This window comes from Cyprinus carpio, unplaced genomic scaffold, assembly GCF_018340385.1.
Source record: "Cyprinus carpio isolate SPL01 unplaced genomic scaffold, ASM1834038v1 S000006585, whole genome shotgun sequence".
Lineage (NCBI taxonomy): Eukaryota > Metazoa > Chordata > Actinopteri > Cypriniformes > Cyprinidae > Cyprinus > Cyprinus carpio.
Window position 1 is genome coordinate 1,643,768 of NW_024879238.1, and position 72,089 is coordinate 1,715,856.

The 72,089-nt window shown below is 37.9% G+C and overlaps 1 pseudogene; it reads right to left on the bottom strand.

The window, feature by feature from the left end:
• Window positions 1-8,055: 8,055 nt before the first annotated feature.
• LOC122144059 lies at window positions 8,056-41,071 on the bottom strand (annotated as a pseudogene).
• Window positions 41,072-72,089: the final 31,018 nt, after the last annotated feature.

A 72,089-nucleotide genomic window follows, 5' to 3' on the forward strand; every position in this document is an offset into this window, starting at 1 on the left:
TCTGTGATAATATAATAATGGTTGTTTTAATGATGTGCGCGCGCGCATTTATAGTGTGTTCTTTCACTGCATTTAGAATGATCACAAAATTCAATAAAAATGATCACAAAATTTAAAAAATAATATAATAAAAAATACAAAATCAAAAAAACAAATAAAGCAAAACAAATTCCAAATATCATCATGGTCTTTTTCCTCCAAAAATCATTTATATATAACACATATATACACATACATATATATATATATATATATATATATACACAGTGGGTACGGAAAGTATTCAGACCCCCTCAAAATTTTTCACTCTTTGTTATATTGCAAAAGCATTGCAGCCATTTGCTAAAAATCATTTAAGTTCATTTTTTTTCCCTCATTAATGTACACACAGCACCCCATATTGAGAGAAAAACACAGAATTGTTGACATTTTTGCAGATTTATTAAAAAAAGAAAAACTAAAATATCACATGGTCCTAAGTATTCAGACCCTTTGCTGTGACACTCATATATTTAACTCAGGTGCTGTCCATTTGTTCTGTTCATCCTTGAGATGGTTCTACACCTTCATCTGAGTCCAGCTGTGTTTGATTATACTGATTGGACTTGATTAGGAAAGCCATACACCTGTCTATATAAGACCTTACAGCTCACAGTGCATGTCAGAGCAAATGAGAATCATGAGGTCAAAGGAACTGCCTGAAGAGCTCAGAGACAGAATTGTGGCAAGGCACAGATCTGGCCAAGGTTATAAAAAAAATGTCTGCTGCACTTAAGGTTCCTAAGAGCACAGTGTCCTCCATAATCCTTAAATGGAAGACGTTTGGGATGACCAGAACCCTTCATAGAGCTGGCCGTCCGGCCAAAACTGAGCTATCGGGGGAGAAGAGCCTTGGTGAGAGAGGTAAAGAAGAACCCAAAGATCACTGTGGCTGAGCTCCAGAGATGCAGTCGGGAGATGGGAGAAAGTTGTAGAAAGTCAACCATCACTGCAGCCCTCCACCAGTCGGGGTTTTATGGCAGAGTGGCCTGACGGAAGCCTCTCCTCAGTGCAAGACACATGAAAGCCCTCATGGAGTTTGCTAACAAACAGAGAAATAAGATCCTCTGGTCTGATGAGACCAAGATAGAACTTTTTGGCCTTGATTCTAAGCGGTATGTGTGGAGAAAACCAGGCACTGCTCATCACCTGTCCAATACAGTCCCAACAGTGAAGCATGGTGGTGGCAGCATCATGCTGTGGGGGTGTTTTTTCAGCTGCAGGGACAGGACGACTGGTTGCAATCGAGGGAAAGATGAATGCGGCCAAGTACAGGGATATCCTGAACGAAAACCTTCTCCAGAGTGCTCAGGACCTCAGACTGGGCCAAAGGTTCACCTTTGTAGTGTATGAGCAGTTCATTCATTCATTGGTTCTGAATTGATGAATCATGGCTCGTTGAATCTAACACAATGCACATTCCTTGGCTAAAAACCCCAAAGCTTTTAGCCCCTGAACTCATGCAGGTAAATCAAACTCTCTGCAAGCTGAATGGCCGGCCTGGTGCCAGCATGGCTGGGTTTAAATTCCTGACCAGGTCATAAAACTTTATTACTCAACTGGAGAAACAGGAAAAGCCCAGCTCGCTAGGAATTCTTGTAAAGGAACAAGGAAAGTAAATGTATTCTAAATGTATTGACTGTATTTCCTTTTTGTGCTTAGATTTCTTCCATATCAAATTGGAGTATCTGCAATTTTATCGTGTGTTAATCAAACTTTAAATGTGTGTAATTCTGCATATGAATGTAACTTTATGTTTCTCCTACTTTTACCTGGCATTCTTGGTATCTGTTTAACCGTCTTGCTTTGACCGAACCACTCATACATAGGAAATTACAGTAAAATGTATTATTCTGGGATTACCATCTTGCTGGAATATAACTGCTGAATTCTGACAACACCATAACTCACTCGAGTGGGTGTCTCCCCAGAGACAAAGGAACTTTTTCCCGCTTCAGATCGTGGACGTTCATTGGTTGTTCACACGAACAGAGGCGTGAACCCAGTCCCTCCATAAGAGACTGACACAGAGACGTTCTCGCTGCACTGTTTTCGCACTTTGTTTCGTCTTTTGTTTCGTCGCACACTTCGTCTGAGAGAACGTCTGTCTCGATGGCTCCTTAGGGAGCTTTCATCTCCGTCTTTTCTTTTGTTTTCTTTACTAAGTTTTATTCTCATATTCGCCTCTCCCTACACGAGGGAGACGAACTCCGAATCATTTCTTTGGTAACTCCACGTTCGTTGAACCTTTGAAACTTCGCGCGAGTCTGCTCGCCCCAGAAGACATGAGAGAACACGCCCAGCTCCAAGACAACGACACACGCACGGTCGTCTTTAGCAGGCACAAAGAGACCCACATGCAAGTATTATTCCTATAGAGATTTAAACGCTGCTTAAGGTTGTCTATTCCCTTTTTCAAGATGATCTGATTCCTTGTGTCTTTCAAAAGGTTTCTATATGTGATTTTGTCATACTGGGCGATCATTCTATGATCTCGCCTTATTTCTCTCTCACCTTCTCTCGCTCACCCTTTCACTCTCCACTCCCCTCTCTTATTTGTTATTCGTTTTTTTTTTTTTGTATTGTATTTGTTTTACTGTTGTATTGTTATAGGCATCATTTTACTCTATGTGAATCGTATTTTGATGTATTATTAGTTCAATTATTAAAATCCAATATATATTCATGATTGCTTCTGTCTAAAATGCTCACATTACGAAGTCAATGAAATGTTTGATCTTAGCTACAAAGCTTATTGGTTACTTTTCAGTAACCTAAATTTTTAAGGACAGGAGAATGGTTTCATGACCAGAAACTATTTTTCCTGGAATTATAAGAAGTGATAACTTTATTGAAAGTTGATAAGTTAATCTTACGGCCGTTTGCTGGACAAACCACTGTTAGATTTGCATTAATTCCCAGTAAAAGATGTTAATTGATATGAAGAATTGAATATTGACATATTAATGAGTAAATTACAGTGCCTTGTAATGAGTTATTGATATATACAATTGACCTATTTTTCATCTTCAATAATTTTAATGTAACTGTCACACGAGATATATATTAATCATATTCCTGATTAATTATTAAAATTCCCTATATATCATTTGCGCTAACGTTAATGTACTACCCAGTGTGGTTACACCTTCTAACAAGATAAATGACCCTAAGCACACAGCTAAAATAACGAAGGAAGTGGCTTCACAAACAACTCTGTGACTGTTCTTGATTGGCCCAGCCAGGAGCCCTGACTTAAACCCAATTGAGCATCTCTGGAGAGACCTGAAAATGGCTGTCCAACAACGTTTACCATCCAACCTGACAGAAACTGGAGAGGATCTACAAGGAGGAATGGCAGAGGATCCCCAAATTCCGGTGTGAAAAACTTGTTGCATCTTTCCCAAAAAAGACTCATGGCTGTATTAGATCACAAAGGGTGCTTCTACTAAAATACTGGGCAAAGGGTCTGAATACTTAGGACCATGTGAAATTTCAGTTTTTCTTTTTTAATAAATCTGCAAAAATGTCAACATTTCTGTGTTTTTCTATCAATATGGGTGATGTGTGTACATTAATGAGGAAAAAAAAAAATGAATTTTAAATGATTTTAGCAATGGCTGCAATATAAACAGAGTGAAAAATTTAAGGGGGTCTGAATACTTTCCGTACCCACTGTATATATATATTTTTTTTTTACAACAGTCAGTAAACAAGTTAATTAAGAGACTTGCGTTTTAGACACCACATTGCCTGTTTTTGCTCTATTTCTACAACAAAAAATAATTCGAAACACAGCCAGTTTTGCATCTCTGAGCAAAACATGACAGTGTTTCGTTCCTGAAATGAATCAACTGTTTAAATGATTCGGTTCAATTGCATTGACTCACTTATTAACAGTGACTTGCTGACACATACAGCCCATTTTAATTTCACATCTAATGTATTTTGATTTTTATTTTTTTTTTTTTTTTTTTTTTATAATTAATTAAATCTTATAATTTTAAATGAGTATTCAACATTTTATGTCTTGTACATCAAAACATTATCATGCATGTGTAAACTGCAGGTTTTAAATGCATTCTTGTCCTGCACTAAACAGTGTGTAAATACATCTAAATGCCACTTCCGATGAAGCTTCTGCATTTCCTATGCATTGAAAAGATGAGTTTGTTGATACTGATTTGCCTGGTAACAGCCCAAATGTCGTATTATTCTAAATAACTGATTCCTTTAATTAAAAAACAACTAGTTTGAGATGAATAGGCCTATCCCAGGGTAGTGTCAAACTCAGTTCCTGGATGGCTGTAGCCCCATGCAGAGTTTAGTTCCTAACCCTGCTCCAGCACATAAAAAAAACTATTACAAAATTAGTAAAAATACTAAATTTATAAAAAATACTAAAATCTAAATTAAAATGGAAAATTCAAAAATGAATGCTAATTTGAAATCTATAAGAAGATAAGATTGAGACTGTGCAAAATAAAAGATAAATAATAATCAAAATGTAATTTCACTAAATGTTAAATGAAAGACACGATTTACTATCAAAAGTAGTGTGTAATTTGAAATGAAATACAATATGAGAGCTAAAACAGTTTAACTGGGATTTTTTTTATGTGACCAATACTTGTTGCGCGACTGGTCTGTGAAACTGTTTTTATTATATAATCAGGACCCAGGCCTGCAAGCCGTGGAAGAGGGACAGTAGAAGTTTTTGGGGTCCATTGCCTGTTGAATAAGTAGATTTATCTGCTTTCATACCTCACATTTCCTTACTAAAATCTTGTCCTCAACCACAAAGTTGTCCTCCTGCACTTTTTACATTTTACTGTTGCGGACTTTGCCATGGTTTTTTGGCTGTTTTATTTTACTTGCCTAGCTCCTCTGCTCATTGCTCACTGGCAACCATGGCTTCCACATTTCATGAATTGACCTGAGTAAAAAACATAATCACAATCACGGTTCATCTTTACCACTCTCTTAAATTAAATTTCCATACACAAAAACATTACACACTGACTAATCTCTTAATCAGTTGGGAACCTCCCATGGATACCTGCATCTCTTCCGAACATCAGGTCAGTATGGGGAAAACTTTGTAGTCATTTGTTTTTTTGTTAGAGTGCAAATGATGTTGCATTTAAATGCAGGTTCCATGAAGATGTCTTTTTTGTCAGGCTTCTAATCATTGAAAATTGCAAATCAAATGCAGTGCCATGTTAAACTTTCAATTAACAAATGACTAAATTTGGGTCTGCTTAAAAAGCACCTTTGAATTGTGCCATTCATTTTCTATCAACAAACCATGTGTGTGGATGATCGGGAGAACACAGAACTCCTGGTGATCCCCCATTTTGTTACACAGACTAAATTGACCTTTGATAAAAGATAGGTTACAGATATTGTTACCGATAGTACACAGGGACCTTGAGAAACCCCAAACTTGTCGGTCGTCCTCATGTCAAACGAGACACAGCCAGAGGTGACGCTCCAGGACCACAAGTGTGGACATTGCACGACCCAGAGAACTCGCAGGGACCTTCATCACTCAGAGCGCAAGGTCAGTTGCGGTTCGGAGCTCTTTCAGCAACTTCCGGATCACCTTCGTGCAGGTCCTTCAGTGCCTTGGTCTTAAGCATATATTGAATAAGTATAAGTGGCAAAGCCATGTTATAGTCTACGCGCCAGTGACGTCATTGAAACGTGCATGCCCCGCGCACTGTGTATGTTATGAGCATGCACATAAATAAAGTGTTGATGCTGTGCGTTCAAGAGACGATGGTGGTCTATCTGGATGTTTTCTCCGCGTGAATAAGTTAATCACTTTGGTGACTGTGACACGCGAGTGACTGCTGCAGAGATGTCTAACGCTACACTTGGCCTGGTGCACCTGCAGTAAACACCATAGCGTGTAAGGTGCATCGTAACCGACCGCTCCACCGGGGGGACCCCGTATGTCCCCTAGCTGCACCACCATCGAGAGTTTGAGGGAGGAGTAGTTAGCAGGCACAATCCGGGCAGGAAAAGGTGCCATCCATTAAGGGTGGGAATCACAGGGTACCTCACGATACGATATTGAATTACAATACGTGGCACACGATATGATAATTCACGAATATAACGATTCTGCGATAATCAATATATTGCTAGACAATCCTATAAGAATACAAGCAAGTTTTCATTGTTTATTCAAAATCCAAACTGATAGAAAACAGCACAAAAAAGTTATATATATATATATATATATATATAAACCTGGTACATTTCAAAAATTTACCTGGAGTGTTTTTCTCAACCTTTCCTCTCCTCTCATCATAAAAATGTAGGTCCCCACACATGACATAGCCATTCACATTAAACTCAGTTAAACTCTGTATGAATGCCTGCATGATATGTATAATTCAGTTTTGCAAAAATGTTTAGCTTCCCTGGTATGAAAATGTTCACTGCAAGATGCTGGCGGAGTGAATGAGGATTGAGAGAGTTTTGAGTGAAGGCGCGGGAGCCAGATCCAGCTATTATAAGCGTTTTTGGACTTGTGTTTTCCACTTAATTTAACACTTTAGAAAGTTAATTAAGTTGGAAGTTGCAGTTTAGAGTCAGCGATATCTTTACCTTATCTTATTTGCAAAAGATTGGAAATAATTTTTAGTTTTTTTGTTGTTTTAGAATCAATAATGGGCAACAACACTGCATCGCTGGCACTTAAATTGAAAGCAATCAAAAAAAGCCCATGGACAGGTTTTTGCTGACAGGATACGACATTCGATAAGTGAAAAAAATTATGATATTATCTGTCATTAACATTATCAACGCTGTCAAAAACAGCATTTACATACACTAGTACACCATCACCCCCCACCCAAGCACACACACTGCACACTTAACGCGCAGCGGCGGGACGTTGTGAGGCTTTTAAACATTACTAGCAGAAACTCCTCGATGGAGTTTGTTGGTGGTGTTTTGACACTTAACTTTCTACATGCTAATTTTCTTTGGCTTTTTTCCTGGACATAGATTAATACACACTGTTATATAACTAAATAGTTCCTGTGCACAAAAAAGTTTGTGAGGACAGCTTGCAACTAAAATAAAAGGTTCATATGAAACACACAGTCATCTTTAAAAAGCAACAATAGAGGCTTGTCATGCTCTTTATTGTCATTGTACATCAAGATGTTTTGTACTTCCTCAAAGTTACAAAACAGAATAAATCATCAAGAACAAAAATATAAAGATGAATATAAATGAAACAGGAATATATGGCATATATTGTTCTCCCTGAAAACCTCAAAATACAACCACTATTTATTGATTTACTCAGATGTGATATGTTTAATTTGTCAATTGTTAATAGAGTTATTTGTTGGTTCCATTTTACCTGGAAATCAAAAACTTTATAACAGTGTGATTTATACTAGAAAACATGTCAAATGTTACTGATTGATTCAGATCTGATACCTTTACCTTTTATATAATTATACTTTATATAATTACTGTCCTGATGTCATTGTTTGTATGTATGCATAGCTTTAAACAAAATCAAATAGAATCAAATACAACCAAACTCATCCCCAAATCAACCAAAAAACCAAATAATCAATATCAACCCAACAACCGCCTTTAATACCGTAACACCTTCCTGACTTGACATTAAGAGTCACAGGTATAACCCAGCCAGTTTGACTTGTCAAAGACATTTTTATTTTTTCACCATTTTTTTTTTCAACCCTAAATTCCAGACCACCAAGTCTGTTATGCATTCTATTGGGCCACAGTTTTGCAGAAAACAATTGTATCAGTCTTGTCAAAATTAAATTCTTTTGTTTCACTTCCTTTACTCTGCCAACTTGAATCATCTGGTAATCCTGGAACGATCATCACTGGACTGTGTTCAGTGTTGTCACATGGTAGGTTGAATGGAAAAATCCCTGTGGGACAAAATGCATTTCATGTATATAAAATAACTAAAAGATAAAGATGATAAAATGGAATGAAAACAATCTTCACCCACCTCCTCCTCCAGCTCCAAATTATAAGTTATGATGATCTTCTGGAAGGCGTTTGTCTAAAGTGGATTTAAAGGAGAATTCATCACCTCCTGTCCCACCCACAATCTCAGTTCCTACTGTGAAAATAATTAAGAGAAAACATAAAAATAAAGCAAAATAAAGTTTTTTTTTTTAATTTTTAATTTTTATTTATTTATTATTTTTATTTTTTTTGAGTGCTAAAAGCCTCAACGTTCACACAGTTAGTAATTAACTGTATTTTAACACTTTTGAATGGGGAAAACATCTCTATTAGGGAACATCACTATTAAGATTTTTTCTCTCTATTATATAACTCCTAATTACTGCTTATTGATAGTGAGGTAGTTGTTAAGTATGGAGTGGATTAAGAGATCTGAAATATGGTCATGCCAGAATAGAGGCATTAATATGTGCTTTATAAATACTAATAAACTGCCAGAATGCTAGCAATATGCATGCTAAGGGGGGGGGGGGGCCTGTAGCTAATACGTAATAGTGATGAATTGGACCTTAACAGGGGGTCATATGATGTGATTTCAAGTTTTCCTTTCTGTTTGGCCGTGTTACAAGCTCTTGGTTCATTAAGAAGATCTGTAAACTTGCGAAGACTAAAGGTCTAAAACCCAAAGAAATATTCTTTATAAAAGTAAGACTCGACCACAACTGCCTTTCCTAAAACTCGCTCATTTAAATATGCTTCCACATTCTCTACGTCACTATGTGGGAAGATTTGCCATAACACCACCCAAATGTTCACGCAAAGAAAGAAAAGATGATTCTCGCTGTTGCCGGCCTGCGTGGCACGGTAGGAAGAGGTGGGCCAAGGCACGGTTCGGTTTGGGCGACCGGTACGCATGCAGTGTGAGCGCGGAGCAGATATTATTTTGTGTGCGCTACTGTCATCATTATGACTGCAAACATATTACTGATTCATACAAGTTGAAAATCAATGCACGGCATAAATTATAAATTAATTATATTAATTATTCGGTAGAATATTAATACATGACGTAAGCGTTATCTCGGCCCGGAAAGTTTTTGCAAGTGTGAGTTGCAGGCCAGCGGGGGAGGAGGGGATAATTGCGCTGCAGGGCTTGCTTCACAACAAAAACACAGACATACATGCAAACATAAACAGCAAGCAAACACAAACATACATGCAAAGCATACAAACATACACGCAAACACCAAACACCATCATTCATGCAAACACACATGCACGCAAACAAACGTATATGCAAAACACAAACATACACGCAAATACAAACAATACATGCAAACACGAAAACAAGACATACATGCAAACACAAACATACACACAAACAAAAACAGGACATACATGCAAAAACTACATGTTGATGGAAAGCAGTATGATTAAATGATGATGTAACTTTGTTTTTGACACAAATAAGTTAAGTTTTGTGGATTTTTAGATCTTTCACACCCTAAAACCATGATGCTCTAAAGAAGGCATTAGAAGTAGCCAAATGATCCTCTGATGAATGCAAGGTGCTTTCTTTATGAATTAGACCTAAAACAGACTGAAAATTAGCTGTCATTAGGTTGTTGTTGTTGTTTTTTTAAACAAGGTGCAACAAATGTCTCAGGAATCTTTACAACAGATTACTTTCTCACTTTAAAATGGCATTATTATAAATGCCACACATATTTAATGTACACTATACCATTTTATTTATATATTAAATAAAAACAACTGATACCTTTATAGTTTATTATTTTACTAAGAATTTGATCAAAAAAGTTATAGAAAAAAAGAATCAATAAGCTCATCTTATCACCCCAAGCCAATATTATGAAGCTGCAGACTCGGAGCCTGCTGCATCTACAGTCCCGCACCCAGAGTCCCGCATTCTCAGTCCCCTCGTTTTTTTCGAGACAGCACCTCCTATCAAATTGGGATCGGATAAAACACGTGAAGAACCGAAACGTGAGTATTGTCAATTTTATTCAATGATTTCTTTTTTAATCAAACTATTTGTCTAAACCCCCGTTGTCGTTTAGGTTTAGGGGCGGGGTTAGGTGTAGGTCATTCATACAAAATTCATACGAATTGTGCAACTCGTAAAATACATAGGTTGTGGCAAAAAATCGTATGAATTTGTACAAGTGTGGTCGTACGAATCCATACGACATTAGCCACCTCCTAAAATATGTACGAATTGCTGTGAGATCGGGTTGCAAGGGGTCTGAGAATGCGTGACTCTGGGTGCGGGCCTGTAGATGCAGCAGGCTTACCGAGTCTGCAGCTTCATACTACTCCCCCCAAGCTGATGTGTCTGACGGTTTGTGATGACATTAATATCTTACTCGTGTTAAGATGTTAAGTATGTGTAAAGTTCAATATTACTGTTAAAAATAGTTTAAAAAGTAATCTTTTTTAGCTTTCATGTAGGCCATACTCAGTTGGTTCAGAGTCTTGAGACAAATGAACATAGAACGTATTTTAAGATATTTTGTAATGACAGACTAAAATTTTTTTTGATTGATTAAAACAATGAGGTTATGCATTCCTCTTGAATATGTATACAGTAACCAGTGAGTACATGAAACATTATTGTATAAATACATAACCTTGTAAATTAAGCATGATTCTATCACATTAGTCAATAAAATGAATTAATTTATATACCATTATCTAACTTTCTCATCAAAACAAAATAAACTTTATTTTGACTTTTTAAATGTGTCGAAAACAACCGGTTTGATGGGGAAGAAAATAACATAGGGTTATGTTTCTAAGTTAGAATGCTTGTAGTTTGTAGTAAAATCACATTTAACCTAAAACGTTTTTCTTTCAAACTCTCTCACGCACACACACAATTTTCACAGACACCCACAAACTGCCAACAACATTCTTAAGTTTGTTTTTATCATTTAGCTGTAGCTGAGACCCTAATGGAATTATTTTATGCATTATTACAAGTATCGATGCTGAAAGAGTTCGTTAACCTCTTTAAAGTTAAAAATGTGAACAATATAACTTAGACTAGTATGACAAACAGGGGTACGCTCATAAAACAAGCCAGACCCAATTTGAAGCATTGTAGCAACAAGAACAACCATTGCAAAAAATGTATTATAGCACCTTAAGAATAAAACTCTGGATACGTGAAGCTAAAAAAATATAGGGCATGACCTAACAGTCTGTAAAAATACTGGTCCCGCTCAACATGTAGAGGCAGAGAGAACTCAACAAACGTACCCCTTCAGGTCACGAAACACCCTGTCTAACACAATGTACATTCTCCAAACCCATAAAAGCTTTGTTCTACTCCACCCCAAAAATGAAAATTTTGCCATTAATCACTTACCCCCATGTTGTTCCAAACCCATAAAAGCTTCGTTCGTCTTTGGCACATAATTTAAGATATTTTGGGATGAAAAACAGGGAAGCTTGAGACTGTCCCATAGACTGCCAAATAAATAAACAGTGTCAAGGTCCAGGAAAGTATGAAAAGCGTTTTTTTGGGGGGTTTTTTGTGTACAAAAAATATTCTCGTCGCTTCATAGGGTTACGTTTGAACCCACTGATGGCAGATAGAGTACTCTGACGATGCTTTCCTGGACCTTGACACTGTTATTTACTTGGCAGTCTCTGGGGACAGTCTCAAGCCTCCCTATTTTCCTCCAAAATATCTTAAATTGGGTTCTGAAGACGAACAAAGCTTTTACAGGTTTGGGGGGTTACGACATGGGGGTAAGTTATTAATGACAATTTTCATTTTGGGGTGGAGTATCCCTTTAAGGTTTTCCAAATTCAATCCATGATTCAAATTTCTCATAAGCTTACTTGATTTTTGTCTAAAGAGAGAAGACTATTTTTTTTTGAAGACTACATTTAAAATAGCTACCAAAATAAATGTGTTGGTAACTGCAGTTTGGCTAAAAGTAATGACTTAAGCCCTATTCGGATGGGACTAGTTTTACAGGCGGTCGTTAGAGAAATCTGTGTTTCACAGACGTACTTGGTGAAGCCCTATTCGGATGGGACTAGTTTTACAGGGGGTCGTTAGATAAATCATCATAACACAGACCGAATCTGTTTCTCTCACACAACCTCTGTTATAGTACCAGAGCAAATTACCTACTGTGACCCTCTGAGAAAATAATCCCGTTTTTTCAGCAAACTCAGTGATCCTCTGAGAAAAGTAATCCCGTCCGAATGCGAATGTCTGTGATTGCCGGCGATATTTTATTTCACAACGCGTTTCCTTGTGTGTTTTGGCCAACGTGAATTACCGTAGATGCTCTTACCGCGCGCATGTTTGAAATATTTGCTTTCCCCTGCAAAGAAATAATAATGATAAAAAAATAAAAAATAATAAAATCAAGAGCCAGATCACGTAAACTGCTAATACTGGCTATTGTAATATCAGCATCAGGTAAGATTACTCACATTATTTATGCATTCAGTTTACATAATGTTTTAATTACAGATGTACCTTTATGAAAATTAAACATGGGTTTAGCCTACTACAAAAAAAACAACAACAAAAAAAAAAAAAGTTAAACTAAAGAAACCATACATTAACATGGTTTTGCTATATAGCCATTTAGTTTTTAGTATTTATTGTGTAATAATACTAATGGTAAGCAATCCGAATGACCATATGCAATGCACGCATACAGATCACTGTGACGCCCAGATGCACAAAACAGACCCTCCCACCTCTGTAATAAACACGGAGATGTTAGTCCCGTCCGGATTGCTACATGAAAAATAGCAGACGTCAGGTGGTAAGAATCAAAAACTCAAACGTAGTTTAGAAAACTAGTCCCGTCCGAATAGGGCTTAAGCCTATGAAGCATTTTCATCTTTAGATAAAGACTAAGACAAAATCAAAAATGCCTGTCAAAATTAACACTGCGTGAGACCAGCACCCTGGCCGACGCAAGGCTCAAATGAGACATTATGTCCCCAGTGAACAAATAATTGAAAATATGGAATGTCTAGAATAATCAAATATCTAAATGAATAAACAAATCGAGATTTATAATCTTTTTTTTTTTTTACACAAGAAATATTGCCTTGATATATATCACTTGAAATTGGAGTCAGATTGAACACGGAGCTAGACTAAAATGGAAACTAAATCCTGAAAAATTCAGAAGTGCAAGTAAAGATCAAATGCCCATTAAATCTTTAACCAGGCCGCTGGACTCCGCTTTTGGGGCTGGCGGGTGGATCCTTAAATAACAGGGCCCTTATTCACAAAACATTTTTTCTTACCACTAAGAGTTCTCCTAAATAGAGGTAAAAGTTTTTACCTAAGAGTGTTTCTCTTAGAACCTATTCACAAAGCTACTGAGACAAACTTTACTAAGGAATAGACAGAATTCTTAAGCTCAGCGTAAGGGGGGCGGGGTTGAGCTTGTTGCTATGGATGATGTCAGCTTGCTTACTAACTATGCCCACAGTGATTGGCTGATAGTCTCTGTCAGAGATTTATTCATAGAAATATTGAAGAGCACAATATTATGTTGCCATATATATAGATAAAGGTTTAAAAAGATCATGCACATTCAAATAAATATTTAAAAATGTAGGCTAAGTCTCACTAATTAAATAAGTATATGTTCAGCCAATTGTCAGCCACTTACATGTAAAACAATTAGCAGATATGCATATAAACAGCCTTTAATTAACGGAGTACAATAATCATGGCTAATAGTAAGGCGTGTAAACATAAAAGAAAACCAAACTGGATGCAAGAATAGTAGTTACTTCTTGCCCAACTTGTTAATGAAAACAACAGTCATAATACCCTTATGATTAAGACGACACCTTTTTAAAAGCTCATTATCGTCAAATTTTTCTAAAACGTTTATGTTTCGTCCCCAACAACTGCCGCTCACTGGATATTTTCTCTTTTTCAGACCATTCTCTGTGAATCCTAGAGATGGTTGTGTGTGAAAATCCCAGTAGATCAGCAGTTATTGAAATACTCAGACCAGCCCGTCTGGCACCAACAACCATTCCACTTTAAAAGTTACTTAAATTCCCTTTCTTCCCCATTCTGATGCTCGGTTTGAACTTCAGAAAGTTGTCTTCACCACATCTAGATGCCTAAATGCTTTGAGTTGCTGCCATGTGATTGGCTGATTAGCAATTTGTGTTACCAAGCAATTGAACAGGTGGACCTAATAAAGTGGCCAGGGTGTGTGTGTTAGCCAGAAACCTTGGAGTTATGATTGATGATCAGCTAACTTTCTCAGACCACATTGCTAAAACTGTCCGGGTCCTGCAGATGTGCTTTATTTAACATTAAGAAGATCATGCCCTTTCTTTTGGAACATGCTGCACAACTCCTTGTGCAAGCTCTTGTTCTGTCCAGGCTAGACTATTGCAATGCTCTCTTGGCAGGTCTTCCAGACAGTTCTATCAAACCTTTACAATTAATCCAGAACGCGGGCAGCAAGATTAATTTTTAATGAGCCGAAAAGAATACACGTCCACACCTCTGTTTAACAGTTTGCATTGGCTACCAATAGCTGCTCGCATAAAATTCAAGGCATTGAGTTTGCCTACAAAACCACCTGGCTCTGCACCCCTTTACCTAAATTTATTACTTCAGACTTATGGGCCCTCTAGAAGCTTGCGTTCTGCAAGTGAACGTCACTTTATTGTGCCATCCCAAAGAAGCACAGTCACTTTTAACGACTTTTAAATTAAACGTTCCCTCCTGGTGGAATGACCTGCCCAACTCAATCCGAGCAGCTGAGTCCTTAGCCATCTTCAAGAATCGGCTTAAAACACATCTCTTCCATCTTTATTTGACCCTCTAACTTTAGCACTCAACTATTCTAATTCTATTTAAAAAAAAAAAAACATCTAAACTACCTTTCTAATCTTTTGTATTCTATTTTCTTTTCATTTATTATACAGTTATATAAAAAAATACCTCTAACACTAGCTTGCTCTATTCTTTTTCTATTCTTTTTTTTATTATTATATTATTTAAAAGCCCTTGCTATGTGTACTGCTTTAAGCTAACTGAGACTTGTTATAGCACTTGTATATCATTGCTTTTTTGTTGATTTTGTTTGCTTCCATTGTCCTCATTTGTAAAGTCGCTTTGGATAAAAGCGTCTGCTAAATGACTAAATGTAATGTAAATGTAATGTGTGTGTGTGTGTGTGTGTGTGTGTGTGTGTGTGTATAGATTATGTCTTTGAAGAGTCTATGAGTCTATATATATATATATATTATATATAAAATGCATTTAGCAGACACTTTTAACCAAAGGTGTCTTATAGTGCATTCAGGCTAACAATTACTACCTAACCTATATTATATATATATATATATATATATATATATATCTATATATATATATATATATATATATATATATTATATATATATTAGCCTATCTTTTTTCTTTGCTTTTTTTTTCCCTTCAAAAATTAATGTGTTCATCGGTGTCAATGGCAATGCAATGAAAACAATTCTTAAAATTTAAATTATTCATTTATTTATTTTTTGTTTAATTCAGGGTTTAAATGCTATGTGACTACTCAAAGTTCTCTGTAATAATATCCACCTGACTAGTGACTCATCGGTGTGTGAATGCCCACAAAACTGGAAGACTTTCTGAATGTATATAAGCGTTATGTGAATAATATGTAATATGTTATCATGTAATCAATAAAAATTTAACTGATAACAAGTACTTTTAAATGTGATATAATCTAATTGCAAGTACTAACATTTTGGAAGCTGATTACGTAATCAAGATTACATGTAATCAATTACTACCCAGCACTGCCTACAGGTAAGTAACATCATCTGGGTTATGCATTGGTTTGTCATTTTTATCCCCAACTGTGTACCTAATATGCCTAAAAGTCAGATATTCATTAATATAGTGGCAATACTAATAGTGATATGCTGTGTGAATGGGACAGTTTGAGAGTCACATCTGTTAATTATCATAAACTGTATAAAAACGTGGACGTAGTGTTCGTGACGTCACCCGTAGATTTCTGAAAGAGCGTTTTTGAAGCTCAAAGTGGGTGGACCGGGCCATCGCCATCTTGGCAGGCCATCACCATGTTACTCTGTTATTCAAAAATGGGCAAAAAGGCTGAAGCCACGCCCACCTAGCTCGACGGCATTGTCAGCAGCGGCAATCCAACCTGTCACTTAAGTGGCCACGCCCTTAATTATGCAGAACTTTAGGGCTTAATATAATTTAAACAGATGAAAAAAATCACCCCCCCTCACAGTTTGTCATGAAAAATTAGCTACGTATATAGACCAAAATCATTTTTTGCACCAGGCTGTAAACGGCTTTTTTCTGCTGTAAAGTTGGGCATTTTAACATGGGGAGTCTATAGGACTGATGAATTACAGTTTTGGTCACTTCCTTGTTGGCTTCACGAGAGAGAGTGGGAGGTTTGCCGCTTGTTAATTATTCATTAAAATATGCACATGACACTTACCAAAAGAGCTAACAGTATCACTGGCTTCACTCACTCCCACTTTACCAACTATCCTGCAGCGGATCACGTACTGCTTTCCAGACTCCAATCCAGTCAGAGTAAATTGTTTTGACATCTGTGTTTTTAAAAAAAGCCATGGTTCCTCATCTCCAGATTTTTTTCTTGTACTCCACTCTGTACAACACTCTCTCAGTAGATGAAGGCGTCTGTAGTATCAGGGACACAGATTGATCCAGGACATTCTTCACTATTGGTGGAGGCGGCTTGGACACAGGCTGGAACTGTGTGTCTGTCAGTTCCCCTTTTTCATACAGATAGATGGAAGAGCCTGTAATGTTGGGATTGGAGATGGCAGAAATAATGGAAGCGGATTTTCTTTTCATCTTTATTGCCTCTGCAAACCTGGTGAATTTAGACAAGTTCTCTCTCATCTTTATTATGACATGGTGATCTTTGAACCACTTTCTGACAGATTTCACAGAGAAAGTGTTAATCTGGTCTAGCTCGTTAAACCTGTCAACTTTCAGAAACTCCTGCAGGGCTGAAAGGTATGGGTCTTCATATTCCAGAGATGTGAAGGGTCAAGGATACCACTGCATCAATATCAAAATCAAGAAGGATGGTGTTGAGATGATCTGAGTTTTCAATTTTGATCCTATGCAGTGCCTTTTTTGTAAGAACTCAAAATGTCAAGTTCAGACTGGGCATCATGTAACCACTGCATAAGCATGTTATCATTGAATGGGGAACTACTGTGAATTTTCAGGATCTTTTTCATGCAATTCTCCTCCCTCCTTTCCTGCTCGAATACCAGGCAAAACCCTGCCAACTGCTTTTAGCAGCATTGCCTTGTAAAGGTTAAATGAGTCCTGAAATGAGCCCAGCCTCTCTTTAATGTCTCTGAATCTTTTTACCAGTGTGTTTCCTGACAGGTCATTGTATGTCCTCTCTGGCATCTCCTAGCAAATCCATTATATGTTCAATGTTGTAAAGCAGACTTGTGCTGATTTCTCTCTCCAGCTGAGCTGCTTTATGGTCCAATAAATTTAGAGGATAGAGCCAGACTTTTATTGGAACCACTCTCTGTGGATTATTCTTCACCAGAGCGGGGAGCTGGTTGTATATCTCCATGGCCTGCTTGAATGTGGTGGGGTTCTGGTTCAAGAATGAAGTCCCCATGGAACTTGTAGGTGATCATCTTAGCCATTTCCTTTTCAGCATCTGTCATATTTACAGAACCTTGTCCATGAATGGAAAGTTCAGAGAACTTTCTGACCATGCCATCCAGTTTTCATCCAGATGCTGCTCTTTTTCATCTTCTGATAGTGTATAATCAAACACCATAAATGCCTGCACGTCCCGTACAACACAGCTGTGACCACATGAGTTGCAGTTTTCTGGTCAAACACCTGAGGGTAGGTGATGCTGTCCAGCTGGGTCATAGTGAGGTGTTCATAACTTGGGTTTTCCCTGTAAAAACATTGTAACTCTTGACTGCTGGTTTGAGGATTTGGTGTGATGCAGGTAACTGGCAGATCCTTCCACTTTTACCAGCCCCGCCAAGAAACTGGCCTTCAGGGATGCACTTGCATCCAGGATACTGAATTTACTTGAGAGAGAGTCAGAACTACTTAACGTAGAATATGTGTCGGGCTTTGGATAACGGGCCAAATCTTCATTCATTGATTTCTTATCCCACAGAGTAACACCTGAAATGAAAAATGGCTTTAAAAACAGTTTACTGTGTGTATGAGAAAGTTATGTACTCTTGAAATAATTGTGAGGTTTTTATATTGTTTTAATTTTAGGGAAAACTACACCACCTGGAATGAAAGAATCTTCATGGCAGTTGTAAAGCGTACACAAGAAACAGAGGTCTTCCTAGGGCTGCCACTTTAATTGTCTCTGATCTGATCATGGCTATAATAAAGAAAAAAAAAAATAGAACAACATTTTGCACCTGCATGATGCAAGAAGGTCCAAAGAGATATACCTCGAAAAGAGTTAGGCTACTGTTAGTTAATCTCCACACAAGGCAACAATTTTGCAAATATGGAAAGGTTATGGAATATTTGGATTTTTGTCGAATGAGAGAGGTAGGATACACGATCACAAAGCTCCATTTCACAAACCGTTGAGTGCGCAAGCCTTTAAAAGCAGGGATACTCAAGTTCAGAGGCCAAGTGGGCAACATTTAAACTATATAAAATGCGAAGTGCCACAAATTAAAATTTGTATAATAAGACTTTATTTAAGACAATATTTGCAGATTTACTGATTTAGAAATACAGTTTATTACTTATCTAAGTCTTGCTTTTCCTTAAAATAGTACTGAGCATATATATATATATATATATATATATGTATGTGTGTGTGTGTGTGTGTGTGTGTGTGTGTATGTATCATTGGTGGTCAGTAACAGAGTAGCTTTACTTTGTTACTGTAATTAAGTACATTTTTCATAGTATCTGTACTGTACTGGAGTAGTTTTATTTTGAGTAACTTTTACTTCACTACATTCCAAAGCATAATATCGTACTTTTTTACTTCACTATATTTCATAAAAACATATCGTTACTGCTTATAATATATCACATGCTCCGACACGCAGAAGCGGTTTCTGTTTCATAAACGAACTGAGTCTTTTCTCTGTGGCGGCATTTTAATGCCAATATAACCGAGCACACAAACTGATGCTTGCGCGCGCGGTAAATCACTTCCGCGAGAGGAAGGCTTGTTCGGACGCGAGGAAAACGGGAGCCCGCGAGGAAACGGGAGCCGCCGCGAGTCTCATTTCAAACTCTCGCGCGCGCGTGACATGTCCTCTGCGCGCAATACAAGCCCTCGCGCGCGCATGATCATTCCCCACATCCTCGCGCTCGATCTTCTCACCTCTGCTCGCGCGAACAATTTTATTTTTGTCAGTCGTGGGGCGGGGCTTGTGTTTTAGTTGTTATCTCAAATGTCATTGGTTATTCCTCTTTTCCTGAAGTCAGTATTGGACACCTGTTAGAAGATGATTAATAATTCACTTGACTTGACACATGACTTTATCAGTGGACCAGATACATGTGAGTTATCATTTCATTTGCTTGTTTTATTTATTTTTGTCTTTATTTAATGTAATTTAATGCATTGTTCATAGAGTAGATCTTTTTAGATACTTGATTAACTGGAAGTTTTCTGATTATTAGTGACTGCAGTCTTGTGATGATAAGAGATACACTATGAACACCTTTTTACAGACTGTAATACACACACACACACACACACACACCACACACACTATATAAAGCTAAATGAATGACAGTGAAGTGTTTAAAAAGTGTTTTATCTTTAATCTTTTAATTAGATACATCGTAATATTGAATGTTTGTTTAGTCTGTGTTCCTATAAAACACAGGTTTCGCTATGTTTGCATTTGATTCACAGTGTTACTAGTCATTTACTATCAAGATCTGTCCATTCACTGATGTTTATGAAAACTGATTCCTGTTTATTGAAAAGAAACTTGTAATACATTCAATCCCTATGTATTAACTTATGTTCTTTTTGTTGCATTTTTTTTTTTTTCCTTTGTAATTGCAGGTCGTGTACGTGAATGCCAGCAAATAACAACCGGGCCTCGACATCATACCAATTATTCTCCCGAAGCAGTCCAGAAATTTGGCATACTGTCAAGGCAAGTACAGTAAAGAAAAAGCATTTTTTTTTCTTTAAACCAGGGTCAAGGGAGCCAAGGACTGGAGGATGTACAGATTGCCAGGTTCATGTTTTCTTCAAGAGGCACTGAGTAACATAGTTTCATATCTGGGAAAAGTGTCCATAATCAAACGTAAAGAGATATGAGGTACGGTGACCCTGTAACTGCTAAATCTTCAGGACATCAAAGAGTCATATCTAAATCTAATTTTAAATTAAATAATTAACTTAAAAACCAAAACTACATCAAATAAAAAAATCAAAACTGGGTCATAGCTGTAATTTTTTTTTTTTTTACCCCATATTTGTAGAAAAAAACCTGCTGACAAAGCAAATCCCGTTCTTTGACAGGAAAATTAGCACCAGTTGAATTCAGCAGGTGTTTGAGTGTCCTCAACCCATCCAAACTCATAGAGAATTAACATTCTTGAACAACTGCTCTGAAATCTAGCTTCTAACTTCTGTAATCTTGTATTCTATTTTTTTTATTATAGAATTAACAAAATGCAAAAAAGGCCTCTAACACTAGCTTGTTCTACTCTTTTTCTATTCTAGCTGTTTTCTTTTTATTATATAATACATATTTTTAAACTTGCTACTTGTTATACGTCAACCTAACTGTGACTTGTTATAAGCCACTTATGTATTATTGCTCTTTTGTTGATTTTAATTTCTTTCATTGTCCTTATCTGTAAGCCACTTTGGATAAGTGTCTGCTAAATGACTAAATGTAAATATACATCTTCACAGGCATCATAAGAAGCTGCTATGTCAACATCTAAATTTAGCTCTTCAATATCTTAATGATTTAGCAGTTAAATACATAGTTAAAAAATCCACTTGGACATACATATGCATGAACAGCAGTGTGGAGACAGAGTAAAGAAAGCAGGGTCTCCATACGTCTCATATCTCTCAGATTAGTACATCTTGTGTGTGTCAGTCCAATGTGCCACAGCTGCTCTGAGCTTCGACTGCCTTCTGAGGAGAGTGCATGAAGAGTCCAGGCTTCTGCAAATGTGTTCAAGTCTGCCTGGATGGTTGAGAGAAAAGGGTACTGTACACTAAACAGGTCCTCAATAAGTCAAGCAGTCCTTCTGCCTCCAGCAAGTGCAGCATGTCTGAGTCTTGATTCTGACATCACACCAAATGCATTCAATCCTATTAGAAACAGGTTTAAAAACAGATCAGTTTGATTTATTAATAATTGTAAGATATTTTCTTACATAAAAGTGACATTAAAAGCTACCTACAGATAACTAAAGTTACTAAATTTTAGGACTAAAATGAAATTTCAGACAACTGTACTTTACCTTTGATTATGGACACTTTTACCAGATATGAAACTATGTTGCTCAGTGCCTCTTGAAGAAAACATGAACCTGGCGATCTGTGTACATCCTCCAGTCCTTGGTCTCCCTTGACCCTGGTTTAAAGGAAAAAAAAAGGAATACATTTCCGAAAAAAAAAAGAAAATTAAAATGCTTTTTTACTTTACTGTACTTGCCTTGACAGTATGCCAAATTCTGGACTGCTTCTGAGAATAATTGGTATGATGTCGAGGCCCGGTTGTTATTTGCTGCATTCAACGTACACGACCTGCAATTACAAAGGGAAAAAAAAAATAAGGACAGATCTTGATAGTAAACTACAAATACATTGGGATTGAATGTATTACAAGTTTCTTTTCAATAAACAGGAATCAGTTTTCATAAACATCAGTGAATGGACAGATCTTGATAGTAAATGACTAGTAACACTGTAAATCAAATGCAAACATGATGAAACCTGTGTTTTATAGGAACACAGACTAAACTAACCTACAAATATTAAGATGTATCTATTTAAAAGATTAAAGATAAAACACTTTTTAAACACTTCACTGTCATTCATTTAGCTTTATATATGTGTGTGTGTGTGTGTGTGTGTGTGTGTGGATCATTACAGTCTGTAAAAAGGGTTCATATGTGTATCTCTTATCACAAGACTGCAATCACTAGCAATCAGAAGACTTCCAGTTAATCAAGTATCTCTAAAAAAGATCTACTCTATGAACAAGGCATTAAATTACATTAAATAAAGACAAAAATAAATAAAACAAGCAAATGAAATAACTCACATGTATCTGGTCCACTGATGAAGTCATGTGTCAAGTCAAGTGAATTATTAATCATCTTATAACAAGCGTCCAATACTGACTTCAGGAAAACGGGAATAACCAATGACATTTGAGATAACTAAAACAGCAAGCCCCGCCCCACGACTGACTAAAATAAAATTGTTAGCGCGAGCAGAGGTGAGAAGATCGAGCGCGAGGATTTGGGGAATGATCATGCGCGCGCGAGTGTTTGTATTGCGCGCGAGGGCTTGTATTGCGCGCAGAGGACATGTCACACACGCGTGAGAGTTTGAAATGAGCTCGCGGGGCTCCGTTTCCTCGCGTCCGATTTAGTTTCCTCTCGCGGAAGTGATTTACCGCGCGCGCAAGCATCAGTTGTGTGCTCGGTTATTATTGGCATCGTCTAGACCGCGTGATTTTCAATTAACCTTTTAAATCGGTTCGCAAATCGCACCAAACGATTCATTCACAAATTAGAATGATCCGATTGCAGCTGTTCTCCAGTCGACAACTCACTGATTCAAATGAACCATTTAGAGCGAGTCTCCAGTGAACTGAATTCAGTTCGGTAAGAATCGGGAGATCTTGTGAGCACGCGTCTAGGCTCAATCTTAGGCCCCTTGCTTTTTAGTTTATTTATAAATGATCTACCATGTTGTTGTCCAGATGTTGAATGTCAGCTTTATCAGCTAAGTAATCTGCTAAGGTTGCTGCAGTTTTAAATAAACAAATGGAAAGGATATCTATATGGCTCCAGGAAAATCATCTTACTCTGAATGTTAAGAAAACTGTCTTTACGCGCTTTTCTAATAGAAAGCAAAAAGAAAAAGTAATAATTCGAGTAAATAATAAAGAAATAGAGGAGGTAGATGAGCTTAATTTTTTAGGTATTGTTTTAGACTCACAACTTAAATTTGATAAAACATATAAAAAAGCTATCAAAAATGGTAAGGAGTAACCTAAATTGTTTTAGACTTATTAGAAAATATATCTCAAATGAGGCAGCTCATCTTTTTATGCATGCAATCAAAAAATTTTAAATGTTGAATAATTGTGCTCTAAACATAATGGATAAAAAGCCAAATCGATGGCATCACTGCAATGTTTAAAAAAAACCATGAATATGCTAAGTTTTACAAATTTTAAAAATCTGTTATATATAAAATTGATTTTTAAATGTTTGCACAATAAGGCACCATCTGTTCTATGTAAATTGATAAAGAGACAGGATGATACAAGTAGAATCACTAGGAGGTTTGGCAGGTGGGAATTGTAGGATTAATTTTTGTAGAACTACACAAGGACAAAGAGCCTTTTCTATTGAGGGCTCCAAACTCTGGAACCTGTTGCCAAATGAGTTTAAGGAAATACTTGAAATAAAGTCATTTACATTGAAGGTAAAAGCGGTTGGTTCAAAATAAACCAGAACTGCACGCATATTTTAAATGTAATAATTTTTGTATGTAAAAGTGTAATGTAATGTAAAAGGTTTTTTTTGGCCGGAGTTGAAAGCTCCATTCTTATATGTATAATTTAGGTAGGTATTTGAATGTCTGTAAGTGACATATATTGTGGTAGTTTTATTCTATGAGCAGTAGTTTTATTCTTTGTTTTTATTATTCATTTTTTTTTTAAAAAGCCTTTCTAGGGACCTGAGATGCAAATTAGCTTTTGCTATACTCTACAGGGTTTCCGCGGGGCCTTAAAAAGCATTAAAGTCCTTAAATGGATTTTGCGAAAAAATAAGGCCTTAAATGGCATTAAAAAGCATTAAATTTGATTCCTACAGGCATTAAATTTTTTTATAGTTTTTTGAAGAGAATTTTATATAAATTTATTGAATATAGCCATAAAAAAAAATAGTAAAAAAAAGTCGTCGCAAGATATGTAACGTTACGTTAGTGTGATAAACACGCGGAACCAGTTTGGTAATTGGTTACGGCCGGAGCAATATTGCCGTGATGCGGAGGTGACGCAGGCATTTTGTACAGCGGTGGACCGATCTGAACCTAGGAAAAATGGGAAAGTGTCAGTTCCAGCCAAAGTGGCTGGAAAACATATCGTTACTCCTTATAATATATCACGTGCTCTGACGCGCAGAAGCGGTTTCTGATTCAAGAACAAACTGAGTCTTTTCAATGAACCTTTTAAATCGGATCGCAAATTGCACCAAACGATTCATTCACTAATTAGAGTGATCCGATTGCAGCTGTTCTCGAGTCGACACCTCACTGATTGAAATGAACCATTTAGTGCGAGTCTCCAGTGAACTGAATTCACAAGTAAGAACCATATTAATGTCGAAATTCGCGCACGTCTGATGCTGTTAAAATAAAATCATTAATGTCGAAATTTAGAATTAATTATTGAAACTGAAAAATCACATTTAGGTCAAAACTGTCATTTGCTTGTGAACTAAATCTGCTGTAAATGGTGATCTATTTAGGCCTACTGAAATGCTTGAATGCAGACGATGCAGACACATCAATCGGAGTCTCTGTTTTAGGTAAAAAAAAAAAAAATACTAAACATTTAAATAACACAGATTAAATAAAATAAACTCATGCACGTTCTAATTCCCCGCTGCCATAATGTTAACAGTTTTATTAAAATGCTACGCATACAACAGTATATGACGTCTGTTTTTATATTGTTTAACAACAGTATACATTTTTATATTGTTTCCCAGGTATTTTGAGCAGTAGGATTATAAAAAAATATTAAATAACCATACTGAAAAAATAAGTAAATATTGTTAGCTGATGCTAACTGTCTAGCTAACAAGCATGCTGGTGCTAAGTTGAGGTAATTTTTTAAAAATAAAATCCAAATATGTTTATTCAACCACCAAGATAGATTACATCTGGGGGAAAAAGAAAGCATGTGATGTTCAGAACATGGTAACTACAGTAATTATCAAAGTGTGAAGTGTGATACCCTCTGGGGACATTGGGCCAGGGGTGTTTAGACCACAGACAAGGTTTGAGAAGGAAAAAATCATTATGTAAATATAATTATATTCACCTTAAAATGTTTCTTCCTAACTAAAGGCCTTATTCTCATGTCATATATAACTGTGATGTTCTGCTAAACAGCAAACTTTAAAACACTTTTTTTCTTACTGGTGAGAAAAAGCAAGCAAGCAAGCAACCTGAAAAAGTGACCAGCCACTGAAGCTCCCTGTTATCCCATTTATTTAATTTTAAAATTTAATATCCATTCCTGGAAGAGAACGAAAATCTGATTAGTCTGAAGTCTAGTCGAGGACACAGAGTCTGTCCATTTAATCTGTCCTGTCAGATGATGTGATGACTAGAGCTCAGCAATATTATGTCCACACCATTCACATCTTACCTTGAGTCCTTGTTTATCTTGAGGTACTGGTGGATGAAACTCTTCGGGTTTCCTCAAAAATTTACCTATTTTTGAAGAAATACTTAAACTTTTTTTTCCTAAATAAAAATCAAATTTATTCCATATATCACGAAAAATATGTTTGCATTTCTGCATTTTGTCTGAAGGAGTGCACTTACCTGGAATTCTGCCACAGCTACGTTTGCCAACAATAGATATGTTAAGAAGTAACTGAACTTCCGCTGCTTCAGGTACATCAAAAGTGCCACCATCTAGAAACTGTCAACAAGGAGACCTGTTTTGAATGGAAGTCACAGGATAAGATGCATCAGAGTCCTGCATAATCTACTTTTGTATTGAAAAATAGTGGTGTAACAATATACCAGTTTTTGTTGTAGTACTGATATCATGTTAATATTTACATGATGATAAAAAAAATAACACTGCTAGATTAATAATAACACACTGATGGTTTGAAAAAGACAACTCTAAAAGAATTTGATTCAAGAAATGAATTGTTTTTTGTCTGGGGATTATCAATTGAGCTGAAGGGTTAATAAAAACCGGTAAATGCAAACGCTTTTATAGCGGTTTAGTAAACAGTTTGAAAACACAGTCAAAACACGTGATAAAAAGAGTGTGGTAGAAAGACATGCTTCTGCTGCTGTACAAAGCATATGTCAATGTGAATTACCCATAGCTAGCACTTTTGAATCACTGCTTTGTGAAGCTTTGAAACATTTGCAAAATCATTTGTTTTGAACCAGTGGTTTGGAGTGCGTATGAAAACTGCCAAAGACTCCGTGGTATGCATTTAATTATTTAGCAGATGCTTTTATCCAAAGTGACTTACAGCTGAAGAATACAACAATTGATTCATCACAAAGAGGTAAATAAACACAGGAAGTGCTCGTAATACAACATTTTAGGACATTGTTCAAAGATGGTGCTGTGTATGTTGCACAGCGCTGACCTAACCTGGCAGATTTATTATTATTATTATCATTATTGTTTTTTTGGTTTTGTTTGTTTTTTTTTTTTTTGTATGTAATTGTCTTGTTTTGGATGGCATCAGCCTTATTGTTTACAACAGACACTTTTGAATATTGGTTCTGCGCAAACTGGACTTTAAAGGGGTCATCCGATGCCCATTTTCCACAAGTTGATTTTGATTCTTTAGGGTCTTAATGAAAAGTCTATAACATAGTTTGATTAAAAATTTCTCAATGGTAGTGTAAAAAACACCTTTTTTTACCCTGTCAAAAACAGCTCTTTTCAGATCAAGCCATTTTTGTAGCATTTTCCTTTAAATGTTAATGAGCTCTGCTGACCCCCTTCTGAGCTGCTCTTTTAAAGACTGTTTACTTTAGCCATAACAGGGTGAAACTTGCTAATTATTCATGGATGTGAAACTTGCTAATTAGCACATGCTAGGAAAGGCGATTTGCAAAGATTCATTACAAAACACTATACTCCTCCTTTAGATGAGGCTGTGGTCACACAGACAGGCATCTGAGATCAGCTCGATTTTGAGAAAGGGGAAAACATTTAACGAGATAAAAATCCACCCAGTGTTTTTTTTATTTTTTTTTTTTTTTTATCATTATAGGGTGGTTGTGTACCCACCACACTACCAACACACCATTTCAGTTCAAACAACTTGTAAAAAGTGCAAAACCCCGCTACCCCAGTATCCTGCGTAGTGCACAATCTTGTGGAGTGAGCGCTATCTTTGTGTGCGCGCACTTAATAAATGAGCAGAAGTATAGCAGACCATTGTCCCGTGGCATTAATAACAAAACATGGTGTCAGAAATAGGACTAGTGAAAACGGGAGAGTTTGTGATTAAAATGCCAGCCGAGACCAGACCCCATGGTGAGCGAGACCTACACGGAGAGCGGTCGCCAAGAGACGAACGCACATGAGCCAAGTGCAGCACATGAATGCATACAAAAGCAGATCTAAAAAGACATTCATGGGAGAGGCCTTATCCAGGTTCATCATCAGGTTACAGTATCCTTGGCTCTGCATGGGTGTTATTGTATTGTTTTGTGGCACATTTGTTACCAGGTATAAAAGTCTGGTCTTATAGACCATACAGTGGGTTAAGATTGTTTGAAGGATGACATGCTAACATCCCTGCTTAAGAACTGCTACACTGCTACCCTTCAATAAATTCTTCTCTCCTCCACAAGAACTCTGGACAAGCTGGTCAAACGTACACAACCACCTTGACTTCTCTTCCAAGCTCCCCTTCACGCTAATGCTTTAAAGTCCGCTGTGCACTGATGCTCGGATATCTGACTCGTGCTATTGCTCCGATGTCACCTGTACAACGATGCTCAGATGTCTGTTACGCTAGTCCTCCTATGTCTGCTGTCCACCAATGTTCGGATATCCGCCTCGCCCCAGTGATGAGTTCCACCTTGCGCCACACCTAATACACAAGATGGTTAGAAGACCCATCACTGCACCCAATGTAACTGGTCTCTTGTTCTCCTTGCATTGTGTTTAATAGAGCTTGTGCTTCAAAAAGTCTTTCTCCAATATATTTGCTTGTCTGAAAACAACATAACAGAGTAAGCTGATATATTCCAGCATATTCGACAGCCCTTGTGATGGCATGCTGGCATTACACACATGAACTGATTAGCGTTAACTAAGTTGGACAATTAAAAACATACATAAAAACATTGTTCAAAATAATGGATTCTTACATAATCACAAGATAACATGTATCTGAGAAAATAACGTAACAGGGTGAGCTGATATATTCCAGCATATTTGACAGCCCTCGTGCTGGCACGCTGGCACTAAAATAAAACACATGCCCCCAGTTTCATAGACAAGGCGTAAGCCTAGCTCTATCCTAGACTAAAATGTAAATCTGAGCTGTTTTTAAACTGAAAGAAACTGCAACTGACTGATCTTAAAACCATGTCAATGCCTCTGTTTTTGTCTTAAGATGCACACCAGTAATGCTTTTCCTAAGGCATGTTTATAAAAATGATTGAACTATGGCCTAATCCTGGCTATTATAACCAAAAAGTGAAATTTAAATTATGGAGCTACGAATCACACACTACTTATCACTGGCCTTACACACATAAACTGATTAGCATAACAGAGGAGGCACACAGCACAGAGAAACAGCCAGTCATCTTTAAGTGTGATTGTTTAAACAGTTCATAATTACAGTGGCCTTGTGAAAGTATTCATAGCACTTTATTTTTTTTCACATTTTTTATGTTGCTACCTTATGTTAAGCTGCTTAAAAAAAAAAATTCACATCAATCTATACGTGATGCACCATAATGACAAAGCAAAAAAAACAGGACTGTCACAACTTTATTAAAAAAGTAAATTTTATTAAAAAAAAAACTGAAATAAGTACATTGCATAAGTACTCATACCCTTAACCCAGTACTTAGCTGAAGAACCTTAACAGCCTCAAGTCGTTTTGGGTATGATGCGACAAGCTTTGCACATCTGCATTAAGCAGTTATCTGCCATTCTTGTCCTCACATCTTCACCTCTCAAGCTCTGTCAGGTTGGATGGGGGCTGACGCACATTTTCAGGGTTTCTCCAGAAATATTTGATTGGGTTCAATCCCAGGCTGTGGCTGGGCCACTCAAGGACATTTACAGAGTGTCTATAAGCCACTCTTGCTGTGTACTTAGGTCATTGTCCTGACTTCATTGAACCTTCTGCCCAGTCTGAGCTTCTGAATGCTCTGGACTGGGTTTTCATTAAAGGTGGGGTAAGCGTTTTTTCAAAAATGCTTTAGAAAACTGATACGGGCTGAGTAGCAAAACAAACTGGTAGCCAATCAACAGTAAGGGGTGTGTCTACTCATGATGTGGAGGAAGAGCGTTCAGTGCACAGGATCGAAATTAACCGAGCCGAGCGACAGAAAGATAGAGATGGCGGATAAAAAACAAAAGAGGACACCGTCTGCGGAACAAAAGAAGGCTTAAGGCAAGACCTTGCGAATGGATGCCGAGGTTGCTTTGTTTCTTCTTGATAGGCGAGTAACAGCTGTGCCGCAACAGCTAAAGTCTGTCTAGTCCACTGGACGCGACAAAGCAACTGTTGAAAATCTTTTGAAATTTGTGTCAATATGTTAAAATAGAATGCAGCAGCAGTTTTCTGTCGGGGATTTGTTGTGTCGTGCCGCGACCATATATGTATATATATCTATGGTGTAGACCAGTGGTTTTCAAACAAGCCCTGCAAGCACCCCTAGCACCTCACATTTTGTATGTCTCCCTATATCTGACACCCATTTCAGGTCTTGAAGTGTCTAGTAATGAACTGATGAGTTGAATCAGGTGTGATAGATGAGGGAGACACAAAAGATGTGCAGTGCTTGGGGTGTTCGCAGGACCGGTTTGAAAACCACTGGTGTAGACAATCACTGATTATGAGTTCTATAGTATTTTGTCACGGCGCGCCACTCAGTGTAGACATGGTGTAACATTGGTTTTGCTTTTGTTTCACAGACCTAATCGCGTTGCCTGGGTTGCGTATGTATGTGTGGGGCAGAGCTATCAATATAGGGGTGAGACCCTTTTGGGGAACGGGCGTGTTTATTTTGGTGATTTCAAATGTCAACATTGGCTAACATAAAAAAACAACACCACATTCCACGCTATCTCAGTATTTTGGTGCATTGTGCTTTTCTTTTTACTTTGACGAGTCCCCTCAGTCCCTGCTGCTGAAAAAACAGCCCACAGCATGAGACTGCCTACCAGCACACTTTACTTTTGGGATGGTACTCTGCAGGTGATGCGCAGTGCCTGGTTTCTTTCAGACATGATGCTTTGAATTGAGGTTCCAGAGAATCTGGCTTCTCACAATCTGAGGGTACTTTAGGTGCTTTTTTGCAAATTTTCAAGTTGGTTTTCATGTTTCTTCACTGAGGAGAGGAAGGTGTTTGGCCACACCACTATAAAGAATGAATGAATGAATGATGCATTTGTATAGCGCTTTATTGCGTATTGTTGTACACCCAAAGAGCTTTACATCATGTGGGGGGTCTCTCCTCAACCACCACCAGTGTGCAGCATCCACTTGGATGATGCGACGGCAGCCACAGGACAATGGCGCCAGTGCACTCACCACACACCAGCTACAGGTTGGTGGAGTGTTGCAGTGATGTTTGTCCTTCTGAAGATTTCTCCTGGCTTCACATATGATCATGGAGCTCACTCAAAGTGACAGTTAGGTTCTTGGTCACCACTTTAACCAAGTCCCTTCTCCATCAATTGCTCAGTTTAGCCAGGAGGCCAGTTCTAGGAAGAGCCCTGGTTGTTTTTAAAACTTCTTCCATTAAGGGTAACGGAGACTACATTCTTCTTGTGAACCCTCAATGCAAACAGATTTTTCCTGAACTCTTCCCCAGTTGTGAGCAGTATGTGTGGCTTGATGCAGTCCTGTTTTGAGCTCTATAGCAGTTTTGTTTTTTGTTTTTCTTTTTTTACCTCAGGGCTTAGTTTTTTCTTTAATATGCATTTTCAGCTGTTAGACCTTTTATTAAGATGTGTGTGTCTTTCCAAATCATACCCATTCAATTGAATTTGCCACAGGTTAATTTCACTTGATGTATAGTAACATCTACAAGTGATATGAAGGCTACTGAGCTAAGTTTCAAGTGTCCCCAGATAAGGGTATGAATATTTATGCAATGGAATCATTTAAGGTTTTTTAATATTAATACATTTTCATTATTTTTTATTACTACATCAATCTACACTCCATACACCATACTATCAATTTAAAGCAGTTTAACATAAGGCTGCAACATAACAAAATGTGGGAAAATTAATTAAGGGGGTATGAATACTTTCGCAAGGCACTGTTGCAAGTGGACACAGAATATATATTGTCTGCAATCAGATAGTGGGTTTGGGGCACAAGCATTGTTTTTACTAGCATATTTTTATTTTTAACAGATTATGATGAAGATACGTAAAAAAAAGAAGAAAAATAACAGCATAATCATAAACAGTTTGTTCACAATAACATGGGTGTTATGAGAAGTGCGGTACAGTTAATAACATTAAAAAAACAAAAATTTTAAAAATTAAAGATCATGAAATATAAAATACAACAGTCATACAATGACCCCAAAAAAAAAAATCAAACAGAAATAAACTAACTCAAAAAAGTGTGCATAGTTAAAGGTATGTCTTTGCAGTCAAGAGCATAAAATATTATAGACAATAGTGATAACATGCATTTTCAACAGTTGATGAAGGAGATATTTCTAGTGATCCTTAAGACCTTGCTTAGCTGGTTCAGGTGCATTTAATTAGGGTAGCTGAAGTTTGCAGGACATTGGTCCTCCATGAGCAAGACTGACATTAGCTCATCACATTTACTAAATGTGATTTACATCTTAATATCTAGAACTCTTGACAAATAAAAGTTCCAGCTGGAGACACATTAAATACACAAACAAGTGTGAATTAACAATATATTAAAATAAACAGGAGTGTAGTTTGTGAACAAATTTTGAAATAGGCTTGAGGAAGCGAAAACGCCCACACAACAGAAGACAACGCAGCGAGGCTGTTCTTCAAGTTTTTTTTTATTTTACTGTTTGCTTCGCGATCAGAGGAATAAGACATAATTCACCCCAAAAAGATGTGATGTGGTTGAGGATTTTGAGATTTGGATTTTCTCAGAAAAAAAGAATGAAGCACTTTATTCAGCAGAGATCATAAACATGAGTAAGTCTCTTATTTATTTATATACTTGTACTAGTTTTTCACATAACGTGTAAACATTTTACTAGTTAGACTTTTTCCAAAGACTTTTTCCAAACTATAGTTCCTGACTAAATGTATAATCAGGTGAAATATTATGAAGTTTCAATAACAATATACAATACTACCATTCAAAAGCTTGATGTAAATAATATAAATGTAACAAATAAATTTAACTGTAACAAATGTAACAAACATTGCTGTTCTTTCAATTTATCCCCCCTAAAAAAAAAACTGAAAAAAAATATTCTCAGCTCTTTGCAACATTAAAATGGGGTTTTTTGAGTAGAAAATTGTAGAAAATAGATTGTTAAAAGGATTTCTGAAGGATTGTGTGACTGGAGTAATGATGCAAACAATTCAGTTTGAAAGTCAGCTTTGATTTTTCCTAATAAACTGTTTAACGGCATACTTACAAGTGAATATTAAATTATGTTGTGGGATAATTAAATATATTCTAAATAAACTACAAACATAAATTATATACATTTATTTAGTCCTCAACATTCTTTCTTGTAACTCATCCTCTCTCAGTGACACAGCTGACTGAATGGCTCATTATGCAGCTCATTATGCGGGCCTTTGTCTTCTGAGGGTGTAAATCACAATGTAATTCATGATAGTTGACGCCTACTCGCATAGACTTTTACCAACAAAAAATGTCTTAGAAAATTTAAAATCAATATATTGTTTTCTGTGAGTAAGTAAACAAGATGATTTTCACATCATTTAGAAAGAAAAATTCTAGGCTACACGCTCCAGTTCTCAAAAGTCTCGGGAACCAATGTTCTTTATGTGTGTTTTATTGCCCCTTATTCAAGTGATTTAACATTTTTAGTTTTTCACTAACCACGCATAACATTTTTTTTCTCAAAAAACACAATCATGTACATACATGCTGCTCACATATTAGTATAGCCCAGTTTGTGCTGATTATAGTGATATTAGACTTTAGCCATTTAGATATTATAAGAAACTGAAAAAAAAGCACAAATGTCAGGGCATGACAAAACTTCTCCAGGCCCCAAAAATACCATTAGACTCCAGAGGGTTAAGACCTTGCTTAGCTGGTTCAGGTGCATTTAATTAGGGTAGCTGAAGTTTGCAGGACATTGGTCCTCCATGAGCAAGACTGACATTAGCTCTTCACATTAACTAAATGTGATTTACATCTTAATATGTAGAACTCTTGACAAATAAAAGTTCCAGCTGGACACACATTAAATACACAACAAGTGTGAATTAACAATATATTAAAATAAACATGAGTGAAGTTTGTGAACAAATTTTGAAGTAGGCTTGAGGAAGCGAAAAATGGAAGGTTTTAAGGAGCTGAAACAGCTTAAAGTGTAAAGCTTGTTCTTGTACACATATAAGGCCTATTTAAGGAAGAACAACTGAAATTCATACATTTATTTGTCGTTTAACTGATGGAAAGAAAAGAAAGAGTAGACTGAAAAGATTTATTATCTTGTTGCCCCTCTAGACAGCATTAAGTATTACGGTCTTCATTTTTCAGATAGCACGAGTTAATGGGATTTTTTGGGAAAAGTCAGACCAGTCAGAAGAGATAACATGAGTCAGACCAGTCTAAAGGTCTGATCCGAGTTTGGTGAAGCATTAAAGCCCACATGGTCAAACTAAATATCAAAACTATAAACCGATTTGTAAAACCACAAGCGAAACATGAGAAATTAAGCCGAAATCCTCGTTTTCCATTTTTTAAAACAAATGAAAAAATGAGCTGCCTTTTTATATCTCGTTATTCCAATCCAAATCAGAAATTAAACATATAAAGTCAATACAGGATATCAACCCCCTCGACTGTGAGTTTCAGCAAACCTACTCTTCAAAGATAACAGTACCCAGATGGTTTAAGCTGCACCTGGCCACAAGAACTAAAGATGTGTAAAAATTCACATGTAGTTAACTCTCAGTAGAAAGATCAGAGACTGGCAGAACACCCTCACTAGAAACTATATTGGAAATTGGGCTTCCGGCACTGAATGAAGTGAACTTGAATTTTATAGCTCTCCACGAGTCTGTAATATTTTCTCTCAGTTCACCTTGTTGCTTTTTAAATATCTATAACTTAACATTCTGAACAACGCTGTCAAAGCATAAGAAAACTGAAAAAATCGAATACTGAAGAAACGGTAGGCACCGATAATGTTCATGAAGAGCCACCGGCTAATGCTAATCAAACTAGCGCTGAAGCAACGGTGCTGATAAACACAGACAATGGAAACATAGCGAAATTGAGCGGATCTTTTGACAGAAAGTTTTGATGTCCTTTCATGTACTTTAACGGAGCTGAACGTATCCATCGCTAACGTTTCTTTCAGAGTGACAGAGACTGAAGAGACTGCAAAAGTTCACAAAACCCGCATCAAGTCTGGAGAAACTGTGCACATCTGTAAGCCGAATGTGAAAAACATAAGGAAAAAAAACCTGTGACTTAGAGTCAAAATCTCGATGACAAAACATTTGAATTGTCAGTATAAAAGAAGGTGCTGAAAATGGTAAACCTACTGAGTTTGTGACAAATCTTCATCGCCAATATGCTGGGCGAGGAGAACTTTGGACAGTCCAATTCAGATCGACAGGGCACACCGTTCACCACAACCACTAAGAGATGCCCGCTCTGGAGCATTTATTGCCCGAATCCATCACTACCAAGTGAAAGAAAAAATTCTGCACCTGGCAAGATCGAAACCTCTGCAATACGATGAAAAAAAACGATACGTATTTTTCCAGATCTTGTTGCTGATGTCTTGAAACAGAGACAGAAGTTCGGCAACATACGAAAGAAATGTTGGGAGCATGACGTGAGATGCGGATTTCGTTTTCCTTCAAAGTTCATTGTGACTGTGTGGGATAAAGAAACGAAGACCTTTGACTCACCCGAGGTAGCTGAAGCATATCTACGAGATGCAGCGCGGAGAACTGGTGAAATGTTGAAATTGCTGTGTTAGACAGTGGAGTCAGAAAAGACTTGTGTGTATATAATTCTCTTTGATATATTGGAAGACTGCAAAGTATCATTTTTGTTGTATTTGTAAGATGAGTGGGGGGCTGTAGCCTTCTAAACGGAAGAATGTCAGGTGGCATAGAGGGTGAGTTGAAAGATGCAAAGGTTATTTTTTTCTGGGGTGAGCATCCATAATGTTTTGCATGGGATGCAGTTTTTGGGGGAGGGGGTTCATGGGAAGGTTACCTTTTTTGAGTTTCAGTTGGAAGGTTTAATGTGCAGCTTTTATTTAAAAGGGTAAGGCAGAACTTTTTTCTTTCTTTACATATTGAGAAACGGAGCAAAGGTGGCGGCACACTGAATTTATGAAGCTGGAATGTACGTGGACATAACAGTCTAGTCAAAAATTCATTAGCCATCACTTTAGTGAATGTGTATGGTCCTAACTTTGACTGTCCTTAATTTTTGAGAACGTCTTCAAGGTTATACCAGATTTTATGCATTCACAAGTCATCATGGGTGGTGATTTACAATTGCATGTTAAATGCGAGGTTAGACACGCATCCCTGTTGAACCATAATAAAGTAAATGGGCTGGTTGTACTAAGTAATTGTATGCAAAAGTTAAATTTAATAGATTGCTGGAAAGTTTTGCATCCCACGGATCATGATTTCATTTTAATTCTCAGTTCAAAAAACTTATTCTAGGATTGACTTTTCCTTAACAGATTTCAGATTGTTGCAACATGTAGTCTCAACTGAATATGTTCATAGATTATTATCATATCATAACCCAAATTCTAAAAATTTAAATATAAAATATAGTAGAGGAAATTATTCCTGGAAATTTGATAATATGTTATTAAACGATGACAAATTTTGTGAGTATCTTTCCAAAAAGTTTACATTGTTCTTAGAAAATAATGATATAACCGGAGATGTATCTGATTCAGTTCTTTTAGAGACAATGAACGCTGTTATCTGAGGTGATATTATAGCATATCAAACAGCTAAGAATAAAGAGAGCAAAGCCAAACTGAATGAAATTGACATACAAATAAAAAATCTGGAAAGTGAATACAGATCAACTAGTTGTGAGACTACTTTAAAGAAAATTGTTGCACTGAGAAGTTAATATAACTCAATTCTTTAAAGTGTCGAGACAACTTATGTATATTAGGCAAAGACAGTTTGAAATAGGTGATAAACCCCAAAAAATGACTTGCACGCCAATTAAAGCACTCTCAGGCAACTTGTGCAATACATAAAATTGAATAATGGGAAGACACTAGTTGACCCCAAGGAAATTAATCGGTTGCTTTGCTGATTTCTATAAAGAATGTCTATGAATCAAAATTAAAAACAAGCCAAGAGGCAATAAAATAATTTTTTTTCTCAATTGGATCTTCCCAATCTTAGCACAGATGCAAAACAATCCTTACATAAAGAAATTACTCTAGAATAAATAAATGAAAGTAATACCACAGTTACCTAATAACAAATATGTGGGTCCGGACAGCTGTAGTGCCGAATTCTATAAAAAATTCAGGAATAATCTTGTACCCATAATTCAAAGATAAACACAAAACACAAATTAAATTTCCACCAACAATGTACGAAGCGAGTATAGTATTAATTCCCAAAACTGGGGCGGGACAAGCTGCAGATGTCTTACTATCATCTAGGTTACGTACATAAACCTCGTTCCCTGATGGAAAGAACGGAAACGTTATGTCGAACGACATATGGGGTCTCACTTGGAAGGCCAATCGTCTCTGAGTTTAAGAGAAAATGCCAATGAAAATTGGCTTTGTGGATTTTGCATGCTGAGGCACTCCCCATTCCCAGGGGTATATAAGGTGACAGCGTGCAGCCATTCATTCAGGTTTTATGCTGAGGAGCCGGAGAACGTGTCCTGGCAACAGCAAATAGTTTCAAGACTGTGGCATGGGGACATAACGTCCTCAATTCCCCTCCATCAGGGAAACAAGGGTATACATAACCGAGACATTCCCTATCTGTCGGTCACTATGAGTTATGTCAAATGGACATATGGAGTCCATGGAAAAATGCCACAACCTGAACACAGTCACAACCCTGTGGTGCTGCGATTGTCAACAAGCTGCGGCGTGTCACAAAAGATACAATAAGGTCGTAACCTTCCCAAAGCCCCAGTGCAAATTCACTGACCTTGGTACTGAAGGTGCCAAATGGTGAGTTCATCGCTGCTGGAGAAAGCCATGCTGCTGTTCCATCAACAGAAAATTTTCTGAAAGGGATTTCAACCCTCAGTGAAAGATTGCTTCAAATATTTCTTATTTTTTTTCTTTCAGCTAGCAGAACGATGGGCAAGTGAGCTTGGGAAAAGGTCGCTACGGAGACCACATCCTACCCGTAGGGAGGTGACGTGGAAGATACTGATATGGACTGACCCAGGGGGGTCAGTGTACTACATATGGAATGGGTCTCTGAGGCAGGTCCTACCCTAGAGTAGGGATGGAACAGCTGCCAGAAGAGACTGACAGAGCGGGTCTATCAAGTGAAGACACTGTTTTACCAAGAGAGAAACCTTACTGTGGAAGGATACACATATGGGATTACCCATTGGAAATCAAGCAATATGGACAACTAGCCCAGTACACAGGGCTGACCGGGACTCCGGGCATGCTAACACAAGTACTGGGCATGGCGACAGACTGCTCCGCCATGTCTGACCGCCGAGGGTGCTGGAGGAGTGCTCGACCAGGGTACGCCAACCGGGAAACTCTACTGGGAGAAAAAAGGCACTCACATCCCCATTGTGAGGGGAAATGGCACAGCAAGCATGACACCGAGCCAGTTCTTCCCACCAACTACCTGTTACCCAAACACATGGGAAGAAACGGCTCTACACGAAGGTTGTAAAACCTTGCAAATAGGTATGTTAATTTCGGTTATTTTTCCTAACCGACAACTGACGCTCGTTACCGATTTATTAACCGTTAACCGACAAGATTATTTTAAATTAGAATTTTAATTAAATAGAAAGGATAAGTGTCTGTGACCCGTTAAAAATACTAACATTTGTTTCCCGGGAATTAATTTTACATGCGCAAAAAGCAGCAAACAACATGATTCACATGGTCTTCATATCACATCACGCACCTGCAGCGCTTCTGCGAGCGGAGAAAAAACATAATAAAGCTAGGCTATATATAGGCATATATATATATATATAAAAATAGGCCTATATGAGACATATATTTTTTACTTAATAATAAATTAAGAAAATGAACGAAAAACTGTGCCACAAGTAGCCTAGTATGCAGAGTTTCGGTTTGTTTTTGTGCTGTGCAAAAGGAAACCCAGATGGCAGAAAGCGGCATACTATTTTTCTTTAGGCTTATTTTAAGCATAAAGATTTGTTTTTATTGTGAATGTGCACAAATAAAGGCACAACCATTTACAATTCCGATTATCTTTTTGACTAAAAGGAGTAGTTGCTTCCACAGTTCCACTGGGAAAAAAAATGAATAAAAAAAAAAATCAAGTGATTGTGCGGGCGCAGCACGCACACACAGTTACTTTGTCAATGCAGCCTGTTCATTATCATAATGAAATACAGTCAGTCAAACAAAAAAAAAAAACGGCGCAGTTTAATATATGTAGAACAATCTGTGCCGTTAAGTGTTATCACTGTATACCGCCGTGATATTATGCAAAACATTTTGTTTTACGTAGATATTTGAACGTGAGTTAATTACATAATAAATAATAATTTGGCATTCAAATACATCGCCAAATACGGAAACATTTGATTTTGTGTAGAATGAGAGACCCAACGTTGGTTTCAGTTTCAATTTTGGCCTAAATTAATTTGTTTTGGCTTGTCGTTTGTATTGCTATAGCTCCTTATATTCTAGTTCTTTTCTAAATACTGTTAATTGAAAGGATTTGTGAAGTGAGGGGAACTAAAATAGCCTAGCTATGTTTACAGTGTTTATTATAATATTTGTAAACATTTTTCGCGTCTGCATTAGGCCTATTTCTGAATGAAATAATAAAACGTGACTTATATATATTTTTTTCTTTAAAAACACTTTTTTTATATATGCGTAGCGTAGGCCTACATTAACCATGCAGCAAACCTTTTAAAATATTTTGATAAATTCCTGATAATAAATAAATAAATGCATTTTTTAACTGTTTAACTGATTGTATTAATCGATCAAAATTCTTAACGGTCGGTTAACGGTTAACCGGTTAAAATGATGATCCCTACTTGCGAAGGTGTTAGGGGTCGCCCAGCCCGCAGCTCGACAGATGTCTGTGCCTTGTGAAGAGATCTCTTGGAACCTTCACGTGGGCTTCTGCACGGGATGCGGCAGACCAGGGGCTGCATAGGTGGCGACACATCGGTGTGATGGTGACACGATGTGTACCGCAGTGCCATGCCCATCTCTGGACTCGGGAGTGTAGCCAGTGCTTAAGTGGTCTCATATGAAGCAATCTGAGTGGCATGACTGCGACTGTGGATGCCACATGCCCCAGGAGCCTCTGAAAATTTTTCAGTGATACCACTGTCCTGCCTTCTGAAGGAAACTCAGGCAGTTTCAGCACCGAATGGGCATGCTCACTGGTGAGACGTGGCCGTCATGCTCACAGAGTCTAACTCCATATGGAGATAACAGATTCTCTGCATAGGGGAGAGCTTGCTCTTCTCTCGGTTGACCTGAAGCCCACAAACTGACTGAGGTTCCGCGAAGCACCAGGTCCCTGTGATCGCACAACTCCTCTCGGGACTGGGCCATGATGAGCCAGTCGTCGAGATAGTTGAGGATCCTGATGCCCACTTCCCAGAGTGGGGCAAGGGCAGCCCTCTGCGATCTTCGTGAAGACACGGTGGGAATAGGGAGAGCCTTGTACTGGACCTTGTACTGCCATGTCCGACCCTCGAACGCAAACTGTAGAAATGGTCTGTGGCGAGGGAGGATCGAGACATGAAAATATGCATCCTTCAGGTCGATTGCTGCAGACCAATCCTGGGCTTGAATGCATTTGATAATACGTTTCTGCTCTGTTAACATCTTGAACGAGAGCTTGTGCAGGGCCCGAATTCAAGACTCGCAGATCCAGGATAGGGTCAAAGGCCACAGCTTTTCTTGGGTACGATGAAGTAAGGGCTGTAAAACCCACACCTCATCTCGGCTGGAGGGACCGCAGCTAGCTTGATTGCATCCTTCGCCAACAGGACAGCAATCTCCTCGCGCAAGACAGAGGCATCCCTGAATGCCACCGAAGTCTCGAGAATGCCATTGAACTTGGGAGGTCGCCGGGCGAAACTGAATCGCATAACCGATCGAGTCCGTGTCAACCCGTCCGAATGAGCCAACGCGACAGGTTGGGGCACAGCGCAAACCACGCCCCCAAGCTCCATACAAGTGGCACCAAAAGGGGACAGTCGACGTACCCGCCGTGGGGCAAGCGATGGGGAGTTGTGTTGGATGGCCCCCAAAACATCGCGTTCTGAGTCATCACCAGCAAAACTCCCCGTGTTCCCAGAGGAACTGGACGCGTGGAGAGGCGTTGCGTCACCAAAACCGCGACCTCTTGACCACTGGCGAAAGGGGGGCATCGTGGGTGAGAATTAGGAGGCACTGCATTGCTCATTGTCAAACCCACGAGCCTTGCTACTTGGAGGAAAAGGAAATTACACTTTTATTGAAATGTGTGTTACAGAACAGAAAGAAAACTGAAGATTTCTCCTCCCCGGGGAAGGAGTGGTGCTGTCACCGCCAGCTCCTGAAGAGCAGCCTCCCACATCTCGTGCCCGTCTCCCCACATCTCATTGCCCGTGTCAGGGCCGCTTTGGTGTCCATCTTCTTAAAGGTTTTCGTGGCCGGATGTGACACGAAGGGCACCGGTCTCCTGCGCAGGGAACCTCGAAAGAACTCTCAGCATGGGGCGGTGCCGGGCGTAGGAAGCAGGGGGTTGCCCATGGCAAACGAGGAGGCTGAGGCGCTACCCGCGACGGAATGGTGGTGGCTGGAGGATCACGTCAGGGCAAAAATGTGTTGAATGGCCCTCAGTCCTACTTTTGCGTGCACCACTGAGAACTGCTGGGCAAAGTGCTCGACAGTGCTCGACAGGCCTGCCTGGGAGACGGGAGCATCGAGAAAGCGAGCTTCGTTGATGTCTCTCATCTCGGCCAGGTTTAGCCAGAGATGGCACTCCTGGACCACTAACGTGGACATCACCTTCCCGAGGGACCGTGCCGGTGACCTTCGGCGCCCGTAAGGTGTCAGTCACCGTTGCGCAGCTCCTGCATCAACCTCAGGTCGGTACCACCCCTTGTGCATTGCTTTTAGCACCTTGGGCTTGATGTACCTGCAGGATAGCCATGGCATGCAGGGCAGAGGCAGCTTGGCCCGTAACACTGTAAGCTTTGGCAGCGAGAGCGCGCCGACAGCTTACAGGCCTGGGACGGGAGAGGCGCGGACAATTCCTCCAAATGGTGGGCATTTTTGCGGGCACAAGTGCACTGCAACCGCTCATTCTCGTCCACCTGGGGAATGTCTCCACCTGCGCGGGGAACCCCTTCCATTGGCCCATGGCTGCCCTATCATCGAGAGTGGTGGTGAGGATGGAAGAGGGGGACGAGCTGCTTCTTGGCCATAATAGGGTCCATCCAAGACTTCGTCACCTCTTCATGCACCTCTGGGAAGAAAAGAACCGGAGCAGGATGCGGTTGTGAGCCGCGCTCCACGCCGAGAAACCAATCATCCAGCTGCGATGCTTACGGCTGCCCGGGCAAGCATGGCCAACAGCTCTCAATTTGGCAGCAGCGACAACACCCGAGGGGGGCAGCCCTGCCGAATCCTCATCCTCAGAGGTCGATAGCACATCCCGATGCTGCAATTGACACCTGATCCTCAGGCGGTGCACCGAAAGACACGCTAGGACCGCCGCGAGACGGCCCAGCAGAATCAATCAGCAGCAGGACATGCGCGCTACTGCGGGAGGAGTGAGAGGTCTGTGGGGCGTGGCCCGGCAGAGAAGAGAAGAGAAAGAGAAAAGAAGCTCTCACAGTCCACCCTCAGACCTCCCTGAGCGCCAGCCGGCGGCCCCTTTTGCTCCTGCTCGAGCCAGAAAAAACACCAGGACAGGTTTGCGACATAGGGGTTTGCTGCACTCCCCCTTGAGGAGTGAGAGACGTGATAAGCAGCGATGCCATGCTTCATACGCCCACAACAGACGCATCCACAAACACCGCCGCTCAGCGTGTTGCCCAGACACAGAAGACAACGCTCGTTGACCGTCAACCAAGGACAGGAAACGACCGCATCCAGAAGGACACAGAACGAAACGGCATCTTGAAAAGGACACAAATTGTCTGTTGATTTGCTCTTTTAAGAAAAAAAACGCTCTTTCAGCCAAAGCAACCAGGGGAATCACCGCTGCAGGGACACCGCTGTACTGCGCCGTCACAATTTCAGACGACCAGGAACATTCTCCACAACCACGAGATGAAATGGCTTTGTAGCAAATGTCTATCAACGACTCCTCGACTCCGATGCAAAAATCTGAATGTATGGATGCACGCTATCACCTTATATACTCGTAGGCACGGGGAGTGGCTCAGCATGCAAAATCCACTAGCCAATTTTCATTGGCGTTTTCTCTTAAACTCAGAGATGATTGGCCTCCCAAGTGAGACCCCATATGTCACCGTTCGACATAACTCGTAGTGACCAACAGATAGGGAACGCCTGGTCTCTCTCATTTCCACTGAATCTAAGATTATAACTAAAATTCTGGAACAAATTAAGTACATTTGGTTCTATAATTCATCTGGACCAGACTGGTTTTTATGCCAAAGAGACATATATATTTTAATTTGAGACGGCTGTTTAACAATTTATAACAAGAAAAACATAAAGACGTGTTTATTTCATTAGATGCTCAATGAGCCTTTCGACCATAAGAGTGGAAATACATGATTGCTGTTCTAATGAAATGTGAATTTGGTTCAGTATTTATTAAATGGATCGAAATAATTTATGCACATACAGTAGCTTCTGTTATTACCAACCAAAAAACATTTCAAATCCATCTCAGTTTATCTTGAGGTACACCTCAGGGATGCCCTTTGTCTCCTTTTTTTTTTATTCCAATGGAACAATTAGCAGCCAGTATCAGACACCTTCCTAACATAGCGCCTATAGTGACAGAGGGCAGACCCCAACATCTTTTGTTGTATGCGCATGATATTCTCTCTCCGCTATGTTTCCAACCCTGAAATGTCTATTCCACCATTACCTGAGCTTATTGAAAATTTTGGCAGTCTTTCTGGATTCACAATAAATTGGGAAAAAAGCAAATTAATGCAAGTCTCTGATGATTTACATCAAATAATTTAACTAGCACCAAATTTAAAATTGCAAATCACTCCTTTAAATATCTGGGTGTAATAATTACCAAAAAACCTGAAATGTTATTAAAATTGAATTGGAAAAAGAAAATTGATCAGCTTAAAGACAATATCATTGTCCCATGGTAGTCAGGATTAACGCTATAAAAAATGGTGGTTACTTCCAAGATTTTTGTATGCATTTCAATCTATTCCCTTTCTTTATTCCCCATAATTATTTGTAACCAGTTAGAATCTATTATAAGCAGCTTCATTTGGAACAACAGGACAGCTAGGATTAACAAGAAACATCTAAACAAATCTAAAGATCAAGGAGGATTTGGGCTTCCCCAATTTTAAATATTATTTATTGGGCAGCTAACTTAATATTTTAGCGTGGTGGAGAGACTGGTTCAGTGGAGTTAGGTGGCAAAACCAGAATGGTGGTCAACCGATATTGTTTTTTTGACAGCCTAGTGGTCAACCGATATTGTTTTTTTGACAGCCGATGCCATCTTAGAAGCAGGGTGGCCGATTGATTATATATATAAGTATATTTTTTTTTTTAATTGTAATTTTTTATTTATTTAAAAAAAAATATTTTATTATAGAAAATGAATTATATTAAAAATAAATGTGTAAAATAAACATTTTAGATGATACTTCTTGATTCTATAATTCTATTACAGTATTTTTCACAAATAATATTTTAAAATATATAAACAAAAAGAAATTAAATACTGTAACCAACAGACACTCGGTAACCTGGGAAGTTTGTGTGCATTGGGAATCATATTTTAACTAAAGCCAAGGTCACACTCATTTTACATGCAGCACGCAGTAAAAAATGACATGAATATGACAGGTGTGCAATTACATAAAATCAGCACAGTTTGAAATCACGAGTTTAAAGTTTTCCAAGATTGCGCATCTCCAGTAAAGCTGAACTGTCCTCCTGTCCGGATCATAGACTGTGATCCGGATTCAATTTGCACGGATCGACTGTCACGCAGAGCACACGCGATCAGGCAATATACAAATGCACACTTCAAGATCTCACAGCTGGATTTGAATAAAGCCTTCTACACTGCACGATTTTAGCAATCCCTATAAGATCATCACTGGTCACACTGTGCGACATGGATCTAATAAACGTACGACATGCATGTAGACTGTACGATGATGACACCTATTGACTCGTAGGCTACGGTGCACGTTTCTATAGAAGAATAAAATGTCATTAACATGCGCTAGTGGTAAACAAAAAGAGCATAATGAATCACACTTTGACAGTTGTAGTTTTTATGTGTGCTGAAAAAAAGTGGAAGCGGCGAAAGAGGAAGAAATAAGAGCTTGAGGTAAGCAGTTTTATGTTTTAGTGCCATGTCGCGTTGATTTCATGCCGCATTTTTGCTGGTTGGTCAGTAAACATGGGTCGTAACTGCAAACACACTGTGCATTGATCATGCTGAATTTCTGACACCTGTCAGAAACTATCGTAGGCTATCTTTGGTCGCAAGACTGTGACAACGGCCATATTTGAAACCTCTCTCACTGTACGACATTAGGACCACCAATTAGGAGCCACGATCACAGAAATTGCCATGATTGTTTCACAATGCCCAATTTTTTGTCTGGGACAGCCGAAAATCATGCAGTGTGTCTCGGGCTTAATTCTGCAAGGTTTGTGAAATTAAATGTTCATTAGCAGTGGTGAACAGTAACGGAGTAGCATTACTTCATTGTTGTACTTAAGTAAATTTTTCAAGTATCTGTACTTTACTGAAGTAGTTTTATTTTGAGTAACTTTTACTTTTACTTCACTACACTCCAAAAGCATAATATCGTACTTTTTGTACTTCACTATATTTCATAAAACATATCATTACTCCTTATAATATATTATGTGCTCTGACACGCAGAAGCGTGGTCTGATTCAAGAACTAACTGATTCTTTTCAATGAACCTTTTAAGTTGGTTCGCAAATCGCACCAAACGATTCATTCACGAATTAGAATGATCCGATTGCAGCTGTTCTCGAATCGACAACTCATGATTCAAATGAACCGTTTAGTGCGAGTCTCCAGTGAACTGAATTCTCAAGTAAGAACCAGGAGATCTTGTGAGTGCATGCGACTGATGCCGCTAAAAGTAAGTTACTAATGTCGAATTTTAAGAATAATTATTGTAACTGAAAAACATATTTAGGTCAAAACTGTAAGTTGTTTGTGAACTGAATCTGCTTTAAAGGGCGATCTATTTTAAGCCCACTGAAATACTTGAATGCAGGCACATCAAACATCAGTAGGTACGTTTACATGGACACTTTTTGCTTCCATCAGAATTAAGTCATTCTGATTGACTAATCCGTACATTGTGTTTACATGAACACTAAATGAAGTGATCCGGTTGATATGCGCGTTTATGTCACAAGCTTCTGATCGGCTTTACTCTTTTTGACATGCGCACACTGCATGAATATACAGGGTTTCGCGCTGTGGTCCATACTGTTTTTAAAAGTACACATGATATTTATTCTACTTTGGGTCTAATTAGGCGACGACCAGCATATGAACTGTTGTGCAGTGCTGATAACCTGTTGTGCTGCTCTACTTCACAGATGCTGAGTGAAAGGGGGGAGTTTTATGATGACAGGACACTCATTTATGACACTTTATTGACCAGGAAGAACAGCTCGTTCCAAGCGTCATACGTCATTACGCTATTTTCTACATCGCTGCACCATGCGCAGTACTTTTCAGTTTCGGTTTTCATTCCAATCAAGTGTTTACATGTTCTCTGGCTTGGATTTCAAAAGGATATACACTATGTCTTATAATCCAATGAAAATTTTGAGTTGGATCTGGCCAATTCAATCCGATTGACCTGTTTACGTGTGACTTTTTTTTTTATTATGATTGTGCTCCTTGTCATATTACGATCGGATTAGTAGGGTCCATGTAAAACGCAGCTAGTGTCATGTTTTAGGTCAAAAAAAGGAAACATTTAAATAACACAGATTAAAATAAAATAACTCATGCATGGTCAAATTCCTTGCTGCCATAAACAGTTTTATTAAAATGCTACAAATGATGTCTTTTTTTACAGTATACATTTTTATATTTGTTTGGATTAACTAACCGAGTAGACAGATATTAATGTTACTTCATAACCATACTAAAAAAAAAATATCTAAATATTGTTAGCTTATGCTAACCGTCAAGCTTGCAGGTGCTAAGTTGAGGTAATTTTTAGATATAAATGTCAAAATATTTTTATTCAACCACTAGATAGATTACATCTGGGGGGAAAGGAAAGGATGTTTTGTTCAGAACATGGTAACTACAGTAATTATCAAAGGGGAAGCGATGCATTTGGCCAGGGTGTTTTTTTTTTTACACCACAGACCATGTTTGAGAAGAAAATAATCATTATGAAAAGTATTATTATATTTGCCTTAAAATGTTCTTCCTAAACTTCAGGCCTTATTCTCATGTCATATATAACTGATGTTCTGCAAAACAATAGTGGTGGAAATCTTGATTCCTTCAAGAGATTCGTTCATTTTCAGGTCGTTCACCCAAATGATTCGTTCAGATTCGTTGACCTTCATTCAGTGACCATTTCTTCATATTACACAAACACACCAGCAGGTGGCGAAAAAAGAGTATCTTATGTGTTATGTCTTAAGTCAACAAACTATTCACTTGTTACAAAAAACTGATGTTGGCTTTATTAAAATGTGTGCATAATCACATTTAACAAATAAAGTCTAAAAGTAAGTTTTTCAGATGAACAAAGCACAAGGTTTTCTAGCATAATTAACATTTTAATTGTTTGGTGTCAGACAGTTCATATATAATATATATTCACATTCATAAAGGGGGGTTAAACCGTGGAGTTATGTTAGTAGCTAATATGAAAACAAGCATATGTGCACAGTACCTATAACTGCGCTTTTGTATCTGCTGATTGCTGATCGAGATTTACATGCTAAATGGCCACTGACCCGTTTTTACTCTCATTCATTTAGTTCACGAACGAGATAGGCTATGTACCAGTTCATTTCATTCACGAGCGAGATGTCATCAGTTCCATTCAACTCGTTCACGAACGAGCAAGATCTCTCGCGATCTCGTTCAGAACTCAAACGAAATTCGTTCATTGACAGGCGTATTCGTTTCACTACATTCAACAACAAATCACATGCTCCGTCACATCTCATAACCGAAGGCTATTGGCTTGAGGTTTAGTCATTCTTTGACATGATGAGCTACCCGGTTCACTGATCTGCGCATGTGCTGCTAATAGCACCGTTGCTGCTGTGAAGGGATTAATTGCAGTGAACGAGAAATATCAGTCAATGGATTATGTGAACGAGAACGAGTCGTTCACCTAAAAGATTTGTTTCAAAAAGAATGATTCCGTTCACGAACGAAACATCACTATAAAACAACAAACTGTTTAAACACTTTTTTTCTTACTGGTGAAATCAGATTCAAATCTGTTTTCTCTCAGGTACATCGCAGTGTAAGCTTCACAGTGAACATTACTACATCTCTCTCGTCAATGTAGTCCATATCAACAACCACAATATATCTTGACTCCATATAGTGGTTATTTTGGGGAAAATCCCAGGTATGTTGAGCAGTAGAATTATAAAAAATACATGCTAATATAGAATTTAATTAAGTAACCTATATAAAAATTGCAAAATAAATCTATCAGTACTTTTTTACTTAAGTACATAAAAAATCAAGTACTTTTACTTTTACTGTAGTAATATTTTATAATACGTATCTGTACTTTGGCCATGACTCTTTCCAAATATTTGAAGTTTGGTGCAGATTGTTAGTCATTTAAAGGTTAGTTTAAATGATATGCGTATTTGCTGAATGCTGACGGCAAACGAGAAAGTATTTATGTCTTTTGTATACCTTTTAATTAATATAAAAACAATCATTATAATACTTTTGTATACCTTTTAATTCATTTGTTCACAGTTCTGATTGTTAGACAGGCTTCTATCTGGTATTAGGCAGAACTGTTAAAGTATCCATTGAGTAACCTATTTTGAGTAACTTTTACTTCACTACATTCAAAACAGTAACCTATTTTGAGTAACTTTTACTTCACTACATTCAAAACTATCAACACCATTGCTGGAGTATTTCCTCCTTAAAAAAACTGTAGTTTCCCAAAGGCAGTCACAGAAACCACAGTTGAAACAGCGCTTTATTTTGCTACCATCACAAAACTCAAACAACAATCGTGTCAAGGGATCCTATCCTTAGCATATTAACTGTACTGCAAAGCAGATGGTCCTAGTGAGAAGTCAGCCAGTTTAATCCTGTAACAGGGTTTTTTTTTTTTTTTTTGGATGCTTTGCTAACTGTTAATAGTTCCCCCCTATTTTCATGATGTCATGTGCTGTTAGTGCTTATTTATTTGTATTTATAACTGCTAACTTGAATAATAAGGCATGGCAACAGTGTAAAAGTAGCCCAGAGTCATACGCACCTCTCCCGGCATTGAGATCCACACGTCAAACACGTATGATCATGGGCTCGATTTGGAATACCAAACTTGGCTGCATTTGAGTCTTCAAGGCATTTTAAGGACAGCAACATTGTCCAAGTAAATTTACAACGAATGATACAGTATCCACTGTAGTTGCCGCTAGCAAAAACAGTTTTATTAGTCATTATCCGTGTACGAACCAGCGCAAAAACAGATAATGTTACCTCACGTAAGTAAGACATCAGTCCTCCTTCCCTTATGTTGAGCACCAGCTTATTTCTAGTTCAAACACATATGGCTTAATTAAACCACTATTTCCTCTTGCCATTGCCATTGTATCACATTTACTACAGTTTCAGGAGGCGCTGGCTCATGGCTGGCTGGTGAGTGTGACTGAGTGGAGGCGGGACTTATTTGCATATTCATAGATCTGCGTATAGTAAATAAGGCAAGGGTGTAGAGTTACATTCAAGCTATTTTAAGGCACAGTTAAATTACTTTTTTACAAAAAAAAACATTTAATATGTACTTTTTTATGATCAAATGGGTTTTTAAATTATAAAAGGGGGACTTTAAATGAAGATAGCAAACAATGAAGAGGGAGAATGTGAGCACTGTTTGCGCTCTGGAGCTGGTGTTCTCAGCGCCATCAAAATAAAAGTCCCGCCTCAGGCCACATCGGCTAAGCAGAAAAACGTATCGGCCGATGCCAATATTTGAAAAATGCCAAATATCGGCCGCCGATATATCGGTCAACCACTAGTTATAAGACTTCATTAACAGCTCTACTTAACAGTGTAATCAAAATTGAAGTAAAAAATATCAATGGTAACATAGTTATTTTTCAAACCTAATTAAAGTATGAAAACAAATCAAGGTATATTTGAACATTCCAGATTTATATCTGGATACCCCAATCTATAATAATCATGCTTTCCTCTTGGGTTACATGACAAGATCTTTTTTCAATGGAAACAAATGGGTATAGTACCAATACAAGATCTTTATAGGGACGGGTGCATTTAGTTCTTTTTAACAACTAAAACACATACTATACCTCTTGTTCCTGCTCATTTTCTCCGAAGACTTAATTATGAAGCACAGTTCAGACTTTAAAGCTTTGAATTTAAATCCAACTTTAGATAGGATTGTAACAACTGACGATTTCTTCTAAAGAACGTGGGCTGACCGGAGCTAAAGCTAGGCTTCTATACTGTTGCTAAGCTAATGGCTAGCAGGGTCTGCTAGCACCCGAATGTCACGTTTACTTTGGCTAGCGGAAAATGCAAGCACTCCTGCGTCCCATACACTGCACAACCCTGAGTGTCTCTGTGAGCAGAAGCACCAACAAAGCAAGCCAGCAGGAGGCAGCACTGTCTTCTTTCTCTTTTAATTTTCTGAACCCAGAATTAGAATTTACACAGGTTAGGGTGCCATATCACAAGTCACTCCCCTACACATCTCTCTCCTCAATGACGGTGACAGTCACCTTTTTATATAACAGGGCAGTAAATGAACCAAATCAGCCCAAACTAACTTGAACATAAACACACATAAACATTGCTAACGCAAAAACCCAAACATCTTGTTTAAATAACACATAAATCAACTCTAAACAAATACCCATAATGCACCTGGGCTGCTAACGCTGACTGCCGGGTCATTACAGTATTGTTAATGTACACCCTGTGCGAGTGGTACTTTGTCAAATTTTTTACAAATTATTGTTAGAAAAGGTGGACAATAACACTCACAAAATAAAACATGCTTGGGAAGAGGAAATGGGTTTTTAATACTCATGAAAACGTGGGATGAGTGCTTGAGAAATGTACATACATGTTCTGTAAATGCTAGACATAATTTGATTCAGTTCAAGGTAATTCATAGGCCGCATTATTCTAAATTAAAACTTTATAAATTTTATCCCACGATTTCCCCACTCTGTAATAAATGTAAAATGTTATAAGGCAACCCTGTTTCATTCTTTATGGTCATGTAGTAAAATTCAGCCTTTTTTGAAATGTATATTTAAATTCCTTTCTGAAGTGTATTATGTCGACTTGGAGTCTGAGCCTTGTATTGGAACTTTTAGGTGCAGAAAAATGCCTTTTGTAGTAAATATCAAGTACAGGCCATTTCGCTTTGCAATGTTACTTGCAAAAAAAACTGATCTTACAGATGTGGAAAGCAGACTCTTTCCCTACTTGTGAGATGTGGGCAAGGGAACTGGGAAATATGTTACATTTGGAAGAACTGAGATTTATATTAAAAGATAAATCCCTTTTAATCAAACTGTCTGAATATACAAAATTTGGCTAGCTGTTATTGCCGTCCATCAGGATAAAAGATTGTATATTAACACTCTGTTGCTGATTATAAAAACACTTAATGTAATGATGCAACCTTCTACCTTTTTTTTTTAGGGGGGGGGCTTAATGTCATATTTTTTTTCTGTATAGTAGCTATTCTGTGACATTGTGTGTGTTGTTTCAAGAAAATCAAATAAAGAGATAAAAAAAGAAACTGTATTGAATTTAATCAGTAAACTAATACCATCATGTTCACTTTGGATGCCCAATACAATATAGATAGCTTTAATTTTTTCATATGATGATATGTCAGGGTGTAGGATCAGCAGATCTTAAACAAAATTTTAAATTTGTAATCCCACAGGAGATTTAAGAGATTCACTTTTTTACAAATATGGTGGAACCATCATTCTACCACAAAAGACTGCTTTTTAAGTTATCTTCCTAACTTATCTAAATTCCTCAGCATATCCAATAGCTCAGAAAAAAACTTGATGATGTAACAGAAGCTATAGACTCTCTCTTTTCTAGCACTTTAGATATGGCTACTCCTTTCCCCACTTACGGAAGATTAAGGAAAACAGTCAGACACTGTGGTATAACGAGCACACTCGCGACCTAAAGACAGCAGCCCTGAAAATGGAGCACAGCTGGAAGAAAACAAAACTAGAGGTTTTCTGCATTGCATGGAGGGAAACTACCTTCTCCTACAGAAAAGTATTAAAACTGCTAGATGTGATTACTTTCCATCATCTCTTTTAGAAGAAACAAAACACAACCCCAGGTATTTATTCAATACAGCGGCTAAATTAACGAAAAATAATGCGGTGACATTTCCCAACAGCATAGCAGTAATGACTTAATGAACTACTTCCAAGATTGATAATATAATAATTGTATAAACTTGTTAAATCATCTAAACCAACAACATGTATGTTAGACCCTATTCCATATAATCCACTAAAAAGGTGCTTCCAGAAGTCATAGATCCTCTTCTGACTATTATAAATTCGTCCATTGTCATTAGTATATGTCCCAAAACATTCAAACCGGCTGTTATTAAGCCTCTTAATAAAAACCACAACTTGACCCCCCAAAAAAAATGTAATTAGTTAATTACAGACTGATCTCGAATCTCCCTTTTCTGTCAAAGCGACTAGAAAAGGTAGTATTGTCACAACTATTAATGATCAGTCTGTGTTTTGGTGGTGGTGATTGTTTGGATAACTTGAGTCATTGTGTATTCAGTATAACAAACTTGAACAACAGGTGTTCCTTGTCGTATGTTTAATAAATGGCTATTGAATTAAGCTTTCCCAAGCCTTGAAACAATTTGCCAAAGTCTTGACAAAAAAATTGGTATAAAAGTGTTAAATGACAAAGTTTACCTCGTAATCTTTAACCAAATATCTTCCAGTGAAAATGACAGAATTCCTCTTTGGTGACATATGCAAGGCTTCACCAGTCATTGAGCCAAAGCATAGCCCTGCAGGCCTACCTTCACCAAGCCTCCGCTTTTGAGTGCAACACCCCTATCTTCAACAAACAACCAACAGTCGATACATAGAACAAGACCTCTGCTCCAACATTTTATTTCACTCGGATGTATGGCACAATACAGAAGATCTGTCACTACTTTTTCATCGTTACTACGGCTATGCTACATCACCCCCCACCCTCCACCCTGTGATCACAGAGCGGCTGCTTTAGGTGCTTTCCTAGATCTGTGAACAATACTGGGTTTGACAGCGCAGACGGTGGAGCTACTGCAACATCTTGTTGATCAAAACATTATCTGCATGGACCGACAGTCATATGTCATCAAACATGAAGAAGAAAAGCTTAACAGATCAAAGGAAGCTGGAAATGAAGCTCAACGATCTTCGTTCTAAATATAATACATGCCCCTCTGTGAATTATTGGCAGAAATCCAAACTATATGAATATACCTTGAAGCTATTCTCACAAGAAGGCAGAGAGATCATTAAGTTTTTTTTTCGCAAAACAAGAAATGTATGAATTTGCGAATAAACAAAAATAAATACCTTGCCAATCTCTTACGCTGACACTCTCAGGCTCAAATCATCTCCACCATTAAAGACAATGCTGGGAATTTTTCAGGGCATTTTATAAGAAACTTTTATACCTCCTGAATTTTAGATGTGGGAAATACACATGCCTTACGGATATGACAAAAAAGACAATAGTATTTGGGAAATAGTGTTTCTTTCGTCAACGAAAATTATGACTAAATTTCGTTGTCAACGAACCTTTATCACGTGACAAAAAAGAGACAAGACACAACGTAAATGCTGGTCATGTGAAGATGACTGTAATTAAATGTATAATGCAATATTGTTGGCAAATAAAAATGAGACTAGTGTGGTTTGCAAAATAAATACTATGCTAAATTGTCTCTTCATTTTCGTTGACCAAAACAAGATGAAACAAAATGCTATAACCATTATTTTTGCCTTTAGTCGCGTTATTATTATTATTTAGCAGTATTTTTGTTTCCTGTGTCTCACTTCAGGGGCTGCAGGCGACGTCACTTCCTGAAGCCCCATTCGCGGCGACGACAACAAACAAAGTTTAGCATGATTTATACTTTCACCTGGCTCCGCTGACTTGACTGGCTTCGCGAGCCTCCACTGACTGCAAGCGCACCTTCCTAAATGGACGAGGCTTTTATACTTGTCGCGTTTGCCATTGTACTATTTTTTGAAATGACAGGGGAGGGATGAGGAGTAACTGTCCTCTAAAACCGTCGGGAATCACCGAGTACAAGCCTTGTGATGAATGAGTTGATGAATTAATAATAATTTCTTTATGTACAAACTTTAAAACAAGCATCAAAACACAAAGACAACTTTAAGCAAATAGTGTATAATTAATATCTAAATGAATTCAAATTCTATTTTATACAATATAAAATAAAACGTACTTCAAATAAGAAGACTTGGACAAACTATGCAAACATTTTTTTTCAAAAAAAAAAAAACATTTTCCGTCAGAAAGCACCTGATGGAGTTTGAACTTCACATTAAACTGATTCTGTTTCACACAACGCTGGCACAGACATACATGTTCGGATGCGGAGCTGTTCGAAGATTTACAAAAAGTGGTTTCGTCTATACTACTAGGTACTTGTACTATATTGACTGGGTTAAATAGAATGTTAAATAGACTAAAATGTCAGCAGTTTTCGTAGACTAAACTAGACTAAAATGTCATCTGTTGTTGTCGACTAAAACTAGATGAAAATAGCCATGGATAATTCTGACTAAAATAAGACTAAAATGCTCAGACACTTAGTTGACTGAAACTTGACTAGACAGAAGAAAAGAGTATGAACGTGACTTAAACTACTAAAACTAAAATGACAGCTTCACACAAAGACTAGACTAAAACTAAAATTAAAACATGCCGCCAAAAACAACACTATTGTGAGACAACATACAGGTCCTTCTCAAAAATTAGCATATTGTGAAAAAGTTCATTATTTTTCCATAATGTAATGATAAAAATTAAACTTTCATATATTTTAGATTCATTGCACACCAACTGAAATATTTCAGGTCTTTTATTGTTTTAATACTGATGATTTTGGCATACAGCTCATGAAAACCCAAAATTCCTATCTCAAAAAATTAGCATATCATGAAAAGGTTCTCTAAACGAGCTATTAACCTAATCATCTGAATCAACTAATTAACTCTAAACACCTGCAAAAGATTCCTTAGGCTTTTAAAAACCTCCCAGCCTGGTTCATTACTCAAAACCGCAATCATGGGTAAGACTGCCGACCTGACTGCTGTCCAGAAGGCCATCATTGACACCCTCAAGCGAGAGGGTAAGACACAGAAAGATTCTGAACGAATAGGCTGTTCCCAGAGTGCTGTATCAAGGCACCTCAGTGGGAAGTCTGTGGGAAATACAAGAACCTATTCCACACGGCTGCACAACGAGAAGAGGTGACCGGACCCTGAGGAAGATTGTGGAGAAGGACTGATTCCAGACCTTGGGGGACCTGCGGAAGCAGTGACTGAGTCTGGAGTAGAAAAAACCAGAGCCACCCTGCACAGGCGAGTGCTTTTGAACCAGAAACAGCGGCAGAAGCGCCTGACCTGGGCTACAGAGAAGCAGCACGGGACTGTTGCTCAGTGGTCCAAAGTACTTTTTTCGGATGAAAGCAAATTTTGCATGTCATTCGGAAATCAAGGTGCCAGAGTCTGGAGGAAGACTGGGGAGAAGGAAATGCCAAAATGCCTGAAGTCCAGTGTCAAGTACCCACAGTCAGTGATGGTCTGGGGTGCCATGTCAGCTGCTGGTGTTGGTCCACTCTGTTTTAAATCAAGGGCAGGGTCAATGCAGCTAGCTATCAGGAGATTTTGGAGCACCTTCATGCTTCCATCTGCTGAAAAGCTTTATGGAGATGAAGATTTCGTTTTTTCAGCACGACCTGGCACCTGCTCACAGTGCCAAAACCACTGGTAAATGGTTTACTGCCCATGGTATTACTGTGCTCAATTGGCCTGCCAACTCTCCTGACCTGAACCCCATAGAGAATCTGTGGGATATTGTGAAGAGAAAGTTGAGAGACGCCAGACCCAACACTCTGGATGACTTAAGGCCGCTATCGAAGCATCCTGGGCCTCCATAACACCTCAGCAGTGCAACAGGCTGATTGCCTCCATGCCACGCCGCATTGAAGCAGTCATTTCTGCAAAAGGATGCCCTACCAAGTATTGAGTGCATAAACTGAACATAATTATTTGAAGGTTGACTTTTTTTATATTAAAAAACACTTTTCTTTTATTGGTCGGATGAAATATGCTAATTTTTTGAGATAGGAATTTTGGGTTTTCATGAGGCTGTATGCCAAAATCATCAGTATTAAAAACATAAAAGACATGAAATATTTCAGTTGGTGTGCAATGAATCTAAAATATATGAAAGTTTTAATTTTTATCCATTACATTATGGAAAATAACTTTTTCACAATATGCTAATTTTTTTTAAGAAGGACCTGTATTTTGTACATGTTCTATAAATTATAGGGGTGTAATGATTCACCGTTTTATCGATGCATCGATTACAAACCCTGATGATGCATATGCATTGATCTTGAAACATGATTTCTGATCATGAATCACCGATCTCGGACAGTAATTGATTTAAAACGCTAAGATCGAATGAATCGCGATTTCTATAGCGTTTCAAATGCTTTCAAATATATACACATTTAAATTAATACAAGCACGAATTAATGGAGACCCTTGAACAGTGTTCGTGCCTCGCATCTATCCTTCACGCGCTCCACTATATCCGCCCGGGACTGTCACAGGATTGCGCTCGATGTGTGAGCTGATGTGTGATCTCTCCTTAGGACTCGTGGCCAGTAATACTAAAGTGAAGTAGTTTTACTTTTCTGTAGTTTTTTAATGGCTCTCGGCATCTTACCGACAACATTACCTGAGCAGTCGAAAGTGCTGCGTATTTTATTGCATGGACGGAGCAGAAAATGTAAGTGTCTAAAGCACAGTTCCACTGAATGATAAATTGTTTTAACAATGCTGATGAACCGAATGTATGAAGGAAACTGTTTTAAATAACCACAGCATTAACAACAACCTTGAAATAAGAGCGCAAGGTTTATCTGATAATCAGATTCATGAAGTAGCGTCGTTTCTGCTTTAGCAAACAGACATCGGGCGCGTTTTTCTTTCAGAATCATCATTTGCCGATGGAGAGGAAAAAGTTAAATAGGCTACTATAGCATTTGATTTTATGAATATGAGATAAAGAAGTTTTCACACTGAAAAAGAAATGATCTCGCTCTCATAGATGTGCCAGGCTATATCTGCAGCTAAACTGAATAAAAAGCAGAATGAACTGATAAAACGTTAAGAAAAAAAAAAAACAGAAACTCTAAAGTATATTTTTTTTCTACGTTATTCTGTGCAGAAAATTGAAATAATTGCAAATTTAAATGTAGTATATAAAACATCCATAAACTTGCCATTAGAAAAAAAAAAATTATAGATTACAAATGATTGATTATTGTCCAGCAGTGTATTTGATTTCTTACAGCAAATTAAAAGTAATAAAAAAAATAATAATACCTTGTAAAAAAAAATTATAAAATATAATAAATTATGATAATACATAGGCTGCATACATTAAAATGAATTGTATTTGACATTTCTGTCACTTCTGAAATGATGGCCACTCCCCCTGGTGGGACAAAATGTTAGCTTATGCATAATTCTTTTAAAAGCTCTTTTTTTTAAATATATTGGGCTTACAGACATTTTTACATATGCCATGTCATGCCCATAGCATCATTAAACTAGCATCTAACACATGGACCAAAAGTTCTTTTTTTTTTCTAACTTAATGATACTCTAACCATAAAGGCTTGCTGTGTAATTTTTGCCCCCTGAGTAAGCATTTAAAGAATTTAGGGGAAAGCATTTAAATATCCTGTGAATGCACTTAAAGAATGAAGACTTGAATCGTTATAATCGAATCGAATCGAAATTAATTGTGAATCAAATTGAATTGAATCATTCTAAATTGGCAAAAATTCATCATCTTGAATCAAATACCCTATGAATAGTGAATCGAATCGAATCGCTGCCCCTACCCAAAGATTCACAGCCCTAGTAAATTACACAGAAGCAACAATAATTTGCCAAATGGAGAAAGGTTGGCCTTTTTACAAAACCCAAAATAATAAATTTAGTTTAAATCTTCAGGGTTTTTTTTGTTTCAGAGGAAAAATCAATGCGGACAGTTCTCTAATGGACGTGACAGTTCTGAAAGCAGAATTTATCAGACTATGGCAAAGCATTATACAATGCTTTAAAAACTTTAAAGGGGTCATATGATGCGATTTCAAGTTTTCCTTACTCTTTGGGAGTGTTACAACCTGCATAAATAAGATCCCTAAAGTTGCAAAGTCTCTAACCCAAAGAGATATTCTTTATAAAGTTTAAGAAGTCTTCGAATGTTGACTCCATGCCTTCCTAAAACTCCTCGTTTAAACATCCCCCACATGTCTACGTCACTGGGTGGGAAGATTTACATAAAACTGCCCAAAATGTTCACGCAAAGCAGAAGGCATACGTTGTTTCTTGGCTGTAGTATTGTTCCTTGCCGCTGCCGCCCATGTCATGGAGACGCTGTGCATTTCATTGTGAAAGCGAAAATACTTTGTTTGGCCTTTCATAAGAGGACACAACTAGAAATCAGTGGTTAAATTGTATTTACAACACTGTTCAACCCTAATATTCAGATGTGTGCAGTGCATTTTATTTGAGGACTGTTTTCCTGAACCTGGGAAAGTAGCCTACAATGCTGTCTACTTTAGGGATGCACGATCATGATTTTTCTTGGCCGATTCCCGATACCGATTTTTTAACAAGCAAACTGGCCGATTCCCCGATACCGATTTACGATTTTTTTTTTTTCCTTTAAGCAACAAACAAGAAACGAAGGAAAGTGTGCAAGATGTTTATTTGTTATTTAATAGGCCAACCTGGCTTTTGTCTATTGAAAAACAATAACCGTAACCATCTGAAAATTAACGGCAGTAACAGTAAGTTTGAACGGTAAGTAGCCTTCATTCAATACAAACATAGATGGTACAGACATCAGCATTTAGCTTTTGTTTTTGAATTGGGTTGAACCTACATAAGAACAGGCCTTAAATTAAAAGATTAACTGTAACCATGTGAAATTAAAGGCAATAACTGTTCTACAGTCCAAACAACACAATCAACACATATTCAATAAGATGTTTCTTAATCAGCATTCAGTATTTTAGTTTTTTAAATTTGCTTTTGAATTAAACAGAAAGGTCTTTACCAGGTGAGACTAAATAAAGGTATGCTATAAATACATTATTCCCAAAATGTTAAAATTAAATAATGTTGGTGCGAATAAAAACAAAGAGGCAAAATAGTGTTTCATTTATCCAATTAAAAAAAAAAAAAATAGGGTAATGATTCACATCTATATAAAAATAAATAACTATTGGCTCAAGTTAAAAAAATATATAGATGTGAATCATTAGCGTAAATTTTTTTGATTGGATGAATGAAACACTTTTTTTCAGTGTGCTACAGCAGGTGATTTTTAAATCAAATTAGGTCAAGGTGTAATTTTAAGGTAAAATAAAAATAATCATCTCTATACAGAACTGACGTTTACTTCTGTCTTTTCAAACGTGTATGCAAGTTCTACTTTACAAAAAAAAAAAAAAAAAAGCATTTCAGTTTTGTCACAGTTTAGTCCGTTCGGTTTCTCATCCAACACGTGAGAAGTTGAGCTGAACGTCCCTTCAGCTGTCTCCGCTTGTGCAGGGCGCGGACAGGTACAGTACGTCCATCGCGCAGCTTCAGCGAGCGAACGAAGGAAAGGGGCTCTTATTTGTGCGCCAGTACCCCAGCCGCTGTTCACTTCCTGCTATCTGTGCCTCAGACATGTAGCTCTGCACTTCCAGCGCTGAAGGGTTCTGCCCAGTCAGTTCCTGCGCACAGATTTTCGAAATACTTCCACACAAATGACATGATAGCGAATGATTACAATGTAGTCTGTGCCCGCGGGGCGCACTTCCGGGAAAAATCGGCTGGAAAAAGACCAAAAAACCGGCCGATTGCCGATCGCGTATTTTAAGCAAAAACCGGCCGGTACTGATTTATGGCCCGGGTCAACCGGTGCATCCCTACCGTCTACACAAAGGCTGTTTTCTATAAAGTGGGGCAGTTCCAACTTCGCAGTCTGGCGCTTCGGTCTCACAGCCTGTAAGTACGTTTTCATATTAAAAGAATTTGCAACTGACGATTCAAATGCGAGTTTTGAGCAGGATTGAGTAGCGCTTGTTGTTTGTCGTTTTCTCCGCGTCACAACATGGTTTTATGTTTACACGGCGCGATATGCATCTTAACCAATAATAAAACAAGTTTATAGACTGATATTTTTTTCTGATGTCTGGATTCTATTTTAAGGCTGATTATAATAATAATATATAAATAATAATATATATAATAATATATTCTAATAATAGTATATAAAGAGATGGTTCATATATTGGTAATGAATACATTTTATGAGAATTTTATATTCCAGTTTTGACTGTGAATGTCCGTAATGCTGGAATTGTTCATATTCGCAAATTTTCAGCTGAAAGTTTTAGTACCTCTTTATTAGTGTTTATATTACAAAAATACTATTTTGTTATATAATGTCTTTGTTGAATAATGAGAGAACTTGTGAGTTTTAATCTTAAAGATGTTTTATTATTTTTTGTCCAGTATTTATAGTTTTTATTTTTCTTTAGCTAAATCATGGCCAGGTTTTATTTATTTATTTCTTGTTAATAATGGGAAAGAATAATAGGCAATGGTTCTCCCATTTTCACAAAAATTAAGGGAAGTTCAACGATTTTTCTTAATGTCACGTGCAGGGGTAGTCTACTGTAGTTTCTCTGTCCTGTTAAATAGAACAGATAACAAAGTACGTTCTCTGACATGTAGAAATTGTAACGTTTATTGTAAGAATTATTCAATGTAATTTTCAAACATTTTGTATTTGTGACAAATATTAAGTAATGTGACACTGACATTAGCATATCCACACTGAAATATGCTTCCACTTTTGTAATGCTCCAATACAAAGTAAAACTATCTTTTCTTTATTTTATGGTAATGTAACATATCATTCAATGATATAAATAATACTGCACACCTGTTTAATTTGTAAATTTAAAATACAGTGTATTGGCTAAAAAGAGTAAAACATAAGCACAGGCTCACTTTCACTTACTAGTATATACTGCTTGAGTTCGTTCTGAATAACAAACGCACTAAAGTACTAAATTTATCCACTACCGCAGCCATCAACAAGCTTGTCGGCAGAGTGCAATACAATACGCGAGCTCCAACAAGTTCACATTCTAAACTTTTCAAAGTCTGTGGTTAAAGCGCCACTTAGCGGTAAAAAGGCAGTAGTAAATACTGATTTTTTAATGTTGCCCGCAGCAGCAATTGCCAATGGCGCCGGTCGAAGTATTATTCTGGAATGAGTACCATCTGTATTGCAGATGGTCCAAAAATGCATCTGCAAGAGTGCTTACGGGCACTTTAAAATTAGATCATATTACCCCGGTGTTAAAACCATTGCATTGTTTGCCTGTTTCTTTTAGGATTCATTTTAAAATTTTATTATTTGTGTTTTGATCTATCTACATGATTTAGCTCCTCTTATTTGCTTATCTAATTCAGGAACCAAAAGCCAACAAGATCCCTACGATCTCAATGACAGAAACTTCTTGTTGTTCCTCAGTCTAAAATGAAATCTAGAGGGGATTAGACCGCCCCTAAATTATGAAAAGCAGCCTGCTGCCTAGCTATATATTAAGGATGTACCAATGCTTGGTCAGTTTTAAAAACCCATATGAAAACATATTTTTTTTTATGATAGCATTCAAAAATCAAAGATAAGTGCAAAATTTGCTAGTGCTATATGTGCCTTTTTCTGATCTTACTTAAGATGTATTCTGATAGTTTTTTTTTTTAAGGTTTCTTTTATATTACTTATTTAGATATATGGATATGATGTATTTTTAAATGTCGTCTTCTGCTTATTGTGTTTACTGTTTGTACAGCACTATAGTAAAAGTTGTTGTTTTATTCAGTGCTTTAGAAACACAAATTTAAACTTTGAAACACTACTGATTCGACTCTTGTTCATGTTTGTTTCTATATGAGGTGCTTTTTGCGCCTATTAGTTTGATTGTTCCAAGAATCAGATACGCTGCATGAGCCTCAACTGACACAACCTTGATACTGTCAATACTTATCCATTATCAGTCAACCTTTTTACACTGAAAGTTATAAAAGTCAGATTCATTCTCACCAGAGTCTCGGTGCTGCCTAGTTATTTGTTTGTTATTGATGTTTTAATCAGGTTACTTGTCTCGTTGTGCAAGTAAAAATTATCTTTCCCTTGCCCCTTTAAAAGCCCTGCACAAGATTTTCACTTCAATGCTGACGATGTATTCATATTATTTAGACTCACCACAGAATTCTCAGATTTCCAAATTAATAGATTGTCAGATTGTAATTAGATTCTCTAATTTCAGTGCGGTCTCAGGATGCATAAAAAATGAATTTGGCAAAGTCGGTAGGCAATGCCTCTCTGTGATGCCCCGTTTCCAGATTTGAATGTTCCCTTTTGTCGTTTAAGTGGTGTCCTTCTGGGTTTACATATCTAGGTACAAAGATCTCACCTAAAATGGATTGCCTTCATAAATTAAATTTTAGTACAGTCATCCGATCTATTATTAACAATCTGGATAGATGGTGCAGTTTGGCCATTATCACTGCTAGGACGTATTCACTTTATCAAGATAAATATTGTACCTCGTATGCTATACCTCTTCCGGACAAACTTTCACTTGGCAAAAAAAAGGCCTAGACTTAGATACAGTTTTTCTATCACTTCCTAGTAGATTGTGTGAGGATTGGCAAACTCCCCTCATTTGAATTATATCAGCTATCTGCTCAATTAAATTCCATACTGGGAATGGCATTTAGACGATCCTAATCCAACCCTGATTAGTGCAGAAGCAGCAGGAAATCGGATCTGTCCCCCTTCAGAATTTATTATATATTTCATCTACAAAACTATCAGATTTAGTCAAAAGGTAATATAATTCAGTATCACTTTATAATAACATTCAGTTGTACAGTTATTTCATAAGTGATTAGTTAATGATTAACTAATCTTTTACAAAACATGACATGTGTTCATAAATGACTAATAAGTGATGTGTTAATATTTTTATCTGTAGATTGAAGAGGCTTGATGATGCGCCATGTTACGTCACCTGACCCCCAACATTGGCCAGTAGAAATTGCTGTTTGTAAATGTGCTTCAGTCACTAATCATGCTAGAGGTGTTCCCATAGTGTTGACACAATGACACAGTATCCCCGTTAGATACTATGTTAATTAAATGGCCTGATTTCAGCTTTATTTATTTATTTTTTAAATAGGGTTGGGAACCGAGAACCGGTTCTTATTCAGAAACACAGGACATAGGAACAGTTTTTTTTTTTTCCCTCAGGCAATCCATTTGATGAACACTTGACAATAATTGTGGAACACACAACACTACTTATACATTATACATACTTATACATACTTATACATACTACTTATACACGTATACATTTCTTTATCTAACACACTTACTTAGTTTACATTTCAAATTTGCACATAATATACCTGTACATACAAAATTGTCTATTGTAATATACCTACATACAAATACATTTTCAATTTTTTATGTTGTTATTCCCTATCTACTTTCTATTTTTGTATTCTTTTACTATCTGTGTTTTGTATTTGTGTCCACTGTCATTCTGTTGCACTGTGGAAAGCTTCTGTCACTAAAAACAAATTTCCTTGTATGTGTAAAACATACCTGGCAATAAAGCTCATTCTGAGTCTGAAAACTAAATAAACTCACAATTTTATGATACACTTGTTAACATGTTCTTTAAAACATTAAATATTTACTCAAGACAGTGTTGGGGAAAGTTACTTTTAAAAGTAATGCCTTACAATATTTGCGTTACTCCAGCCCTAACTCCCTAAAAATAAGTAAACTAAAATACGTATACTTAGTTACTTTTTATGGAAAGTAATGTGTTACATTACTTTTTGCGTTACTTTCACGTTACTTTTTTGAAATATGAGCAGGGCTTTGATTGTTTTTTTAATATAAGAAGTTCTTTTATAGCAAATGTAAAAAGCCCCCTTTTCACACCAAAAAGTGTAATGAATAAACCTCAGGCTGAAGGAAAGTAATTCACGTCTGTACAGTAGAACACAGGAGAAGAAGGTTCAACACTCTTCAAGCAATAAAAAAAAAAAACAATAAGGCACAATTTGTTAGTTTTATCTAAAGTCATTTTTGATTATTAGTATGGTTGAAATGGATCATTAAAGGTCAGCAGCAAAGACACTGTTTATAAAAAATGGGAATAGATACATTTGTGTTATTTAATATATTTAGTTATTGCAGGTTTGCGTCATATTCTGAGTTTGCATTTCACTGTTTTGATTAATTTTGATGAATACTAAATCTGTTTTGTTTTTTGTTTTTTTTGTGAGTGGGATGAATTAATGCACATACACATTTAGTCTAGAACTACAGTAACATCATGTTCACACAGCGCCTCCATACTTCCGATTTCTCCCAATATATGGGAAACAGGAGGCTTGTCAGTCAAAAAAAAATGGGAATACAAAGTAACTGGCGTTACTTTTTGAAAAAGTAACTCAGATATTTTCTTGTAAATTATAAAAGTAATGCGGTACTTTACTAGTTACTTGAAAAAAAGTAATCTGATTACGTAACTCGCGTTTACTTTAGTAATGCATTACCCCCAACGTACTGCTCAAAGAAATCAACAAACGTAGCCCCCTGGTGACAGGCTAGGGGTCTGGTGTAGTTTTTAGACACCTGGCTATATCCCCTTAAAGGAATCTCTTCCTTCTGATTCCAAGCCTTGAGCTCTGCCCTAGGCTTGGGCTTCCTAGCCCAGCCCTTAACAGGTAAGTTCTTTTAGGGTATGCAGCTCAGGCCCTTGGCCGAAGGGGATAATGTCACTGACAGCCATCAAGACGTCCTTTGGGGCAACTCCCATGGCTATGGTAGAGTTGGTACTTGGTACTCGCCATGGTTTTTCTGGCATTTCACTCCCGTCAGCATGGTGGCATGGGGTATACCATTCCCCATAGCGACCCCTAGAGGGACACAGTTCGGAGTTCCTTCAAAAGGGGAACGTCTCAGGTTACATATGTAACCATGGTTCCCTGAGAGAAGAATGAGACACTGCAATCCTCAAGTTTCTTTGCCATGCTGTGGGACACAAGCTTCAGAATGAAGAAGCGGATGATGTGTTATCTGACCGCCCCTTTTATACTGTGATCGCACAGGGTAATGACGTCCATAGGCTGTCGCCGGCCCAATGTTATTGTCATTTTTCAGATATAAGTGACCCGTCACGGAAACCAGTGACACAAGTCGGCAGCACAACTTTCGAGCAAAATGAGAAAGAAGCGTTTTTTTTTTTTTAAAATGGTGATTTTTTTCGTGAAATCGGCTTGTTTTTCGGAGATTCTAGCACGCAGTAGGGGCATTGCATGTCATTGTCTGAGTGGTATTTCCATACTGGATAAGCCAGCTTTTGTTTCTTTTGTTATTGCCCCCCCCGCCCTCCAAGGGAAGCGTGGCTAATTATTATGCAGCGCTCTGGCCGGCGAAAATGTTTTGAAAGTACTTCTTCGACACAAGCCGGATGCTTATGAACAAGCGCTCACTGATTCTGAAGACGATCTGAGCGACGATGTGAAGCGCGGCATAATAAAGATTGAATAATATCCCTAATCTACAAACTGAGCGAAAGATAAAGACGAGGAAGAAGAAATGTATCGGACTGGCGTCAGACGAGTTTGGACCATAAGATATTAGAGGGCTAACTATCGTATAGTAACATTTGATGGGGGATAAAGACAGAGATAATGGGAAAATGGGGAAAAATGGGGACGCGTAACTGCGTAAAACTTTTGCCAGAACTATAAATGCTACACAAGGAGAAAAGAGCAGAACTCTCTGCATGGGAGACAGTCCTGTAGCCAGAAGCTTTCTCCAGACATTATGTACAACATACGGCTGGATTCTTTTGAGCTGCGGGAACAAGAGTTGGCCAGGACATGCGAAATATTGGACATTTAGAGGCAAACCAGATGCACAGTGCAAAACTTCGGAGATGGTAACATCCACAAAGAAGACCCCGACAAAGAGAAAGTGTGCCCGCCCGTCATCAGACACGATTATTTCATTGGACGGCAACGAGATCTGCAAGAATACTTTTCTGTTTCTTATGGGGTGAGTTTCCATAAACATCAAAGTTTGTCGTTTTGTGTTAAAAAAATTAAAAATGACGGCCAGATTTTAAAGGAGTGTCTTGCAACGTTAATCTACAATGCACAAGTTCAAATAGAAATTTTGACAAAAAAGGTTTTATAAAAAGAGAAAACTCACATTATTTCAGCCTCTAAATCATTTTTATAGAAAGTCAAAAAAAGATAAATTACTGACATTTTACAATGCACATTATCCTTTATTATTAATAGTATGCGGGTCCGATTTTTCCCGTTGCGTCTGTCGTTGTTATGGCAACCTATGCAGCTTTTAATGGGGGTATGGCCCCCCCTTAATCTAAATGAGATGTAAATGAGCCCTATTGTCACTGGGATCCAGCAGGTGAGAACAGGTGAGAAAACTGCACAATCTTAGAGGCCTTTTCGCACCTTCTTTGAGCTTTTTTGAGTGCCTACCTTCAAATGGCCATAAACTTCTCCAAATATGATTCAGATTTCCATGTGTTCTACACATCGTTGAAAAGCTTGGAGACTACACTTTCAGAATATGTGAATAACTCAAAAAGCCCCAGAACCGACCTTGTGTGTCCCTACTTTCCGTGATTGGTCACATATGCCCAGACACTGGGTCACTCTGAAGGCATTCCCTATAGCGACCCCCTAGAGGACACAGTGTCTCGTTCCCCTTCTCCAGGGAACCATGGTTACATACATAACCATAGACATTTTTCACTAACACACGGCATGAACGTTGTTTTCCCAAAAAAACACAAACATATATTCATGCTGCTCACATATTATTGTAGAACAGTTTCTGCTAATTAAAGTGTTAATCAGACCTTAGCCATTAATATTTTTTAAAGATAATGACAATTTTTTTAAAAAAACATGTGGCAGGGCATGTCAAAAACCTTCACCAGTGCTTCCAAACCCCTCAGACCCCAGAGGATTCATCCTCTCATCTTCATCTTTGTGTGTGTTTATGTCAACAGGGGTAGCATGCCAACTTTTCTGCAGTACAAAACACATATTATTTGGAAAAAATACTAGCAGTTTGTGTGTCCAACTATTTGTCCACATAAGCTATGGTTCTTGGACCCAGATAATCACGGATCATCACCACTAGCAGCGCTATATTTGCAAAATGGAAATTCGCAATATGAACAACCTTTTTTGTGGAAGGTTTTTAGACTTTCCAATAAGTATCAAGATTTAAATATTGAATATTTATTTTTTTGATTCACTGCCAAAACATTTAAATTGATGTTAAGTATTTTGTTTTGACTTATGTTGGCTATGAATGAACACTGGCTTTAGGGGTGGATATTTTTGTTGAAGGAAGTTATGCCACAAAGGCATGTAGACCTTCCCCACCCCCACCCGTCGAATATTGCTGCATTACCAAGTAGCAATGGCAAAACGTTCCTAGAATACATCAGATATAAAAATCATATACACTCTCTTTAAGTCAAGGAGCACACCTTGAACAAAGCAGCATTAATAACCAATGCACATACATTTTTTTCAGTAGAGTGGGTGTCTTGTAAAAACTTTTATGTTCTCTTAAAAAAATGACTTTCTGAGAGCCCTTTGTGTCCTTATTAATTCCTAACACAGGGGTCGTGAAGAAACACTACAAAAAATTATTTTACCTTCAGTTATTTCATTAATTGTCTGGCTATTTTAGACAATATAATTATGTAAATTGATGGAGATTTAATTCAGTGTTTAAAAAAAAAACAAAATTTTGAAACTGAAAGACAACTCTTTCCTTTGCTACTTTTCACAATCTTGTTATATTTCTTAATTTTAGTTTAAAACAATGTCTATAAATCACCGTGTTGTTAAAATGCATTTGTATCTGAATAGTCGGAAAATGTTTTCTCTTTTAATGTTGAGAAATTGAAATTTTACCTGGAGTCTCTGTTGTGTCCCTGTGGAGTCTCTGTGTGACGGATGAAGTCTTCTGTGATGATGTTTTCAACTGAAGTCTAAATAGCTCATTTCTGTAGTGATACTTATACTCAGAAAAAACAGTCCCGTTTGCCCTCATGGACTGAGGTGCCCCCAGGACAGGTTGGAACCCACTAGTTAATATTTGGGCAGATTGGCATCACCACCAGCAAATATACAGGGGTTAAAGCAAAAAAAAAAAAAAAAAATCCTGAGCCTGAAACTTTTTATGGGGCTGCTTGCGGGGGGTGGACACATACAACAGGGTTATTTGGCAAACAAAAAAAGAAAATGATTTTTCCTTGAAATCTAACTAGTAAAGTATCTGCCATTGCCCATTAGCCCTTGACATGGGCTCAGATACAGATTATGGTGGGAATATTTGAAACAGCAAATAACAAAGGTTACTCACTTACAATATGGTGCATTTAGGATGCTTTTGATACCAAGTTTATGCTTGGTTAGTTTGGTCTTGACAGGGTACAAGATGACCTACAATACTCTAAAACATGAATTTGCTGAAATTGTTCTCTGAGCTGGCTTAGGCCCTCCTGGTTCTCACCTTGGGCGTGTTCTACGCAACTAATTTCTTTTGTGATACTTTTCTGAGCAGGGTGAGCTCCCCTCACCCTCAGAGGGTTGTCTTGAGCCTGCCACTCCCGACTGAGTGTCTGAGGAGGTTCTGGGCATCTGTGAGCAGATGCCCAGGAATTAGGGCATGGGCGATATATCTTATCGTTTGTGATTTCTACCGGTTTAAAAACTTCTCCCCACAGATAAAAATTAGTCTTCCCACGATTAATAACGATATAAAGTCTATAGTTGATGAACCAATTTCTATGTGTGACATGACATGTGAGGAGTGATGTGAACGGAAATGCGGACGTGGGAAATTGAGCAGCTCTCCTCCTACAATATGGACAACAGGTTTGGCATAAAACGCTGTTACAGTGAGACAAAAATCGGTCTGAGCCTTGAATAAATGTACTACCTACAGTAGCACGGGTGTGCAATACAGTTTTACATGTGTTATGAGTCGTTTACAAAACATGTTGTCCAACCAAGATATTATTAGGACGTGCGTGTGTTTTTCTCACGCAGCATATTACTAAGGCGCCCAACCTGGTACACTAAATATTACTATTGCTCGTAGTTGGATGAGTTTGTGAGGAGGTCGCACTGGCGATCTACCCGCTGCAAAGCTCCAATCAGGATTTAACCCGCTTAAAAAAGTTTTCTCCGCGCGGAATGATTTCGCGTTGCATTCTATGCAGCGCACTCCCGTTGTGCATAAAAACCGAACTTCGGGCCGACGGTTAAGACACACAACTCGATCAATCCGAGAGATGGGACCTGTCCGCTAAATAAGGGTATGACTAACAGCTTCCGCCGAGGACCGGCGCACATAGGTGGAAAAAGACGGTCTGTCAGGCAGATAGGGTTCATGTCTAGAGTCGGCGCAAAGGCTCTGGCCTCATTATTTTCTCACTGAGCACAGAGATGACCCGGACAAGAGCCAGACGCATTTCAGGCACAGAATTCAGACCAACGTGGTATTGATGAGTTATCTGGGTATAGATATTTACATGTTATAACTTAGTAACATGTGAAATGTAATGCCTGTTTTCCTAATTAGATTTACCTCTGCGTTTCAGAATCTTTTGTTATGCTCACGTATTATTAAACTGAGCACGAGACACTGACCCATCACAAGTCTTTACGTGAAAATAAGAGAGTATGTCAGGACCACCAGTCACTCATTCTCTGCGGCACATTCAGTGCTGAACACCTAGACTGTCGAACAACACAGGTGCTTGCCGCACCCAGTCTCGATACACACGGCAGCTACCGCTGCTGTAGCTGGAGAGAGACAATGACGGAGCGTCCCCAAGCACGGGTCAAAGTGCATGAATAAGAGATACATGCGTCTCTATTGGTCGTAGTCCACAAACCTGACCAAAACTCGAAGCAAGCGATAAAGTATGCTAAGATGTGGTGAACTAGATGGCAAATATCGTGAACAATTCTCGTTACCGTAATATTACTAGTTAGCCTCCTTACATTCTTATACACATGATTCGTAGGTAGTCTGTGTTCGTTTTAATACTGAGAACTTCAGTAGTTGAACCTAGTGCAAATGCCGTCCAGTAGATAGCATCGCTTGTGTAACATTGATGTAATAGAAAAGTACTCCCCGTCTTACTAAAATTATTCCGCAATTGCATAACCGAAAGTCATATCCTAAAATACAGGTTTGTGACGCTCATTATGGGGCATGGCGCTTACAATTCTGGTGGGTGTTCGCTTTAGGCCCTCCGCTTCTAAGGAGTGCCAATATGTAGAAGCCCATCTTAATCTGTCTCTTTACTAATACAGTAGACTAATGAACATGATAATGAACGTCAAACGGACGGCTATTGTTACTAAGAGAGCAGCTACAGTAACAACTTACCTGAAAACGTCTCATGTAGGGAGGCAGCCCAAGACTACTGTATAGCGTCCATGAGCAGTTTCATTCATTCATTTGTTCTAGGCAATTAATGAATCAGGGCTCGTTGAAATCTAACAACATGCACCCCATTCCTTGGCTCTACAACCCAACGCTGTTTAGCCCTTGCACTCATCGCGCAGGTAAATCAAAAATCTCTCTGCAAGGGATTGCATGATGACCGACCTAGCGTCCCTGCAAGCTATGGCGGGTTTTACCCAAATTCCTGCCCAGACTCCGTCTTATATAACAGTTTGGCGTTTACCCCACGGGCGAGAACAGAAAAAGCCCAGCTCGCTAAGGAATATTTGTACGGAAAAAAGGCAAAGTAGACCTATATTCTAAATGTCATTGACTATGGTATTTCCTTGTTGTGTGCTTACGAATGTGTTCCATTATCACAACACTGGAGAATTAACAAATGTTATTGTTGTTCGAAAGCAACAAGTTACACTGTGTTTAATTCTGTTATATGACTGACAAACTTATAGCTTTCTTCCTACCTTTACCTGATCTAATTTTCATAGGTACTCCTGATGTATACCGTCTTAAGCTTTGAAATCCACCCGACCACAAACTCATACATAGGACATTAAATTAAGAAATGTATTACTATGAATTACCATCTTGCTGGAAGATTAATTGCCTGAATTCTGATACACCAAGTACTACTCAGTCGAGGGGGTGTCCTCAGCCAGAGGGACAAAGGAAACTTTTTACGTTTTCCAGATTTGGGACGTTTCATTGGTTGTTCCCGCCAAAACTCGAGGCTGGAGAACACCAGGAAGCGCTCTGCATAATGAGATGTATCCCACTAGAACTTTCGCAGATTTGAACGAACGTTGTCGCGGTGATGCTCCTTATGGGAGTATTCATCTACCGTTCTTTTCTTTTGCTATTTCTTACTAAGTTTTATTGATGATATGTCGCCTTTCCCTACGCAGAGAGGACTGACACTACTGTAGATTATTCTTTGGTATCTGACCACCGCGGTCGTTGAAACCTGTTGA